Source organism: Saccostrea echinata, unplaced genomic scaffold (genome assembly GCF_033153115.1).
Source record: "Saccostrea echinata isolate AGI-Se365-2 ecotype Australia unplaced genomic scaffold, CSIRO_AGI_Sech_v1 ptg000001l, whole genome shotgun sequence".
In the NCBI taxonomy this organism is placed as follows: domain Eukaryota; kingdom Metazoa; phylum Mollusca; class Bivalvia; order Ostreida; family Ostreidae; genus Saccostrea; species Saccostrea echinata.
In genome coordinates this window covers 46,153,036-46,225,124 of record NW_026889750.1, presented here as the reverse complement: position 1 = coordinate 46,225,124, position 72,089 = coordinate 46,153,036, and the positions used below count along the sequence as shown (strand labels likewise).

At 32.9% G+C, this 72,089-nt stretch overlaps 2 protein-coding genes across 3 annotated transcripts in view; both read left to right on the top strand.

The window, feature by feature from the left end:
• Positions 1 to 34,087: 34,087 nt before the first annotated feature.
• On the top strand, positions 34,088 to 60,558 carry LOC133192909 (uncharacterized). 2 transcript variants are annotated; one of them, XM_061328919.1, is made up of 23 exons: positions 34,088 to 34,420; positions 40,220 to 40,438; positions 40,678 to 40,899; positions 41,116 to 41,316; positions 42,029 to 42,253; positions 42,959 to 43,393; positions 43,495 to 43,725; positions 43,856 to 44,074; positions 44,426 to 45,403; positions 46,216 to 46,428; positions 47,707 to 47,937; positions 48,095 to 48,319; positions 48,615 to 48,845; positions 51,074 to 51,286; positions 56,387 to 56,626; positions 56,765 to 56,977; positions 57,120 to 57,347; positions 57,447 to 57,659; positions 57,850 to 58,107; positions 58,294 to 58,500; positions 58,798 to 59,025; positions 59,226 to 59,450; positions 60,033 to 60,558. In XM_061328919.1, exons 1-23 carry the CDS (start codon positions 34,129 to 34,131, stop codon positions 60,269 to 60,271), a joined length of 6,186 nt encoding a protein of 2,061 aa, XP_061184903.1. In that variant the 5' UTR covers positions 34,088 to 34,128; the 3' UTR covers positions 60,272 to 60,558. The 2 variants fall into 2 exon arrangements, with proteins under 2 accessions (XP_061184903.1, XP_061184907.1); XM_061328923.1 differs by lacking the exon at positions 47,707 to 47,937.
• Positions 60,559 to 66,579: 6,021 nt separating this feature from the next.
• The window catches only part of LOC133197864 (uncharacterized), a 17,027-nt gene continuing 11,517 nt past the window's right edge, over positions 66,580 to 72,089 (top strand). Inside the window, exon 1 of the mRNA XM_061334052.1 lies at positions 66,580 to 66,650. The gene's annotated coding sequence lies outside the window, so the exon portion shown is untranslated. The remainder of the gene's footprint in view (positions 66,651 to 72,089) is intronic.

The window sequence follows — 72,089 nt, the reverse complement described above, 5'->3', positions numbered from 1 at the left end:
AAGCATTCTGAGAGTTTTGCATTAGCAATACTAGTCCTCTACCGGCAAGTGTAATCTGGTTCCCATAAAAATTAAAAATGCTTTAATTCCGTCAAAAAATCATTGAAGTGGAACATAATGCAAACTTAATCTGTAACTCATCAAGATACACTCACATTCCAAAAATCAGTTCAATATCTGCAAGCGTTTAGAACAAAAAGTGCGGAAAACCCTTTAAAATTAAAAAGGAAGGCCGTAATTCCCTCAAAAATCAACGAAGCTGAACAAAATTCAAACTTGATCTGTAACTCATTAATATACACTTACATACCAAAAATCAGCTCAATATCTGCAAGAATTTAGAAAAAAAAGTGCGGAAAACCAAGTGGGACAGACTGACAGACAGACAGACAGACTCAGAGGAAACCTATAGTCCCCTCCGGTTTCACCGGTAGGGGACTAACAAGCATTCTTAGAGTATTGCATTAGCAATACTAGTCCCCTACCGGCAAGTGTAATCTGGTTCCCGCTAAAAATTGAAAATGCCATAATTCCGTCAAAAATCAATAAAACGGGATGAAATGCGAACTTAATCTATACGAGGGTTGTTCGGAAAGTTCGTGGACTAGCGCCATAAAATTAAAACCGCTTAAGATACATCAATGAATTTTTTAACGTTTAATTAGCATCATCTTATTTGTTTATATAATAAACTAAACATCATCAGTTTTATTTTTTAATAAATTGTTGATGTTTTTGAAAGCAATGGTATGTCCAGGCGGCGCAACCTCGAAGATTAGGTTTTTTCTACCTAAGTGTAACTGAGGAAAAAAACCTCATTTTTTGATATGAGCATTTGTCATTCAAAAATCCCGTTAATTCACTCATGTGGTATGACACAATTGTACCGTAAAATTTGCAATTTTTACCCCATTCTGTAAGTTCTATGAAATTTTATCGTAAAATTTATATGAAATGTCCAAACAATTATGGGGTTGTAATGACGTCAGAAAGGGGGGTTGGTTTCTTTTTCCAACATTCTATGAAGTTTCGCCCTCAGGAAAAACTGGCATAAACCTAGGAAATATTTAAATGGGCTACTGAAAAATAAAATGCATTCAGAATACTTGTTCTTAAACGCCGAAAAAGATTAGAGAGACGACAGATGTAAACGTTAATGACGATTTGTAGTAAGGGTGTTCAAAGTTTGTCATGTCGAAAAGTGACGTTGATCATGTGTGATAGATGTTGAACTCCGACAAGCAAATATGCTGTTATAATCAAGTGAGGATCTTTCATATCTATTTACAATATTATATGCATTGAAACCAGCTGTTTATGACATTGTAAAATCATATAAAAAAAGACAGGTTTAAATCTTCACTTAACTCCACGGAAACTCATCAAGATAAGTGTATGAGGTAGAGAATGCGGGCATTGAAAAACAATGACGTCATGAAACTATATGGCGACAGCGCCGGGTGATCATATAATGTCTTTTTTATTTTATGATAATTTGGTAAATATTCAACCTATCAAGCTAAAATTTTCAATATTTCTTTATCTTTTGATGTTTTATGTTCATTGAAAATTTTGTAAGCATAGACTACATAGTATTAATTTCATCGCATCAGTCCACGAACTTTTCGTACAACCCTCGTAACTCATCAAGGTAAAGTCACACGCTAAAAATCAGCTCAATATCTGCAAGCGTTTAGAAAAAATTGCGGAAAACCCTGAAAAATTGAAAAGGTCGTAACTCCGTCAAAAATCATTGAAGCGGAACGAAATGCTAATTTGATATGTAACTCATCAAGATACACTCACATACCAAAAATCAGCTCAATATCTGCAAGCGTTTAGAAAAAATTGCGGAAAACCCTGAAAAATTGAAAAGGTCGTAACTCCGTCAAAAATCATTGAAGCGGAACGAAATGCTAATTTGATATGTAACTCATCAAGATACACTCACATACCAAAAATCAGTTCAATATCTGCAAGCGTTTAGAAAAAAAAGTGCGGAAAACCAAGTGGGACAGACTGACAGACAGACAGAGGGACAGACAGACAGACGGACGGACAGACTCAGAGGAAACCTATAGTTCCCTCCGGTTTGACCGGTAGGGGACTAATAAAAATCAATTATTCAAGATTCAAATATGCAGCAGACAAAAAATGAAAGCTGAACTTAAAGAAATCAAAAAAAAAAAAAGCAAACATCTAACACTGTAAAAAGGACATGAACTTTCACCATTATCTTATAGAAACATAAGTATAACAGGTGGATTAGGTTATTTATGACAGATCAAAATTTTTAAAAAGGAAATTCCAGCTGTCGAGGTGATGCTATTAAGGTATGATAGATGTAAGTCAGTAATCTCCACCTGTTGTATTTATATGGAACCTTTTCAGGTGAGAGAGTCTTGTCGACTTTGGTGGAGCTTAAAAGTAAATATAACGTCTGTCACCATTCTGTCAAAATATTCTGTTTATAGATCTCTTAAACCATTCAACATATTTTTTTCTTAAGCAGGATTTTTTTTCAAACAGCATTATTTAAATATTGTCATAATTTGATATTTAATGAAAAGTACATTTTACTTTTACAATTTAATTGTATGCAAATCAAGATATCATTTATGTTGTTTTTATCAATAATTATGTTTATATTACATTATATTTTGCATTCGCCAGTCTTTATGTCGTGCGTTTCTACACCTCTTAATCTGACGCAGACAAAATAAGGTTAAAATTGCTCACCTTATTTATGTATAGCTAATTTGAATCCCTTTAATGGTACCCGATAACCGCTTCAAAAGACTTTGTGAACCATGCAACTAAATGAAGAGGATCTAGAACTTTGAAATCCATGATAGCTTTTGCATTCTGTTTTTATTAACCAGCTGAGAGTAAAAGAGAATGTCATAATAAGACGATCATTTTGTAAGCAAGGGACTACAGTGTTTTCCCTAAGAACCGGCTACCGGCCAAATTGACCGCTTCAAAGAATAAAAATGCCACTTTGAAATAAAAAAAAAATCAAAATTTAATTGTTGTAAGGTCCACAAAGATTTGTCATAAACTTCAACCGAAAGCCTGTTACAATTGATCTCTAACCCTAAAGGGAAAACACTGAGGGAGATACTGAATTTATAACGTGAACATGTCAGCAATGTTTTAAAATGTTGATTATTAATTTATTTTCTTTTTATCTAACATCTAATTATTAGGGATGTAGCATTAAAAAAAACATGTGACCATACCTGTGATGAGTAAGCAGCACACGATTTTCAATGTTTTGAAAGAATTGAATAACAATTTTACATATGTGTCTAAAATTACAGGTTTTCATGTTTATTATATTCGTAGCTTACACACACAAATTCGTGACTATTTAGAAAATGGAAAAAGCTTTCATAAAAATACATTGGAAGAAATTCAAGACAAAACGTATTAATTGTATCTAGGCGTTACCCCTTGTAATATTCTAAAGTAGAAAATTGAAAAAATGTATAAATGTATGCTGTTTGTTGACGGAATATGTTTGAAAAGATCATTATTACTTCCCATGACGTAAAACAAGTTCTAGAGAACCAAACGTGACCGACACAACACGTCACAATACATGTATATATTTTTAAATCATGACTGACATTACCCTTCCTTCAGTCAAACATGAAAAATTAAAACACTTTTCTCTTCAAGGGCAGCACAGTAGTATAATTAGGGTAATAAGGATAATAGCGAGATTTATTACTGCCTTGGAAAACGGTATACAGAGTTGAAATATCTTACAAATGATTCTCTGCATTGTGATTGGTAAGAAATACAATGTACATAAAGTGAATTTTTTTTTGTTAAAACGCTGTCAAAGCATAGAGATGGTTTCTTGATGATCTATTTTATGTTCGATTTCAGAATTTTAAAGATTTTCAATCTTCAAAATGAGATACCAAAAAAAGGCAAGAAAAAAAGAAGAGAAAAATCGATACCGAAATTGTCACGTAAATTGTTATTATTTTTTTTAACCGTTACTATATATTTTCATTACAGAAATGTGCACTTTTGCAAGCAAACCTTAAAATTACGGGAAGCGTATCCTTTTACAACATATCAAAAGCCAAATGTCTGGGGGAGGAGTGGGGGGATTGCAGAAATACAGAGCTAAGAATACATTAAGAATAAATACAGCACGATACCGAGTATGTTTTTGTCAGGGTACCGTTTAAGATTATTCCTAAGTAAGACAAACCTTTTTTTAAGTTATGCATGTTCTTGTAAAATTCTTATTAATGAACCTCTCCTTTTAAAGTGTGCATGATTTTTTTAAAGTTATACATGTAAATGTAAAATTCTAATTAATGAACCTCGCCAATGTGCATGATTTTTTTTTCTTTTCATTAAAGGGTGTGTATACGACATATTGACCAGATTTATCACAATTCAAAAATGCATGCAGCTTCTTAATTTAGCTTATATACTCTGTACATGTATATCGATATAAAATAGTTAAATCTGAGACAATTTGCACCTTGACACTTCTCATAGACGCCCTCTTGTCATAACGAGACAGATTTTTCTTCCATAATATATGTATCATGATAATTGTGTGTTAGTTTATAGGTGTATTACAACTTAAGAAGAATAAATTTAAGGCTGATCTGCTGAAACTCTGATTAAAAAAATAGTAATTGCCATATGTCCATCACAAACAAAGCAAAAGTCTGAATTCATGAAAAAGAAGATATTTATTTGTAATGCTAATCTTACAATTGTCTCAAAAGTGCAGATTTAAGATTCCGTAAGATTTTTTTAATCTAATCCCTATATTATTTTTTTTAATCAGGATTGTGTATTTACAATTCCAGTATATTGAGGAATATACATGGCGGGAAAAAATCTATAACAAATTATAAAATATAAGATTAACATGTTTCTCTTACATGTACATAATGTTATTAAGGAAATAAAATTAAAATAGAATTATTTAGCCAAAATTGCAAAAAAAAAGCAAAATATCTACCTCTTAAACAACGATCTCAACTGATAATTCAATCAATTTCTTGCTAGAATTATTGATAACCTTGCTTAATCCAAGGAGTGTGTGTGGGTGTGGTTGTGTGAGAGAGATAGTGTGTGTGGGTGTGGTTGTGTGAGAGAGAGTGTGGGTGTGGTTATGTGAGAGAGAGTGTATGTGTGTGTGTGTGTGAAAGGATGATATATTTAAGTCATTTTGAAATGAATCATTATGTTTCAGTATGTGATTAAATCATCATATTTAATTATTTTCGGAAGTTCATTCAATTAATTGAATAAAAGTAATCACGATTAAATGAATAAAATTACATAGAATTATTAAAATGAATCTGTGTTTCTTTTTTTATTTCAAAGATATATCAAGTATTAGATTATTCATAGATTTTTGACATCATGGTGGTCATTTTAACCATCCTGTCTATTTATATCTCGTTGCGTCACGCTCATCTTTTTCCTTTTATTCATTCCCTGGTATGTGTATTTAATTTAGTTGAAATTTTTGTCGGAAGGGCCAACATTTTTTCTTTTCATGATATTTACTTGATAGAAAATATATAAAGTAAGTTTACCTTTTCATATTGAATTATCTCTATATCAATGTTGATTTGCTAAATTCTTAATATTTATATTTTATAAAAAGTTGAAAGTTCATTTGTGTGATTATTTTATAACTATGTCAACATCATTACAGAAGAGTATTATATTTTATGAACTTATTCCAGAGTGTTTTGAACATATTTTATTGACATAAGCAAATGGATCGGAGACAAGTTCTTACAACTTACTGGTTCCTCTCCTTAAATATAACAATATGTCATGCAAAGAAAAAAAAATGCAGAGAAATATTAATGTAACAAGTAACATGATTGAAAGTTCTGTTCAGTAACATAGTAATTTAAAATCTACAGGTTTCATCAATAAATTTATGGACAGCAGCAAATATTGTGTGATTAGTTTGCAGAGTGCTTATGCTGTGTACATGTACATAATAATTGATTAAAAAGAAAATTTTTGAAAGTTTCAATTTTGAACACACTTTAATTAAGGGGAATTTTTGAGATTACCACGATATCCGGCAATTTTTTTAGTATTGTTATGAAATAATCATGACTGTATATTTACATCCACTGAATATTATATGAATATTATTTCCTTTATTTCTTATAAAAACCATTGCCGTTAATCAGTCAGTAAGCAACACTAAGCAAGCCACCTGCATAGATTTCTTAAGCAACGGCTGTTCCATCAATTATGCATACAATGACATACACATCTATGATAATATTTAATATATTTCATTTACTTTGAATGTTTTTTTTTTATAAAGATATAAATATAAACAATAAAATGTCTTTCTTTCTTTGTAGTATGGGAATTAACGTCCCAATTCAGAAAAAAATTCACACAACACGCTCAAGCGGATTGTGTATTTTTTCTGCAACAGCTGTAACATTAATTCCCGTACTAACAAACAAAGAAAACATTTTATTGTTTAAATATATACATGTATATTTTTCAGAACTGTTATACTGAGAATGATCTTGACTTGAAATTAAGGGTAAAGTACATATCTACAACTACAACTTGGCGTTTGTCTTCTTTATAATAACAAAATGAATCCAAGTTCATTTATGCAATACTATAATTTTATTCCTTGGTCATATTTAAAGTAACTTGGATATTGTTGAAAATGAAATATGGAGATAACGAACAGTATTCAAGCTCAAAGTCCATTAAAACAATACAAATCGGCAACAGAGCAAATACGGACCTCCAAAAACAGAGTTGGGATCAGGTGCCATGGAGGAGTGAGCATCCCCTGCCGACCGGTCACACCCCCCGTGTGCTCCTTGTCATGATCGGGAAATAACGGAAAAATCCTTCGACAATTCAATGTATAATAATGGCCTAACAATTAGTATGAGAAACGTCAGTCAGCATAAGACTTAGTGATAGATTGTATTTGCTGACAAGGTCATTTTATCGACCATAGAACTTACAAAATGATGACTGTAAACGTCATCAACTTGTATGTCAATAACTTGCCTCGTTTTAGAAATTGTTCATACATAGAGCATGCTCTTGCGTATTGAATCAACTGAGAGATATACATCCAATATGCAGGTGATAAGGGTATATTGCTGCATAAGTAAGGGAAGTTGAGAATTGACAAGTTAAAGTCATCACATTTATCATAAAGCTTTGTTTTAGATTACCATTAACGTCCTTTTCTAGTAAAATATCCGGTGTGTCAGACTCTTGTGAAATCTTTTATTTCAATCTCACGGGGATATATCGTGTCGACATACGAATGGAAATACATGTAACTATTGTTAATTCATAATACGTCGTCGATATATCTAAATGTCGAGTTGATGGCCACAGCAAGAGATTTCTCTTTCTCATGTACATGATTTTGAATAAAATCTGTTTCATAGGAATGAAAAAATAGGTCTGCTAACAACGGGGCGAAATTGGTACCCAAGGGAATTCCAACAGATTGTTGGAAGACCTGGTCTCCAAAAACCACATAGATATTGTCAATCAGAATCAAGCATCTTATTGATATCAACTTCAGAGTACTTGTGTGTACAATCAGAATGATTTATAACAAAATAAATTTGCAAATGACCAATGAAAAGGTAAGTAAATTTAAAAGTTCCATTTTTATTGGAAAAAACAGCTGTCAATGATATCAAAAAGCCTGGACCTTCAATTTATCGTGGGGAATGGTTGTATACAGAGTTGAAAAGTTGTAAGTTTTTATGTTATTGATTTTGGTGAACTTTTTGTGATTTCAAATTTTCCAAAAGTTCCTTGGAATTTTTAAGTATCCACATTTGATTTACACCATTTCTTGAATATATTGTTGCAAAATATTCCTGAAATTTCTCCTTTCTTTAAATTCATTTTGGTTGTTGGAAATATTAAAAATATTCAAAACTGACACACGATTTTGAAGAATTTCTTCCTTAGAAAGGGAGCTATGGGTGTAAAATAAATATATCATGGACTAATATGATTTGTTATTACCATTTCAACATTAAAATATTTTAATTGTTCCATTGAATAAAAGTGATAATTTTGACTGATATTTTACACAAGACGGTCACGGTAGCTCAGTCGGTAGAGCGCTCGCTACGTGATCGGGAGGTCGTGAGTTCGAATCTCGGCCACGACTGACCTTAGTCGATAAAAAATAGGTAGCAACTGTTCCTTTGCCATGCGCTCGGCACTTTGTAGTGAAAGTTGCGGGTCCTTCGGATGAGACCTTAAAAACCGAGGCCCCCTGTCACGGCAGGCGTTGGCATGATAAAGATCCGTCACTGCTCAATTGCCCTGAGTCCCGAGTAAAGAGTGTGTTCTCGTTTTGCACACATTTGACAATTTGGTATAGAACAATAGGTGTGAAATATGTTTTGATAGCAATTATAGTCTGGTCTCCATCTGGGGATTTACCTGGAATTACTTGTATTTTACCAATGCATTATAATATATATTCAAAAGAATAAATTTGGAAAAGTTCAACCCAAATGAAGATGAAGTTGATAATTCAAACAAATATCCTTACATGTGTATTGCAATTCCACCTTTTTTTTCATAACGATAAAATGAATGAGTAAATGAATTCAATCTTTATTATAAGAGAGAGAGATAATCATATGAATATAATTATAGTTTTGACTAGTAATTTTTGATGCTTTGATTTTTTTAATGTTTTCATATAGATTTTTCTTATTATGGAATTACAGAAATAAATTAAAATATCAAATGCAAAATTTAATCATTTTTCTTCCTATTCTTTCCATAGATTCTCTTACTATGATATAGACTATAGCAATTAAGTAGTTAGCTTAACTGGACAAATTCCTGTTTTGCACACACTTTTTCAACACCTGAATTCAAATGTGTGCAAAACGGAAACAAACCGAGTAAAGGTCCAACTTTGAAGCCCTTCACCGGTATATGGTTACCTCTCTATATGAGTGAAAAAGTCTCGAATGGGACGTAAAACAACATACAACAACAAGATCTTTTCCACATAAAAAAAACAACAAGTGTAATATTTTCTCCGTGAAACTTTCGATTTTTATCCATTCATTTTAATAAAGTGCTCCCTGTTTTAAAAATCTAGTAAATAAAATAAATAGTACATAAAATAAAAGTAAATAAACCACCCTGACACAAACTTAAACTGAAAGAGTTTCTCCAACCTGTTGTGTTTACAATTTTCAATCTCAAATCGTTAAGCTATGATGTCTCACAACCGCTCAACTATAATGTCACAGTCTAAGGACACTGGCAAAAGGAAAATCAAAGAAAATGTAATAAACAGAAAATTCATAATAAACAGAATATTTCATAGTTGGAAATTGAATTTATTCTTCTCGTAAATATATATTCCATTTGTGCTTTGCACTCATGAATATATATATATATATATATATATATATATATATATATATATATATATATATATATATATATATATATATATATATATATATATATATATATATATATATATATATATGTAAACCGTCCCACTCATGAAATTAATTCCATATTCAACAACAAAACATAAAATATCCTCTATTTATCTTATTTTTATTCCTAATCCTATAACCTCCCTTTGAAACTGGGCAAATTTACCCCAAAAGGGAGAACCTGTTTCTTAGTGTTTGGAAACCCTGAACACGTTTGTTAGGTTTGGCTGCAGAAAATGAAAGTATATTTTAAACAGGTAGATTAGAATAAACAAGTTTTAAAGAAAAAAAATAGACGGGGGAATTCAAACCTAACACCTTTTGTAAGAAAACCATTCAACATAATATATAACTTTCATGCAAAAGTTTTGCAAGCAGTAATATCTAAATGTGTCATATACTGTAGTATTGTAATAAAAAGTACATTTAAAAATTTAATTGTATGGAGATCAAGATATCAAACAAAATATTTATGGTATTTTTATCACGATGTATATTCAAATAACTTTATTTTCTGCATTCCCCGACCTAGTCTTTATGTTCTATATTTATAATTAAGTTGAGGACAAATGATAGAAACGTTTTTTTTTTCAAAAATCCTGAAAACAACAGCTTAATGTGTGTTTATGTGAGTAAAATGAGTTTTATCCAGATTAAGTATCTTTTTTCATTCAAAGTTTCTCAATAATGTCCTGTAAACTGATAAAATAAATTGTATAGATTTATAAGGATGATGGCAAAAAAAACGAAGAAACTTGAATATCATAGAAATTCTACAGTTTCTTAATATTTCAGAGATTTGATGTATGCATCATTTGCATCCAATGTTTTTTTATAGCATGTGTCCTTAATTCCCCTAACAGAAATATACAGATAGACTGACTTCAAAATTCACTATATATATTGAATTCCATTCTTATTCAACTGTTGGAAGTTTTTTTAAAAAAAGTTGCAATGAGACGTGCTAACTTTGTAAACAAGAAAGATAATACAGGAATAAAAAAAACAAAATAATATTGAGCATAAATCCATTTGAGGCATTCTGTTTTTAATATTCCGAGTCCATTCAAGATAAATATTAACAGATACACATGATCATAACCACTTTAAAAGAACAGATATTTTCAATTGCATTCTCTTGAAGAGAATTGAATGTCAAGTAAATCAATCAAAGACAATCCTCCAACAATTAGAGCAAGACGGAAAACCTGAATATTAGAGCTAAAATATAATCTCTGTTAAGGAGGAACTAGAGTAGAAAATGTCATTTACAGATAAATCAAAATATTTCTGATAGATATTACCTTATATTTAGAGCATAAAATATGTGTCATAATTTTCCAAATACGTCTAAATCCATAGGTTTTGATCTCTGTTACTCAAATTTATGGCTAACACAACCAAATCCTGACAGTTCGGAAAATGGCAAAGGTATTCGTGCAAACTCGTATGACAAATTAAAAGAGCAATGCTTGATCATGATTTCTATCCAGGTGTTAACCTAGCAATGGTCTAAAATAGAACATCGAAATTGTTTAGTGTAATACTGTATGTTGAGGTAAAATGTTTGAAAAGAACAAATCAAATACTTTCGAAGAAGTGAAAAGTTCTACTAAACCAAAAGTAACCGACAAAATTTTGATTTTGAATATCTTGATTTTAATTCAATAAAAATGTTTGAAAAGTTGCAATGAAAATTTGGTCGTTTTATGTTGATTATCGGAAAAGTTTGGAAATATTTAAATACAATGAAAATCGTTCTTCTCTTGATTATTTCAAAACTTACGAAGAATTGAAATTTTGATTTAAGGAGGGATTCTTGTCTGGTTTCTGACTAGGTGAAATATTCAAATTATATTTGCTTATATGCCTTATATATTTAAATGTAAGGGATTTAAAAGATCATATGTTTCTTTCCTCAACATAATTGTGCAACTTTAAATAAAAATGGTAAACTGAGTTTGAAATCTAGCAGGAACTATATTTTTGGCGGAACGGTGGCGTATGAAAATATCTCCTTTTCTGCTTCTCAAAATAACTGTAGAACAATGAATTAAGTAAAAAATTTTAAACAATCAAAGACTTAAATTTCAAATGTAAATAAAATTATTATTAATGGACTGAAGTTTTATAATATATCAAATAGATATGATTTCCCAAACAAACTCCAATTGTGTTTACTTATAAAAGCTTCCAATCTAAGTACAGATTTGAGCAAAAAATCCGTAAAAAGTGTTTATCTCTTGGTAAATGGTCAAAACTTTTTTGTTTTTGTATCACTTTGTATCTTTATATGACTACTTTACCATACGTGAAAATAAGAAAAATTTAAATATACGAAGCATATAAAAATATCTAATATATCTTAAAATCTAAGAAAAAATAGGAAATTCGGATTAGCCAATACACTGTATCTATTTTAGTTAAATTATTTGTCAATTTGGTAGTATCATCTGATAGGCCCTATATAGTAAAATCTTTTTATGCAAAAAGAAAAACATTTAATCTTTTGAAATAAAAGTAGGCATCGCATGATTGGCAACAATAATTTTTCATTCTTACGGTCAAGGAAAAAGATAATTACCTTGACCTGACCTTGCTTTTAAAATAAAATGGTCAAATTTAATATGATTGATACCATCACTTAATGATAATGTCTTCTTGAATCTATGAAAATTTCAATTAATTTTTAAATACTAGAAATATGAGAAGAATCCCTCCTTAAGTCTATTCTCAGTTTATCATCTAGGGGCATAATTGAATAGATAATAGATAAGCTCATAAGGATAATAGCGAGATTAATGAAATTCTTATTAATGAATCTTAATTGTATGCTGTTGAACGTCCCATTCGAGAATTTTTCACTCATATAAAGACGTCATCATATACCGGTGAAGGGCTTCAAATTTAGACTCAAGGACACTCTTTATCGTGTCAACGCCTACCGTGACACAGGACCTCGGTTTTAAGGAGGCTCATTACACCCACAGTTTATTTTAGATTTCATTACAGCACCACTTTTTATGAAGACTTCAAATATCCACATGGAGATTATGATACGATAAATATTTTTTAAAGATTTTTTAACCTTTCTTCTGATTTTGGTAAAATGTTTTATTTCAAGTTTCTGATTAATAGTATTGCAGAAATCTCAGTGTCAAGTGATGGATATCATCTTCAGATATGTAAGAAATATATGAACACTTCATAATATTCAATATTATTTTTATTAGAAAAAAAAAATTTCCCAAAAAGAATTAATGTGATTTTATTCTTAATCTTTGCATGAATAATTTGGAAAATCAGTTATAAATAGACAAGAAATGTATATTAATGAATAACAAGTGACAATATGTGTCTGACAATCTGATTAAAATCAGATCCTCGATGCTCCTTTTTTAACGATATGTCGCTTACACTGCAATCTGATTAAAATCAGATCCTCGATGCTCCTTTTTTAACGATATGTCGCTTACGTAAGCGACATATCGTTAAAAAAGGAGCATCGAGGATCTGATTTTAATCAGATTGCAGTGTAAGCGACATATCGTTAAAAAAGGAGCATCGAGGATCTGATTTTAATCAGATTGATGTGTCTGAATAAATGCGCAAATCTTGGAGCATTTACCCATAATCAGTGTTGTTATGATTTTGAATAAGGCTGGTAAATATTTTATGTTCGTTTGAGATTGTACGAATAAGAACATAAGAAGATCTATAACATGTTGACAATTTTAGATTAATATGATTTTTTTGTTTGTTTTTTTGTTTTGGTAATGGATGTTTATTTTGTCAAAACAACATTTTTTAGTCCTGATCAATAGTTTACTACGCCATGAATCATGAGCTACACTGAATAACATTGAAAATGAATATGACAATTTAACTTAAAATTCAGTTTCAACAACATGTTTCTTTCTGACAATTAATAGGGTTTACTTCCTACTTACCAATAGTTGTGTGATGCATGTGTAATATTAGTGCTATACCCCACGATATTGCCCTAGATATCCAGAAAAAGGTGAATCAATCTCCTGTGTAAAGTGACATTGGGGATGTACAGGAAATTTTTCCTGTTCATTGAAAAAAGAAAAAAAAAGTCCTGGTTCCAATTGTTCGAAGCAACATTGATAATGGTATATAATACATGTTGTCAGGTAAATGAAATCTGAATCTGAATTCTATGCCTAAATTCTTTAACTATTATTTTTAAATTTTATAATTATGACGTATTAAATATGTTATCATTACAATTCTTTGTGGATAAATGCAATGGTATTGAGCAACATACACTGAATCTTGTATTCAAACTTCCCTAATGTAAAATGCGATTTCATATCGATCCACTTGATTTCTGTCAACTGTTTGCAAATTTAAGAAAAAATATGCCCTTTCCATTGAACTTACAGGAAAAAATGAAATGTGGGCGAAAAATTCAGATCGATCTCATAAACGAGGGGATGTTGTTTGCACTCAGTGTTCGTGTTACAGTTTGACCTTCCGGATTTAAAAGATTAATATTTTAGTATCTTTTTTTTTCCAAATACTGCTCGAAAACTATTTTTTTCTTCTTTATCTAAGTCCCCAAACTCCACCCTTCCCCCAAAGCAAAATATTGGAATCGGCTCACAAGTCTCTAAGAAATATTAATGGATAGTTATCAAAATATGTGTATTACTTTCTTCCAACTTTTTTCCGAAGATTTTGCTATATGTATGTCTCTCTGCCTCCAACTCATAAAGAAAACAACTTCTCAATAAAATTAAATTAGCCATTTCTTTATCAAAAACCAAATGAAATCCCAAACAAGCGCGGAGAATGGTATATTTACAACTCTGACAGAAAAATTCCAATAATACATCTTATAGTTCCTAATGAACGTTTATAATAGCTTTTATACGCAAAATCACGCAGTTAGTTATACTCCCCCATACGAAAGCCCCCCCCCCCCACCTAAAAACCCATCATTTTTTAATAACTTGAAAAATATCAATTTCATGAATTGACGTTTTCTCTTTGCATGTTAACGATGACGGACCTAATTCATTTCTGCAATAGATTTTTTATTCAAATTTTAATATTAGGTAAAGTGACTTTTGGTGAGTTAAAATCAATTAAAAAAAATCATATGGTCATCGATGTAGATTTTTAAGGGGAGCGTTTCAAAAGTTGGCGATGGAAATCGATAATTACTACAGAAAGTAATGGGAAATTGCCAGTGTAGGGTATAAGAGTGATCATTGAAAAAATTCTGCGATAGAATTTTTATTCATATTAAAGGACAATGTTAACAAGACAATTTACCAGCAAATTATGCCAAAAAGTAAATGGGTCTTCAGAGGGGCATGACACACTCAGGTGTAGTGCACATTTTGGGGGAAATTTTCAATGACAATACCTTGGCCAAATAAATCATTTATTTAAAAAATCAACAAATGAATATAAATCGAAATATTTCCAATATTTTTGAATTGAGATGAAACGTTTGAAAATCTTAAAAAGATTTAAGAATGTATATTTTTTTATCTTTTGCAATATATAATTAAGTCAATTTGATTCAAGGCATACGTGGTTTTCTGCGCAGTGGCTCGAAATTTGAATTAGGTCCGCCGTCCTTAACAACTTTATTTTGATACCTGTTGTACTATGTTAAATTATTGTGCTTTGGGTGGTCTGTTTGCATTTCCATCAAGGATAAAAGAATAAGCACATTTTACTAATAAATTTTTCAACACATTTTTGTAAAAATAATACCTTTTAACACCTTATGTATAGGCCTAGTTTTTAATACAAAAGAGTGTTTTCGGAAAAAAATACTGAAATGTATTGTTTAAAGCACAAAATTTTAACAGCTTTAAAAAGTAAAATTTGAAAAATTAGAGTGACTTACTTTTACTTCATATATTTGAACAATACTATATTCATCAATTGACATCTTTCTCTTTACATGTAAACAATTTTATTACTATAAACAAATTGTAATTTGGGTTCGCTGCCGTGATGCTCTCTGTGGCGTATATGAACGTTTTACTGATAGTTTATTAATACAACTTAGTCTTTCGAATATATTCACAACCTATAGTGTTATCAATTGCTTTACCATTATTTCCATGCACAGTCACATTAATTTTTTTTTATTCATGTAGTGATAATCGCCTCGTTTTCTTTTTAACATCAAGATTGATGTCATATGTCATTCCTGAATTTTCTATCAAGACTCAGATAGGGACTGAAGAAAATGATTTGCACATTTTGTTTTTAATCAGTAATAACAACTTATCTCTTCTAAATCACTTTAATTAGTTTTAGTTAAATAATTCATTAATAACGTTTTATCAAATGACTAAATTATTGCTTGTTTTCAGTTGCATTAAAAATTGCCAGTAACTTAGATCCGCCAACCATAACCACCTCTGCTATTTCACGGTTGTTGTTTTTTTTAATCGAAAACAGACCTTTCATTACATTTACGATGATTACTAAGCGAGTAAATATACACTTGACAAAATTGCTAACGCACCACCAATGAAAATTAGTATTTTACTTTTTAAAACTTGACAAACGAGCATTAGCATTTTTTTAAAATCCACCCGTGACATCATTCTATTGTGATACCATTCCAATATTTTTTAGGAATGGAGACTTGTGAGTCAAGCGCTCCATTATTTTGTTTCTGGAATGGAGACTAATTACAAAATCTGCATTTGCGATAAACTGATTTACATGTATGTCTCCATTTCTACAATTATAGAAATAGAATTTTAAGAAAAGATGCATAGGATTTAATCTTGTCATAAATTTACTAAAAATGTACAAACTGAAATCAAACAATTTAAGTTATTTGCAAAACACATTTACGGTAACATGCATCTGTTCATCAGCTTTAAGGCACGTTGGACTGCCCTTGTTTTCTTTTTTTATTTCTTTGACTAGACATACGTCTAGTGTGCTTTTCGGACATCATCTCTTTCCAAGTGTAAAGTGTAATATTGAACATGGAAATATTTGTGCTTAAGTAACAAAAAAAAATAGTTGGACAAGTACATTGAAAGGACTAGAAAAACGATCACTATATACATGTACAAGGGAGGTAACTAGGAAAGATATGTATCAAGAATACTTATTTATGAAACATGCAATGATACATGAGGATACCTTAAAATACGAGGGTTGTCCGTAAAGTTCGTGGACAAGCTAAAATTTAAATAAAAGTTGCGTCATAGATATTTATTATTAGCATATTTATAATCCTTTACTATATGTGAATTACAAAATGAAAAATTTTATTCAATTTTAAGTGTATAATTACAATTATGACTTCATTATTAGACTTGGGATGGTGACCCGGAGCACAACAAAGTTTTAATTAAAAAATTATTTATCACTTTACACATTCCATTTGTATTTTGTAAAATTCCACGGAAATCGGATGGCTTTTACATTATAAGGTTGAAAAATGTTATAACGTCAAACCTGTAAAATTTGAGAGTTCAAAGTTTCGAAATGGCAGAGAAATCGAGGTCAGAGTTTATTAAGACAGGATCGTCATTGTTCGAAAAAGGGACGTTTTCGGAAAAGGTGGAGCAGAGAGTAGTGATAAAATTTTGTGTAGACATCGGAAAAACATCAACAGAGACCCAAAAAATCCTTAAACAGTCGGGAAATCATAGTAAAGTATTCTATTCTTTAGTGTTTAAGTGGCACAGAAGATTTTCGGACGGAAGAGACAGTTTACTGGATGACATGCGTGAAGGAAGACCATCTTTCCGAGATTGTAGTGCTGTAAAAAATGAAGTTCGTAACGTGACTTTACTGCATTTCCGTACATACAGTCGTTTTTCGCGGGAAGAGGTTTGATGATTTGCCATTAAACAATACAAAATAGGAAGTGCTAAATATTTCACGTATGAAACCAGAACAGTTTGTGCACATTTTTGATGACTGGTTGAACCGACATAAGAAATGTGTTGAGTTAAACGGTGACTACGTTGAGAAAACTTAAATGTATTTAGCTTTTGACGTCGAGTAACGTCAAGGATTTTCATTTTAGTGCTCCGGTTATGAGTGTGTATCTTTTTTTGTATCTGATAAAATATAACTATTTGTGCTTTCTTTGCGATTAAAACTTGCATATTAATAAACTGAAACATGAATTTAATGAAAATGATATTTTCATATATTTTATTAATGTTTGTCAGTAATTATCAATGTTGTCCACGAACTTTACGGACAACCCTCGTATATGTGTATACATGTAGTAAGTAAATAGTTAACAATTACTTATTATTTTTGCAATAACTTATGAAATTTTAATTTTCTTTAGATTTCAGTGTTTGTCATCGACTATTTATTTGAATCCGGAACATCCAATAATTTTAAAGCCAAATAATAAAGAAATTTCAATAAAATATAAGATCATACCCATTTTATGCCGTTAACAAAACACCTTAAAGGAATATAATATACACACGGACAATACTACGACTTAAAAATACTGGATGGAAGTCAACATTGGTGTAACGTTTATATTGATGACAGAAAACTAAATTGGCAATACCATCCTTGAACATCCTCCTCTACTCTTCATGCCAGCAGTTAATCTCTTATGACTGTGTTTTATGGTTTTACCTGCATTACATGCCGGTTGTGTGCGTGATTTATTTCCAGTTCAATGCCTGTATCCTGAAGTCACTCCATTGAACGCTTTGTTGTTTTATAAATATAAAATGCTCAGAATTATATCAGGTCTTCCAACAAACTGTCGAAATTCCCACGAGCGCCAATTGTGCCCCGTTATTCGCAGACCAATTTTTGAATTCATATGAAGCAGAATGGTTACTTCCATTCATGTATCGATATACATATTCACTCAGTTCATTGTATTTGTAACCTTGACTCTTGTATAGAGAGGGTATAAGCATTGCCTGTTGCCCAATTTTTCTGATATATTGTTTAAACCGATACATCTCAGTGAACTTGAAATAAAAGATACCATGGAGTCTGACACATCTGCTTCGTATTTGGGTATAGATAATGACTGACGTTTTTCAGACTAATTGTTAGGTCATTATATAAACACTGAATTGTCTACGGATTTTTCCGTTTGCCCGATCATGACAATGAGCACACGTCGGGTGTGACCGGTCGACATGGGATGCTCTCTCCTCCATGACACCTGACCCCACTTCTGATGTTTTTAGAGGTCCCTGTTTGCTCTGCTCCCGATTTGAATTATTTCAATGGACCTTTGAGTTTGATTACTGATCGTTATCTCCGTATTTCATAATTCCAAGTAAAAAAAAAATACCCCAAACAGATCTTTTATAATATTGACAGAATGCATTAAAAAAACAAAACATAGAATATACATTTTGGAAATATAATGGATGATTTAGAGCAAGAAAAAGATGAACAGAACTGACGCAAACGATTGAGAACTGAAATCTCTGTTCGGTGAGAAAATAACATTTGATTGACACTTAATTTATTAATAAAGAATGAAAGATCGAGCAGAAGTATTCCGTTTTTATCGATAAATTTGACATCTAGAATTAATTAAGAAATCAGTGTATTGAATAATAGGTTGTCTTTCATGTTTCCCTGATTTAAATTAAACTCAAAGATATCGATCATCAATCCTCGATAAGCATGCATATTGTGCAATTAAAAACATTGAAATTCTTGTGTTAATGAATATTATAAAAAAAAAAAAAAAGAAAGAAAGAAATGTAACGATGTGTCAGTCTTAAGTTTTCATAGGTTTCCGTAAATCAGTTTTCTTTGAACCATTTAATTGATTGGTGTATCTTTAATTTCTATACAAATCAGCCAGTGTGTAAACGTAAATGGAACAAAATAGATTCGTAAGTTATACATGAAACTCCCAAAATACTTGCTTTAGTGTTTGTAATTTAAATATATTTGTGCTTTGATTTGTAATTTGCATGAAGGAAAAGTGATTTTTTTTTTTAATCACATTTTCATTTTAGCTCCTCTGTCTTTGCAGTTTTAGCCTAAAACGTCATGCACATGTGTGCATACTTTCATATTTTTATAAAACTAACATAAATTTCTGCTTTTATAACTTTGCTAACAGCAAGTGTATAAATTATAAGGCACGCTAAAAGTATTTCTTATGCAAAAAAAAATCATTGGTTTTGTTCCTTGCGGACTATATCTGCCTGGTAGAAAATTGCACTAAAATCGATTTCATTAAAATTATTTATGTAATCTTGTCAAGTTTGTAAAAACAAAACAAAAAAAAATCACGTAGAAACTGCTAACAGGATAAAATTCATAACTTGAGTTCAGACGGAACGAACCTAATGATTCTTGCCTATAGGAAGGAAGTTTATTTCAATATTATTTTCAAGTTTTTTTCTCCGAACTTTCTCTTTTTTTTCGGTGTTTCCCCGTCGTACTGGAATGATTTTTATATACACAATGAGACTTGTACATCTTTTCAAACAATTGACAATCAGTGGTTGCCTTGCTGTTTGTGACAAAATAACTAATAGCTTTCTTGTTGTATATACTGATATCCATGCTATTTCTGTCGAGCTCCATCACATAAAAAGGAAGAAATTTTTTGTTGAATAACAAAACAAAAAAAATTTTGAACGCAAGAAAATTTAGTTTAACTGATTTCAAGGCGTCAGCAGACTCGTTTAGAGTCAACATTTCGTAAATTCTATTGTCGTTATAATAATAGTTGCTTCCGTTCGTATGTCGACTCGATGTATCCCAGTGAACTCCAGATAAAAGACACCACAGAGTCTGCAACATTTGATTCATATTTGAATGTTTTACCGACTGTAGACGATAATGGCCATCTAACAACTAAATTGTATGACAAGCGATATGACTTCGGCATGCTGAGCATACTCGAGTGCGATCAATTTTTAAAGCCAGGCATACTACTGACAGATAAGTTAATGTTACAGGGATTACAACAACCTCGTTAAGAGTCAGCATTACGTAAATTCTATTGTCGTCATAATGTACAACCTATAACTGGGTCTATTTTGACTGACATGTTTCATACAAGTCAATTGTTAGGTCTTTGTTTTTTTTTTTACTGAATTTAACTACGAAATGTTCCATCTACTTGATCAATACATAGAGCTCATGGCGGGTGAGACGGGTCGACAGGGGATGTTTACTGCTCCTAGGCACCTGATCCCACTTCTGGAATTTTCGGGGGTCCGTGTTTAATGCCCTACTCACAGATTTTTATTGTTTGTAGATTTTTTTTTAGATCGATCGCTGTTCGTTATCTCTTCACTTTATTCATTTTAAATGTGTCTGTGTTTTCTTTATCATTATAAAAATACTTGGCTAGTCATAATTTTCTTTTACTAAAGATAAGAGTCATTGGGTGTTAGTGTAAATTTTAATCCAATTGATAGTTATTTTATTTCAGCCCCGTCTAATGACCTACTTTACAGGTTTATCACTTCTTGATTTATGGTTGCCGTTTTTTCCCTCTGTCCTATTAAGTATTAGTATTGTGGTTATCTTTGGTCTTGGCTTGGTTTTCTTCCTCTTAAAAATAGTATGATGATTTCTTTCCAATTAAGGTTTATGTAGTTCCATTCCTCCTGAATAAGTTTCGAGAAGGGTTGTAGAGATTCGTGGGTTTCCGTCCACAATCTCTGTTTCTAGATTGTTTTTCTGTTGAATTCCTTCCAAGAAGTTGATGGAATTTGTTTCTGTTATACCTCATAGTCGAAGGATTATTTCCATTGTGTTGCATCTTTCATGGTTTAATTTCTCTAGTAATTTGTATCGGGGATTTGAAATTAACTCCTGTTAGTTTTATTGAGTAGTTTCCTTGATATTAGATACATTTTTGGTCTACTAGCCCCCACCGTTGTACCGGGTTTTGTTTTCTCCTCTTTTTCATGATCCACTGTTTATGAAGTCAGACTTTAATAAAACATATTATTTTCTATCGTAGTCAAGTAGCCAAATTTCTTTCTATCTCCATTTATCAAGTGATTTCTTTTTCTCCTTTTCACACTCTGATTTTTAATTACAATACTTAGAAGAATTTCTAACATTCTAACTTTCGCTTTTAATTCTGAGTTCATTTGATCATCAATGTTTATGACCTTTTGTTGCGAATCTAGCAGTTCTTTTTTTAAAAAAAAACATTATGAACGATCTAGATTCAGACATCAATTTTTAATGGACGAAAGTTTACATAGCATTCCATTTTTGGACGTCCTTTTAACGAGATATGGAGAATATCTTTCCACTGATATACACTACAAACTGAGAGAATACCCTTCAATATCTACATTTTAGTCTCTGCCATCTAAGCCATACGAAACATGTGCGATCCCTTACAACTTAATTAGAAGAATCTGCAGTATAGTTAGCGACAAGTAAGAAAGAGATGAACATCTGACTGAATTAAAAACTTACCTATCCTCAGGGAATCATTGAAGACGGAATCAAAAAGCCTGTAGATATTGAGGGAGAAAACGTATTAATTCTTCAAAAAGAGACACATCTGATTCAGCAATATTACCGATTGTAACCACATACAATCAAAAAAATGTTTTCCAATCGTGCGTCAGCTGTAAAAAGTTGTACAAACTGAAGAAACAAAGTTCTGGAAAAATATAAATTCATTAACAGTAAAAGAAAACCTAGATACCTCCGAAAGATAATGTGTAAATCTACATTTCACGAACAGGATTCATATAGATGCTCCGATCCACGGTGTGGAACCTGTCAGAACACGAAAGTTGGGAGTACCTTTAAATTCGGAAGTAAGATTTTACCATCAATGCAGATATAATTTGTGCGTTTAAAAACGTAATCTACTGCATTAAATGTCCTAGATGCGGACATTTGTATTTAGGAGAAACATGGACTACACTACGCACGCGTATGCGAATACATACACAACAATCAACCTGAATACAGATTCAGGATTATATAGGAAATCTAAATAGATTCTATAATAAGTAGTGCTATTTACTGTTTGCGCTTGTATAGATCATAAAGGGGCTATAAAACATTATATAATAAAATGCTTGATGCGTTTTGGATTCCAAATTCAAATATGAAGTCCTTATGTAACTTTGTTTCCGGTACACTTTGAATTACTATTACATATATGTGTCTTTTATTATTTTTCAATCTAAAGTTGAGAATGACAACATGACAAATCTGTCATGCAATCATTTTCAACTTTAGATTGAAAATTAATAAAAGACATATGCATATATGAATGATTATAGTATACAACATATAATTTTCCGAGTAACTACTTTAACAAGTGTATCTTTTCTTTTAATGTTTAAAAAGTTCACCCCCACCCCCCTCAGACTTTGATTCCATTCGCCAACTGATTCACGTCTTCCTTAACCTTTGCGTGTACGGGTTAATATCGAGTCAATAAATACTGCAATTTCAAAGCTTTAGATTAGTACGGATTCTGAAGTATATCTTGTATGCGCTCAAAAACCGACAATTTCTGAAAATAACAGCCACGTCCGTGACGGTTTCAAACATAAACACAACCTACAGGCAGCAAAAACAATGAAGTGTACTAGACATATAAAGTAAGTTAATCAGATATATAATCATCGAGACACCACCAAAAAAATGACAAACACAGATAGTCAGTCGTGCCTCTTTTGACAGAGTCGATAAATGATATGGTAGACTAATTATTTCTATGTCGAATGGCAAATAAGAGAAAAAATATGACACGAACAAAGCAATAATATGACAACACATCATAACGATTCATTGAGGCGTGAAATTCTCCAGGCCGGCTTCTCACTCACAAAAACTTTCAGGGAACAAGCGAAAGGAAGATTTGGGGGATCTTTATGGTTTTGTTCCACTTCGGGGAAAATAATCAATGTTTGATTTCAATTAGGATTGTTAATTCATTGGCCAATAACATAGATGATCAGGTATGTACTTCATTTAGTTTAATAATGCGAAAGTTTCAAACTGTTGGGTTTCTCAACTTATCAATAATTCATATTTTTTAGTAACATAAAATCAGTCAAATACCAATCACAAGAAAAAACTAAAAACAAAGCAAGAAAAAACAAAAAATAAAATTACACAAATCCCCCTCCTTAATGCACTGACTCTAGTAGGTGTTTCGTTTTTTGCAACCTTCATCGATCCAAAATATCTTTAAATGTGCAAATATAATAATGATTATTAAATCATATAGTCATAAAACACATAAAAAAAGCACCTCTTAAAATCTATAACATAAGAAGTTCTTTGCATTTCACCTTCAAAATTGAAATGACATGAAATTAGTAATTGATCATTCGAAGCACATTTTTTCGCCGTAACACTGAATTCGAAATACAAGGATATTTTCTTTTTTTTTCTTTCTTTCTTTTTTTTTTAAATCATTAGTGCAATAACCACCGGACTATGTCTGTCTGATTAAGTTTTTTTTTATATAATAAACATGTCACTGATGTAAGAGACGAGTAAAAATTAGAAGCAATTTAATGAATGAGCATCAATCACACAGAAAGCGTAACTTATTGTGGGCAAAGATAAGGAAATAACTTTCCGTATTTAGAATTTGTTCAGTTTATTGTAAAAATCTATACACGTGTGTGTGATATAAACAACTAAAATACAACAATGAATTGTGAAGATAACGAACAGAAATCATACTCAAAAGTGCAATTCAATATTACAAATTGACAGCAGGGCAAACACGGGCCACTGAAAACATCAGAGGTGGGATCAGGTACCGTGGAGGAGTAAAGATCCCTTGCCGACCAGTCGATGAAATCCATAGATAAATTTTTTTTTTTTAAATTATGGCTTAATAATTTGATACTAAAATCGTCAGTCAACATTCCACCTAACGACAGGTTGTAATTGCAATCGAGACAATATCGACCATGGAATTACTGAAATTTTACTTTAAATGAGATTGTTTACGCATTTGTAACATGAGCTGATTTGTGAATAGCCTGCCTCGCTTTAGAAATTAATCGTACACAAAACATGCTCTTGAATATCGAATCTACTTGGAGACAAACGCAAGTGAAAATGGTATATTATCGTTAAAATAAGGTAAATTAAAGACATCGCGGTTTTTACAGTTTATGTTTGCTAGTTTGCTCTCAATGTCTTTTACTAGTAAAACATTTAAATAACAATGGGATTATTTGACAGACTTCGATCGAGGCATTTTTAAAGTGATTTATTTTAAAAATTGCATGAAAAGAACGGTAAATTTGTGGTCCAACGAATTCTTTAGCTAAAAGTGCCTCTTTGACATCAATTAGCATTTTATATTACCTACAGTGCCGAGTAATTGAAAAGTAATGGTATTTTTTGGACAGCTAAGTCAAGTAAACATGACATCCGACACTTCTAATAATCACCACAGCAGCAAGTGTCACGTGACATTTTCATCACCTTAGTGACACCGAACATGTCTCTCGTGAACTTTTGTTCGGTCACTTTGCACTCGGGAGAGTGCATTATAATATTTACATAACGACAAGTGTGCTATATTTATTGATAAGAGCGCATGGTAACACGAATTTTATGGATGTTTTGTCAATGCTTACATTTCTTCGAGTGATGTATTACGCACAACCCAACCACCTTTTACCCATGATATCGAAACCGCGACCTCACACGCTTCACAGTCAATGGAGAATTTCCACTCCGATGTGTGGGTGATAATTACAGAATTCACATGCATATACTGCACATTGTTTTAAAATATTTCTTTACCTTTTTCCCCTGCGGCCTGAATTTTATCAGAATCAAACCTTAAATAAAACTAGCGTCGGACCCTAAAGATGTAATTTCTCGCCAACTAAACATTTACTTTTATCATTCATATAAGTAAAAAACGTAATATCAAACTGACTAACTAGAAATATTACACCAGTTTCTGCTTTATGAAATAATAAAATTTCTACCAAAACGAGTAAAAGTAGAAAGGAAGGGCAATCTTACAGGATTATAGATTTTCAAGCTTTAATTGAAGGAGTTTATTACAGACGCCTCTGGTTAATAATTAGTAAAGAAATTAGCAAACCTCAACTTAATTACTCCAGTCAATGTCACAGGTGCATGTACTTAACAATAAATAATACAAGCAAAAACATTGTAGTAATGATAACCAACCATTGTTTGTAGCCAATAGCAGTTGGCTGCTTAAATTTATCTGTATGAATTTAAATAATGAACAGAATTCATTTTTGGTATTTTTTATTCAACAAATGGAATAGTGCAGCTCTTTCGTACAATAAAATAATGTCGGTATAGTGTACTACTGAAAACAGGAGTGCACAAAGGTTGTTCACTTTATCCTTTGTTGTTTGTTTGTTTTGTTTTTTCTCTTATAATTCAAAATTAGCAATTCTTTTTCAATTAACAAAAAAAATCTACATTTATACGTCATGATGTAATGAAAACTTGATATAGTTATAACCTATTCACATCAAATTATATCACTCATCATTACTGTATGAAGAATTTGGAGTTTTCTTTTATAAAGAAAAACAAATAAGATGTACACATTTGTCATTCTATGAAACATATGAATCGGTAACAATCTTCCAAGTCGTGCTTAAATGCTCGCACGTAGGCGCCTCATTAAGTCAAAAAATAACGTCTTCGACTGCCGTGTCTTGTGGAGAAGTATGCCATTTTATTGAGGTCAAAGTTCATTTTCCCCACCTAATTAGCAACAAGTGGCGGACTTATAATGAAGGTGAACTCCGGCAATCGATAACATTATTTCTAAGAGACAATAATAAATAATAGTTAATTTATATAATGTTCAGGACTTGATCGCTTATTGTTTATCCATCTCGTTCACCTTTTAAATTCCGCAATTACAAATTAAACAAATACAAATTAAAATAGCAATTCAATTCAATTCAATTTATTCACTCAAAAACCATGTAAATGGTACATGAGGTACATAAACATATAAAACATATATACATATAATACAGTGGGTCAAGCAAAAGGTGAGATTAATTCAGCTAGCTAGGGAGAACAGACCATACTATTAATCTTAGTAATAAATGTACATAATTTTTTCAAAGAATCAACATCATTTTGGCACATAACTTCACAAAACTTCATAGTGTTTGGCTTAGAACAAAATTTTTGGTTCAAAAAAATTTTCCTCGGTTGGTTTAAAGCATTACATTCTAAAATATAATGATATTCATCTCCTATCTGATTACTATCACATAAGCTACAAAATCTTTCATTTCTTTGAGTACCATTCCATCTACCTATTTCAATTGGAAGATGGTGGTTTGTAGTTCTAAATTTAACTTAAGTTTTTCCAAATTTACATGATAACAGTGTTAAATATTTTTCGCACTGAAAATTGGTTTTAAAAATTCTATATTTTAAACTTTTTGAAGATTCTTGAACTTCACTGTTCCACTTTTGAATATACTGATCTTTTAATCTTTGTTTGACTGTAGCAGTTATCCATTCTACATTAAAGAAATATTGCTCATATCATATATTTGATAAACCACATCTGTCAAAAATATTTGTACAAATGAAATCCAGGAGTTTGTCATTTCTCCTTTATCATATTGTTTACGTACTAAATACATATATACAATTCTACACAATTTGTTTTCTTTTCCATACACAAGTTTTGCCCAATATTTTACCATTCTTGAGTAAATATTTATATATAATGGAAACCGTCCAGTTTCTCCATAAATCATATAACTTGGAGTAGTACTTTTTATGAGATCCTCATAATAAAAAAAAAAAGATTATTGGATGAAAATTTCCATTTAATTTATTCTCAAAAATTATCACAAAAAAATCTTTATACATCTTCAGTTCAGTTCTTTATTCCTTGGGACAGCTATCCAGCAAGATTTACAATACATTATTTTATATAATACAACTACTACCTCGCATATTTACATATTTTATATACAGTTACAAAATAATATATCAACAGACTGACGTTTTACTTGTTTTTTCAAACATTCTAGCCATAGTTTGTTAGCATAATACAAAATTTTCCTAAAGAATTATATACGGTAAGAGCGTATTCCTGCCCCCATAATAGTCAAATTTTGAAAATCTCTTGAAATGAGAAAAAGTGCATATATTGTATAAAATAATCCAAATTAAGACAATATATTATGAAATTGGAAAAATTAGTTGGCCTTTCTTGTCTCTGTGACGTCACAAACTATTTGGATTTCCGTTATTTTAAAAATAGAGGCCAAAATGCACAGAGTTTGTTCAATTTTGACTATAGTATTTATAGAGCGCAAGCCTGCTCAGGTACCATATTCACATATTTCATTGATATTATCATTCTACACATTATATCAAAAGATCTAGTCTGAGCAGACCTGCGCTCGGTAATTTCCAATCAAAATACCGACGTAAAATACGCTATTTTCTCTCAAAATCATTGCAATTTGGAATTTACGTCATTTTATTGACGTCATATCTAACTAATGATGTCATAGTTGATAAAAATACTTAATGCTTTGAAGTCTACAAATATCCACCTGGTTTAGAACATAATTAAAGACTTCTCCATCAAAGTTTTATTTTGGGGGCAGATACTGACCACTACAGAATATAGTCCTTACTTGGTATTTTTACTACAAAATAAAAGTATTAATTTATAGGCAATTAGTCTTAGGGAGTAGTAATGTTTAATAAACTTGCTTCTTAAATTACGAAAACTGGACACATAAGTAAAAATTGAAATTCATCTTCAATATCATTCAAATCAGATAAATCACATTTTCTACAACTTTTTAATTTTTCATACCTTATAATCCAAGGAGAACTCCTGTTTGCAGGGAGATACATTTGCAACAGTTTTCATTTCATAAAATTAATCATTTTTCATGCAGTCTTTTTAATTATTGCTTATTTCAAGTTGCCTTTTCTATATGAGGTTCATAGACAGAGAGTGTCTCTCTTCCTAGCCGTCAGCCACGTGCAAAATCGTGTCCGGGTGATAACTCTTAATCGTATTTTTATGATAATGATTTAAATTTTAAAGTATTTTGTATCTTGCTTCCTAGACCTTTTAAAAAGAAGTGTGTATACGGCAAAGATTTCCTAATATTCCCTGACTATCTATTTATCTGATCATCTAATTATCGGATTATATCATGGGAAACTGAAGAAGGAAGAGACACCGGTTTTTTTCTTTCTAAAAGGAAAAAAACAATATCTTTTTCTAATTTGGTTTCATTTCCAAAAGTGCCACTTCTGTACGTTTGACATATGGTCCCTGCATTTTTGCTGTTATGTGTATGACCTGAAACTTTATTACATACGGAGTGTTCTTTCCCTGTTTTATTAGAAGGTTTACCATTCCACATAATTTTTTAACTATATACTTTCTGATTGAAGCCTAACAACTAAACTGATGATTTTTTAAAACCTAAAATAACACTGCTTGAGCGGTATCAGATTTGTCGTTTTGGATCATTTCAGCAACATCGATCGACATTTAAGCTGGGAAAAAATTCCATTCTTCTTGCATTTCGATATATTAGATACAGAAAGTATTCAAGAATAAATTTAAATCTTAATTAAAGAAACAAGAAGATGGTCATGTGTTAATACTGCATTGATTAAAGAAGATGGGAGAACATAGGAAGTGAAATGCCTCTAGTGCAACAAATATTAAGGTGAAAAATTAAATCTCAATTATACCAAAATTATTTTTGATATTTCATCTAACATTAAAGTACACATTATGTAAAATCTCCACAATATGCAAAAATTAAAATTTTAAAGATTAAATTATTTGTTTATTTAATAGCACACACACACTCACGAGGGCCAAAAATATTTTCTCATTCTGTAATACAATTTTTAGTTATGAGTGGGTCTTCGCTCCACTTTTTAAAGTTTATTTTCAAAGTTTGCGTAAAAATAATACATTATTTGGTTAACAAAAACATTGAGCAAGGACCCACTTTACCTTAAAAATACTTTTTTATGACACAGCATTCGTATCTTTCCGAGTAATACATAAGTCCACTTAGTTTTGTTTGTTTGATTTTGTTTATTGTTTAACGTCCCCCTCGAGAATTTTCACTCATATGGAGACGCCATCACTTTGCCGGTGGAGAGCTACAAATTTTAACCTATACTCGGCACTTAGGCATTGTTTACTTAATAGCACACACACACACTCAAGAGGGCCAAAAATATTTTCTCATTATGTAATACAATTTTTAGTTATGAGTGGGTCTTCGCTCCATTTTTTAAAGTTTATTTTCAAAGTTTGCGTGAAAATAATTTATTATTTGGTTAACAAAAACATTGAGCAAGGACCCACTTTACCTTCAAAATACTTTTTTATGACACAGCATTCGTATCTTTCCGAGAAATACTTAAGTCCACTTAGTTTTGTTTGTTTGATTTTGTTTATTATTTAACGTCCCCCTCGAGAATTTTTCACTCATATGGAGACGCCATCACTTTGCCGGTGGAGAGCTACAAATTTTAACCTATACTCGACACTTAGGGCCATTGAGCAGTGAGGGATCTTTTTGTGCCAGCATCTACTGCGACACGGGACCTCGGTTTATACGGTCTCATCCGAAGGACCGGTCTCCACGTCCCACAGTGGGATTCGAACCCGCGACGTAAGGATCGACTCCTTACTCTGCGACTCTAGAGCGAACGCCACGCGGGCGACAAGTCCACTTAGTCAAGGGTCATATTACAAACATGATTTAAATGCCACTATTCATCAGGAGTTGTGCAGCGTAATGGTTACGTGTTAGACTCAAAGGAAAATGATAATCAGGATTTTTATTGCTAGGGTTCGAACCCCATGAATTCTACATTATTTTTCAATAATAGAATAATTTTTGCCGAGAAAATTTTTCTCATAAGAGTTTTGTTTGTCATAATATTACATAAATTTCAATAATAAGAACTTTGCTATAAATATATATTAATACTGAATTCACAAATTGAATATGATTTTTATATATCTGAAGCTATAGGCATTCTGCACGCCTTGTTCACCCATCTTATACGAGTTTGTTGTCCTCTTCTCACCTGCGCACTCTCTTTCTTTTATTCATTTAGTAACAATTTTGTTTTGATTTTTTATCATCTTTGTCGTAAATTGTCTAATTATATAATAAATGAAATGGATAGACGCCTTATGTAGTACTTAACTGTTCATACAAAGCACAGTTTTTTTTAGAACTACAAATATATTTGTCGCCTACATGTCAGTCAAACTGGTGTTGGGCGTCTTTTGCAGGGCGACCCCTGACAAAAGCTTTAATACACTACTGTTAGTTCTTTACATTGGAATCATACGTATGAAGCATCCTCTAAACTCCTAAATTTTAAACATATCCCAATATTTGACTTAATAAAATTTTATTGCTACTTTTCAATTCCAAATAGATTTTTTTTTTATTTATTTAGCTGAATATTGTGACCCATTTGGTTTTGTGAGATCAATGATAATTTGAATAGAGAAAAAAACAAACAGATCCATAATGAAAGATTTATGTTTAAGTGTATGCATGATTAATACTTAGCAGGGTGAACTTAGATTTAACCCAAAGATCAAAAACAAAAAAAAAATCACTAAGAGAATATCTTTTTTATTTCAATGTAGAAAATTTTAATAAAAACTTTAAGTGTAAATGACTTGCGTGACAACACGTCTTCTGTCTTCAGGTATCAAAAATTTGCTTGTTACAATCACGAAATCTATTAATTATTTTGATTATTTACATAATGTTTTAGTATTTTAAACTTGGGCGCTGCCTTTTAGAAAACTTAACATCTGACACTTTGGTAACTTCAAACAAGAGGCCCATGGGCCACAACGCTCACCTGAATAACTTTGGCCCTGCTGTTCTTCACCAGACGATCTTTTTGTAATACCTATTGTGGCCCCGCCCTACCCATGGGGGTCATGATTTTAACAATTTAAAATCTACACTACCCCAGGATGCTTCCATATAAGTTTCAGCTTTACTAGCCAAGAGGTTCTTGAGGAGAAGATTTTTAAAGATTTTTTTCCTATATATTTCAATGTAAAACTTGGATTCCCTATTGTGGCCCCGCCTTACCCCCCAGGGGTCAAGATTTGAATAGTTTAGAATTTACGCTGCCCCAGGATGCTTCTACAAAAGTCTTAGCTTTTCTGGCCCAATGGTTCTTGAGGAGAAGATTTTTAAAGATTTTTTTCTATATATTTCAATGTAAAACTTGGATTCCCTATTGTGGTCTCACCCTTCCCCCGGGGGTCATGATTTTAACAATTTAGAATCTACACTACCCCAGCATGCTTCCACATAAGTTTCAGCTTTTCTGGCCAAGGGGTTCTTGAGAAGAAGATTTTTTAAAGATTTTTTCTTAGTATTTCAATGTAAAACTTGGTTTTACTATTGTGGCCCCGCCCTTCCCCCGGGGGTCATGATTTTAACAATTTAGAATCTACACTACCCAAGGATGCTTCCACATAAGTTTCAGTTTTTCTGGCCCAGTGGTTCTTGAGAAGAAGATTTTTAAAGATTTTTTTCTATATATTTCAATGTAAAACTTGGATTCCCTATTGTGGCCCCGCCCTTCCCCCGGGGGTCATGATTTTAACAATTTAGAATCTACACTACCCCAGGATGCTTCAACGTAAGTTTCAGCTTTTCTGGCCAAGTGGTTCTTGAGAAGAAGATTTTTTAATTATCCCACCCTATTTTATCTTTTCTTGATTATCTCCTCTTCTAAGGGGGTTTGGCCCTTTATTTTAACAATTTAAACTCCCCTTCACTCAAGGATGCTTTGTACCAAATTTGGTTAAAATTGGCCCGGTGGTTCTTGAGAAGAAGTTGAAAATGTGAAAAGTTTACAGACGGACGGACGACAAACAACGGGTGATCAGAAAAGCTCACTTGAGCTTTCAGCTCAGGTGAGCTAAAAAAGCAATTATAATACTTGCACATTTATGCAACAAATACAAAGTATTCAAATTTTTTTCTATAACTGAATTTCTGGCACTACTTTTTGCAAATAATTTTCATCCCAAAGACAGGCGTTTACAAAGCTTTTTTTAATCTTATTTATCTAGAAGAAAAGTGTCACCGTCTGATGAACTCAGGGACATATTCTCATTCATCAGAACTAACACGTATAAAGTATTAACAATTTAAGAATCCTAGAACCCGAAATAAATCTTTTTTGTATATGTAATGTGACATCGTGATGGATTCATTACAAGTAACCGTATGCAAAACTGAAAAGTGCAGCACTATTTCTAATTTTGTTTTGCTTTGTTTTTAGTTGTTACATGTAAAATCACTGTTCACCTGTTTGTATACATGTATATCTGATCTCTGGACCTGAATGCTGAAAAAGAAACGTTACCACATATATCCATTATATTTTAAACATTTTGTTTATCAATCATGTTTTTACCATATTATAATTGAGAATAGACGTGCTGATGACTTCTTTTGAAATTATTAATAAAACAGAAGAACCAGAGACTAGAATTTTGTTTTTTCTTATAAACATTTCTAAAGGTCTTGGAAAAGTTCATGGACACTAAATATCAAGTTTTGCGATTCATCCATCAAAGGTGTGAATCAACCAAGATCAAGGATAATAGAAGTGTCAAAATAATGTTATGCTTCATTATTCCACTCCACTTATCCAATGTCCATTTAGGAAACGCCCATCACTCCTTATTGCAACATGCTCTAAACTTTGGGTTTCTTCATCCATCAATATGCATGACAAAAACTGGAAATCTTCAGACCTGCAGAGTACCATATTCCATGCAAAATAAAATGGCACTCAAAGCAAAACAAATGTGCATTGCAATTATATACATGCATTCTCTACTAATGAAACAATGATGACTTGTCTTGCACCTCTGGGCCCTTCATTTAAATAGAATGTTTACATGAATAAATAAGTACTGCGCAAGATACTTTTACAAAAAAATACATGTAAATGAAAGCTTAAAATACTTTCCCTGCTCTCAAAAACGGGGCTTGACGTAAAATAGCGTACACGTCATGGGCAGCTTGGAGAAGGAAGAGAGAAATGTTCTTTGATTCTTAAAGACATGTGAGCAAGTGGTCGAGGTTTGGGCGTTTTCCTGGAAGTTCTTTTGGTTTCCAAGGCATCATTAATACGCCTCATTAATAAATTGTTATCTCAGTCATCTCCTCGGTCATGAATGATTACGATTTGACAAAACAATATCAACAACTATTGAATTCTGAATGAGATATGTAAATATACATATAAAAGCTCCATGACTGACTTTTTGTTCCCAACATAGCCTTTCTGTTCGATATTGGGCGAGCCAACTGCGAACCAAGTTCCGTCATGCGTGAACTAAGTAGCCTATACAAATGTAGGACCGTTACGAAATTGTTTTTGCATAATTTATAATTCTATATAAATATCAGACCAATATGTTAGATGTTTTCTTAACTTAAAATTCGTGAAATCCACAAGTTAAATTGAAATCCAGGTGACTTTGCTTCAAAAGTGAAAAACACGGGCAACGACCGTAATGCGAAGTCTTGAGTGTTAATTATATTATTTTTTTATTTTGTGTTTATTTTGATTACATTTCAGGATGCCTATTAATCGGTTCCTACAGACTCTGTGTTATATGAGTGTATTAACAATTGGATTATCGTCAGCTAAATTAAAAAGAGGCTATTATCCGGGTTTGATTGACTTTTGTTCCAATGAAGAGGTTTACGTGGGAATTCCTTGGAACTGCAATGGCTATCTTCATTGTCAGAATGCGAACGGATTAAAAATGCCTTTCTGGATAGACTGTCCTGCTACACTGTATTATAATTACGACAGCAAAACGTGTACCTGGCCCCAGAACAGTAACCAACCATGTCAGAGCACTCAGGGTGAGTCAAATTGTGGTATCCCGAGTACTTACATTCTCAACTTCAGTACTTGTATTCCCAACTTCAGTTTTTATATTCCATCTTCAGTATTTCTCACTTCAGTATTTATATTCCTTAAATCAGTACTTATATTCTCACTTATACTTATATTCATTACTTATAATCAGCTTCAATACTTATATTCCAGTCTTTAGTATTTATATTCCAATCATCAGGACTTATATCCCTATTTTAAGGACTTTTATTCTATCTTTAGTATTTATATTCCCATCTTTAATACATATTTTCCTATCTTCAAGGCTTACATTCCCATCTTCATAAGTTAAATTCCCATATTAAGGTATTCTATTACCATCTTCATATCTTCAGTACTTAAATTCCCATCTTCAGTACTTAAATTCCAATATTAAGTATTTATATTCCCATCGTCAGTACTTAGATTCCTATCTTTTGTACTTAAATCTTCTCTTCAGTACTCATATTACTATATTCAGTTATTATACTCCGATCCTCAGTAATTATATTCCCATCTTCAGTATTGTGTTTGCTGTAGTTTCTCACAGCAGACTCTGGAGTCATAAAACTTAACCAGCTTACATTTTGATCTCTGTCCCACTTTTTAGTGGAAAAGTGAGACTGAGATCAAAAGTAAACTCATTTTAAGTTTGTATGACCCCGTGGACTGGATTATCAAAATAACAGATGACATTTGCGGTTCCTCACGCCAATGTAAGACAAATTTTATTACATTCTGATTATTTTCAAATTAGTCTCTTTAATCCCTGGCCTCATGTACGCCAAATACTCATAGAATGTACGTCACAAAATGTTTGATAGCACATTTTCGTTTATTTCTTCTGCATTTAAAAACATGGGGAAATTCCATGAATAAAATCTAATAAATGTCCAGATTGTTGATAGTTTTAATGTCATTTATATTAAGAGAATGCACGTAGTTTGTCGCCTGTCAAACCCAACATCTTGTGAAGTCTAGATTTACGTGAATTAGTTGATCTCCTAACTACCAATGGCATTCTGCACAATAACACATATTCATGTTGCTTAAAATTTCTTTAAATAAACCTGTGATATTGTATGCTCCAAAAACGTAAAGGACATTAGAAGCAGACTGGTGCTGAAGGCAATTTATACAATTGTGACCCCAATGCATAAAACGTCAGGTGACACAAGCAGTTTAAAAAAAAAATGCAGCCTCAGATTTCAAGGATACGTGTAGGGATAATAAAGGCATACTGTGTAAAATTTGTAGAATTTCTGAAAAAAGAACAACTGGGATATAAAAAGGGATCGAAACTTTGATTTTGTGGGGTGGGTGGGGGGAGGGGGTGAGGAGGGAAGTTTAGAAATAATTAACAATTAAACATAACACGAAGGATCCTCTACATTTGAAACCAGAAAACAAAGACGTCATTCTTTAATTATGCTGTGTTTTTGTTACTTAATTGCTAAACATAAAATATGAGATAAAGAAAAGGAATACGCCAAAGATCTTTAATTTAGGAAGAAATAGCTTTTTAAAGAGTAAAAATGGCGCTACACAATGACACAACATATAATATGAGTCCATTTCACAGGGTGTGTCTCTTTTCTTTGACAAATGAAATTATTAATGCTAAGATGTATATCTTTTTTTTTTTTTTTTTGATTAAAAGTATTTTTATTTGACTGTTGCCCTAACTCAGTAAGTAATTGAAATCACATGACATGCCTTTATTTATAATTACAAATTCATCAATACCGTCTGTCATTTACTAGGTATTTTCTTTGGTTTCTGTGTGATCATGTAGCACCAACCTTCCTGTGAATTTTTAGTCGCTAATATTGCTTCACATATTAAAACTCCATTAAATGTAAAACTTTGACCTTTACATGTTCTTTTTAATTCATTCTGACGGGTTATCACTCTCCCGTGTAAACAAGCAGAAACAATGAGACAGCAGTCATTTTTCACTCCCAAGAAGACATATTCCTTTACATTAGATTTCAAATGGTACACAGTAGTTAGAGTTAGTTCCTCCTACGCCTTTCATTAAATATCTTAATGCCGCGGCGTCCTCTAGAATTAATTCATTATCATCTAAATATCATGTACAGTCGTTGAAATGCAGGTCTTCATTAAAGAATGGTTTTTTTTTTTATCGACTTCTTAAAAATGAATACATTTGTGCATACCCTTGCCTTTTCCTGCCAATTTTGAGGGAGATTTTAGGCAGAGATTGAATGTATACACTATTGTCAGATACACAAATTATCAATAAGTAGATAATTCCTACATCCATCCCAACCTGAATGCTATGCTGTACAACCTATAGTTAGTGATCTAACTTAGCACAGGCCACCACCACAGTTAGAATACGTCCCATTTAATTGCAAAGTAGCAAAACTGAGCGGATCCACTCCAGCATGATTGTGGAGAGAGTTGGGAACTGCATTAAAAATAACCTGCAAATGCTTCTTTTTTGAGCTGGTCAATGTATTTGTCAATTCCAATATCAAAAAATTAACACAAATAAAGGAAAAAATTCAACATTTTATCGACGAGTTTTATTCGCTTTAAATTTATCCGCCATGTTGACATTCGTAACTATCTGAATTGTTCATAGTATACACTGTATGGTAGCCTGGTTCCCTGGCTCATTCACGTCAAGGCAGTAGTGGCTAGTGTCGCAGAGTACATGAAAGTAACAATCTCCCTTGCAGAGTTGTGGTTCGTTTGCGTCAAGATTTTACATTAAGTAAAATTAAAAAAAAAAATATTTCAAGGATTATTTCAAATTAAACTAATAGTTCTAGCTTAATGGACAAATATTTAGCGCACACATTTAATTATAAATTTATAATGCATTAAAATAAATGCGCTATTTCTCGTACTTATCACTGTGATATACGCGAGCCAACGAGAGGTAGCTGATGGGAGAGAGGAAGCTTCACAAGGACAGGGAACCAGACTAACTGTACAGTACATTAATGTTATCTACCCCGATTATATTGCTACATAAACAGTGTCCGTGGTCAATTTAATTTCAAATGATATTTATTTTATATGAAAATGTGTATATTTCATCTACTGTTGCTAAACTTCAAAACCTTAAGAAAGGACATTTTTTTAAAGAATTAACGAAGGATTTCCTTCTTTTTTATTTTTTGATTATTTCATTCAGCGACTTTTTTGCCAGGAAGGAGAACTACATCTCCATTTCCTATGCGGTGATAGGTGTATCAGTAATTTAACACATGTTATACACAAGAAAGGACTAAAATGAAAGGTATCGTGACAAAAATCATTCAATAAACGTCATTTTTTTGGTGATCTATGCATTTCATTCCAAATATTAAATACTTAAAGACAGTGGGTGCTTTATCTGACATTAATATCCAGCAGGAGAAATAAATTATCTACAGAATAATTAGATGATCTGAGTGTAATGTTGGTTTGTTAGATCAAAAACAATAAAATTAGAGCTGAATACAATTCATTATCAAATATACAACGCTGTCACAGATTAAGAAACATTGGGATTGACGAACTTGATTGATTTGCGAAATATATTCGTTTTGGGGTTTTTTATGATTGATTAAAGTTTCAGTTTTTGTCAATTTAAAATCATTATTTTCAGCCTGTATTTTTGAAGATGTCTGTCACATATTTTTTTTAACTAATGGAAAAAATGACAGAGTCCGTAGTTCAACTGGTACAACCTGTGCTTTCTTGTTATCGAACAATGAGTTTAAGAATAAAACAGAGGACGGTGAATGAAATAGTTTACAAGTATGGAATAAAAATGTATCTCGTGCAAAGATACAAGAGAGAGAGAGAGAGACTGTGTGTATGTGTGTGTTTCACATGTAGGTTACAGTCAAGAGTATAGAAATTTATAACTTCAATGTGCCATATCTTTAAATATTTGCTTAATTCTTATCCGAACACATTTTTCTTGCACGTCATTTTGCAAGTTGACTTTTTTTTTTGCACGACAAAATAACTATCTTGCATGTCGATATCATTTAACGAAGAATTATTTGTATACAGTGGCCAAAATTATACCTGAAAAAGAAGAATTCAAGTTAGAGTTCAACAAATATATGAAACGAAGAGAACTGAAACCTTGGGTACTGTCAAATGATTACTGATGTCTACCACTTTATACAGCATAGTCGTAACTCTATTAGTTTAAAGTAATCATTTGATGTACGTATATCGCTCATTTTTATTAATCTTTCTTTGCCCGACTCAACACTGATAAAATCATAAATAATCACATCTTTCCTTTAGAAATTACAGCTAAGTTTTTTTTCCAAACGACTCTATTGGTTGTATTGAAAGTTACGTAATTGGTCAACTAATCCTTATTTTAATAATCAACATTTAAAAAAAAAATCTTTGGTTAGTTTTATAAAATTTGCCAACTTCAGCAACATTTGTTGCCCATTGCTTCAAAATAGAGATTTTCTATTTAAACTATTTGAATTGTTCATGTAGGACGAAAAATTCCCCACCCACCCACCGTCCATGTCGATCACGGCAGCTAGATAGATAAACAGATCAGCAGTGTAATTAACTTGTATATTATGAAAAGTATAGTTTTTATCAATGATGATTTAATTTATGCTAAAACTCTTCTTTTTTTTTTTGAAAGTTAAACAATCAATTAACATGAGCATTTCCTGTTATTGACACCAGTAACATTTTTCCCACATAAGATATGAATTTTAATTAGACATTTAAATCACTCTAAATTTGAAGAAACAGTAAGCAATTCATTATCACTATTCAATTATCATTATCATATTCAATTAGTTTTGTTTCAGCCTTTCTGCCTAAAATTTACATATCGATATGTGTAAATTATCAATGGAGGATCCGATTTTTAAAGCAAGTAGGCATATTTACAGGCATCTTTCAATTAAAGATACATATCCCGAGATGTTTTAATAAGTTGGGACCACTCGCCTATAGGACATATGATAATAGCCCGTTCGGGTACATATCCTAAATGGGATATAACTTTACAATAAAAAAAGGGAAGAAAAATATTTTTGGCTGAAAATTTTGTAAATCTATAAACATTATTTAATGCAACAACTTTTGACAAAGTTTTTCTACGACCCTACAGTCTAAGATTGATTCCGGAGAATTCTTGGATCTCTAAACAGTAAAGATACAAAAAACACTTGTTTAGCAAAAATTGTTGCATATCATGCATTTTAAAGCAGATTTCAATATTTCAAGCTTTGTTTTTCATTGAAAATTTATATCTCAATTCGGATTTTATACCCCAAACGGGTTTTTATATCCCATTTTGTGGCGAGTGGTCCCAACCTGTTTTATGCTATGGTAATACAAGCATGATCAGGTAGTACTTACATCAGAAGCAAAGATATGGAGCTAAAATAAATTTAACATAAATGAAGATTTGACTCACCATTTCACTGCATCTCGTCTTAAGCCAATATTTTTAAATGTTCACAATGTCTGCAACAAATCAATTACTACTTACAATACCTGCATTTTCATTTTTGAATTAAAAACACCCCACAATTCAAACAACGTACATTTCTTTGTGGATCATAAGCCTTTTATTCTCTTTTTTTTTTCATTTACAAATCATGCGAGTATTCTTCAGACGAATCAAGTCCTAATTGACTTGCAGGACTTTGTTTTCAGTTTTAACAATATGTCATTTTGAATTTCCTCATTAACTTCAGAAGGTGTACTTGCTGGACTTTGTTTTCAGTACTCAACAATATTCCATTCGCTTCTTATATAAATATTTTCAGATGTCGTGAGGAGCTTCTGTCCAAATCACCCGACTGTGCAGGTGCTACATCCAGACAACTGCGCACAGTACTACGACTGCAGCAACATGAATAACCTTCCAAACCAACCTGCCTATCTAAACGAGTGTCCTTACCCAAAACTCTTCAACGCAGAGACCCTCAGGTGTGACGACTACGCCTCGGTAGACTGCGGGGATAGGAAAGAACCCCTCTCCCCTTGTAAGTTTACACTGAATTAAAACTTTGCAAGTTGTTGGGCATTGTTTACGGTATGCTGAAAATGGTTTTATTTTGTGGAGAAGAGACATCACAGACTTACGCTGCTACCAAGATTCTTCATATTTGCAAAAGCTTTTAAAATTAACGTCTTCATTTTTCCCTGTAATTTTTTTTAAACATTTCCCTTTTAACTACCTAAGGAAAAGCACTAAGTTAAGAGCCTGATTTTTTTTCCGAAGGCGATTACGTCAGACATCAGTGTTCTGGTCCGGACTGCACGCCGTGTACTGATCTGGTTCCCGGATGTGAAGGTGTTCCGAATGGTCCCACGTCATACCAGGGGAGGCTTCTCACCAAGTTTTACCTGATGTGCCGTAACAACAAGACCGAGTCAATCGAGATTTGTCGAGATGGCGTCTTTGATCCAGTATTGGGGCGGTGTACTCGAGACGTCGATCCACGTAAGTTCACATACAAAAAGTATGACTTATTCTATACATGTATATGTGTATTCAGGAACAAGTTAAAAAAAGGCATTGACGAAGATTTCAAATTGATATACAACCAAAACCCAGTTTTCTGTTTTTAACTGCTGTCATATCTGCTGGTAATGAACTAAGATAGATATTTTGAAACATTTTTTCTGTGGTAGTTAACATTTCTTCCAAATTTTCCAGGCGCCGTAGACATCTTGTGCACTACCAATCCAAATGCAAGAATGGAACATCCGGGCATCTGCTCGAAGTTCTTTGATTGTCGAGACAAGAAGCGAATGATCAAAGAATGTCCTTATCCAAGGCTGTATTCCCCGACTAAACAGGCGTGTCTAGACTTCAAAGAAGTTCAGTGCGATGGCAGAATCGAATATAAGGCGCCATGTAAGGATCTAAAACTTTGGAACATTATTTGAATGACCAAAGAAACATTTTTAAACTAAGAATTTGTTATAAGTATCTGTATTTGAAAATGCAGTTACCTTTTATTTTAACGAGAAAATAATACAAATAAAAATAATAAAAAAAAATAAATTTAATAAATAAAAATTATACAAAGAAAAAAAGGAAAAAAACCAAAAGACAGCCAACACCCTACACAATAACAAACTGCAGAAGTCAACTTTACCTTGTACAATAACAAAAAGACAGTCAACACCTTGTACAATAACAAACATAGACAGTCAACACCTTTTACAATAACAAACATAGACAGTCAACACCTTGTACAATAACAAACTGCAGAAGTCAACTTTATCTTGTAGAATAACAAACATAGACAGTCAACACATTGTACAATAACATGCAGACAGTCATCTCATTGTACAATAACAAAAAGACATTCAACACCTTGTACAATAACAAACATAGCCAGTCAACACCTTGTACAATAACAAACTGCAGACAGTCAGTTCCTTGTAAAATACACAATTACTGTCTACACAATTATTGCACACCCAAGTACGGACAAAAATATTATATAGTAGATTTTCTCATAAAACAAGTGTCCAACATTATTGCAATTTATACCTTATCAAATTATGAATAATTTTTACAAGTTGTTCATATAATAAAACTGGCATGTATAATGTTACAGGTGACTATGAGCAATACCAGTGTTCCGGATCTGATTGTCCGGTTTGTGAACTAGAAAACCCAAGCTGTGAAGGACTTCCGGACGGCAAGAACGCCTTCCTGGGTAGAGAGCAGACTCCATGGCATATTGAATGCGAGGGGGAAAGAACTATCAATAGATTAACATGTCCCGGAAACAATAACTTTGACCCCGTCAACCGACGATGTTTGGGACAAGAAAACATCAGTAAGACCTTGTTGCAATTCTAAACAAGCATCCTTGTTATCTGTCTAATTTTTATGGATGGTTATTTGTAAAGAAACAAATATGAAAAAAAACTTATTTAATATATCAATTAATTGATTCCAATTGTCAACCGCCAAGGGATTCTGTTTTCAATCTATTTCCAAAAAACGTGGCTGATTCTCTCGTTTTCATAGATAATAATGACGAACATTCAACCAATTCATAAAGATCTGACGCTTTTCTTCCGAAATCTTCTTCCAATGAAAATGACCGGTCTTTCTTGGATCTAAAGCTTATTTTCAAAAAATCAACTTTGAATTTCCTCATCCAAACTTACGAATCTATATAAAACCTTGTCTTTTTGATGTTAAGTTCCGTAAGTATATCGGAATTCATTTTACTTTTACTCTGTTCCTTGAGATTAATAGTATTTTTTATCAGTAATTTCCGTCGAGCATAGAGAACATTTCACCATAAGTACACACATGAGAACGATCCCAAAACTGTTACTATTAAATCTAGTGTCACTTTATAAATTTTAGGTATTGTATTCGCGGGAACGAATGAATATTGCAGGAAGCAGCCACAGGTTTGTGGAAATAGAATCGAGCCAAAAACCCATTGCTATGATAACCGACTTCATACACATTTTAATCACGTTACATATGAAAAACTATATATCATAATGCAATGATCTTTCCTCAGGACCAACCTTGTTCCCTGAAAAGGCTCCTTACGACCCAGAAGAGCTAGCTATGCAAGCTATTAACGGCATTCCACCTATGATTGACGTTAACCGTTCTAGGCCACCACCACCTAATGTACCAAACCCCGTCAACACCCGGTCCTCCATAAATGTTAACAATCTGATGGGCAGCGGCAGCAACAACCAGCGATCCGACTTTCCACGAGCTCTGTCGACGATGAACGAAGTATGTCGCGGGAACGAGGGTCTGCTACTTATGGATCCTAACAATTGTGCTAGATACTTCAATTGTTCTCGATATGCTGTTCAGTACGAAGGATTTGAACTTAACCAGGACGAGTGTCCATATCCTCAACTGTTCTCAGTGGAGAGTGGATTCTGTGAGGATTTCCTGGAAGTTAACTGTAAAGGCCGATTTATTCCGAAAGCTCCGTGTAAGTACAAAAAAAAGTCAAGAATAAAAGTACCGGATATTCTTTCATATCTTCAATTTCTTAATGCATGATTATTTTTCAATTAACATCATCCATTTCAGGCCAGTATTTAAATTCCCAACGATTTTGTGAAGGACCGATGTGTGCGTTGCCTTGTGATGAGAGGTCGCCATCTTGTGAGGGCATGCGAGATGGAAACAATACATTTATTGGAAGAGAGTTATCGCCCTTCTATATCACTTGTTTTAAAGAAAGAACCATATCGGTAGGAATTTGTCGATACGGTGTATACGACCCAAACCTTCGAATTTGCACCACAGAACTTGATCCATGTAAGAATCATGACTGCATTTTCATCTCTTTTTAACGGTTTGGTTAAGTACTCACCGAATTTTTTTTTTTAATTTCCACATTCTTTGAAAAAGTTATAAGGAAAGGTTTTAATTTCTATCAAAAATGCAGATTCTGTGGACACTTTCTGTAAAAAGCGACCAACAAGAGTGTTTCCCCACATCGCCAACTGTGCCAGGTATTACAACTGCAGCTCAATGACGAAGGACCCCGTCCTCGGTCGGTACTTACGCGAATGCCCATATCCAGAGCTATTTAACATTGAAAGTCTGAGCTGTGTTCAGCGTGAGGCAGCTAACTGCAGGTGGCGCTACGAACCGAGAGACCCATGTAAGTAACATTTAACATTTTGTGCTATTCTGGTAGAATAGTCAGTATCTTGTTTAATCGTTAAAAAGTATTTCCATTGATTAGTTTCATTACTAAGTAAAATTAATATTAATATGTATAGCATAATAAACATGTCAATTCATACAAAAATCTGCATGTTCCATTTAGCTCATATTGGTAAAATTTCATACTATAACCTCCATACACAGATATTTGTCAATTCTGATTAATACATATGTAGAAATCTTTGGGTTTGAATGCGGCACATGTAGCATTTTTATACTCAATTGTATTTTCTAGTCAATAGATTTCTTACATTAACAAAACATGTAAAAATATTGACCATTATAGGCGAATGGAAGAAAAACCAGTATTGTGAAGATCCAAACTGCGTGCCATGCGCAGTACGCTATAACGGCTGTCGTCAGAAGCCGGACGGAAACCACGCTGTCCCGAACAATAACTTTGAGTACTTAGAATGCCAGAACGGGAATGTGCTGAGTCTCCGATCTTGTGCACCAAACACGTACGACCCAATCAATGCTGAATGCAGCATGCCAGAATACAATTGTGAGAACCTACCTGACGGGAGAAACCCAATGCCGGGAAATGAAATGGGTTATATACTCTGCCAAAAAGGAATATACGCCGGGAAAGACTCTTGTTCTCCAAATTTTTATGATTCCGTCAACAGAATTTGCAGACCGAGGGCAGATACTATCCCGTGTGACGGACTGGCAGATGGAATTCACCCGATGCCGAAGTCTAATACTGACTTCATTCGTTGTGAAGGAAACGTTTTGGTGGACTCAGGTTCCTGTAGTCCAGACTATTTCGATCCGGTGATGAGAAAATGTACTACTACCTTGGCTAACAGAAACCAACCAAGAGAAGCTGTCTCAAGAACTGGTCTTTTACCGGATGGGGGATTACCCAATATACCGATACCTCCGCCTAGTTTTAGGCCAACAACAAGGGTTCCGCCCGTTTTGCGGGATAATCCGCCTCCTAGCGAGTTAGATTGTACCGGCAAACAGGACGGCTTTAATCCAATTCCAGGATCCGCCACTGAGTTCTATATCTGTAATAACAATAGATTCATAGGTTATGACACATGTAAACCATACATCTTTGATTTCGAACAGCGGAGCTGTGCTGTTGCCCCCTGTATGGGAATGCCGGACGGGCCCACGGCTATACCAGGAAATAATGTATTTTTTATTGTATGTGAAAATAACAAGATGTCTCAGCTGCGGTCATGTTCCCCATTGGTGTTTGATCCCATCAGTCAAAGGTGTGTCGATGAAAGGACTCCTCAATTCAACCCATGTAAGAAACTTTTCTGGAGCGATAGCTAGCTTTTGGAACACTGCATAAAATGGTGTGTGGATACATGAAGGGCTGACCAAATGCAAAATGTATATCTGCACTCGCACTTGTGACTTAAACATACGCACCTTTATAGCATTAGCTGGTACATGGATAATTCTTAACAGTAATCCTCAAAGCAAGCATTTAAGGAAAAATAGTCCAAATCTGGTGTTTATTATGATGATACATGTACCTATCCTGATCACGTGATAATCTGGATAAGCAGCAAAGTCACTAGAACTATCACGTGATTACAGGGTAGTTATCACCATCATAAACAACACATTAAATAGACAATTTTTCCATGTATTTACATTTACCAAGAATCTATTTTATTGTGTACACATTCTGTCCTCTTTTTCCGAATCGAGAAATCTAATTTATATATATTAGCCGCTTAATGACGTCATACCTTCATTATGTTAATATCGCCCCGAACTTGATTGGTATGGTTAATATAAACAAGCCATTGGTAAATGTAAATAAAAGGGTATTTACGATTAACTTCATTATCATTCAATTTGTGAACTGCATGCATGTACTGAAGCACTGATTATATATATGTGCACATCTGAAAACAGAATAATACGTAATTCTTAAATTTCATTTTAATTATTTCGATTTGTCAGTAGTGTGATTGACCTAAGAATTTCCACTTTCTACGCTATGCTTTTAGCTTGTTTGCTTGATTTATCTTCAAAACTCTGTATATTTTTAATAAAAAAAGTGTGATGTTTTCACTTAATTTGCTTTGATACTCCTATTTTCAGCCGACCCTGTTGCATTCTGTACCGAAAATCCACTAGCAATAATGGCCCATCCAGACAACTGTGCGCGCTACATTGATTGCACAAACAGGAACTCTCTGATTGGCCAATACCAACACGAATGCAAGTACCCGGATCTATTCGACAGCTACAACAACTCGTGTAAATCTTATCGGGAGGTTAACTGTGGGACCCGTCCCGAACCAAAAGCACCGTGTAGGTATCATCTCAAAGAGCTGCTTCAGGCTCTAAGAAGCCTTCATTACATCGGTATATTACAGGAGTATACTAATTTGTATAGTCAAGACCATTTCATATAAATGGAGACTAATGCTTTTTAATAAAAACATAAATAATATATAATTATATTTTCATATATATGCTTGTAAATAAAAATATATAAAGATATATACACAAATATTTTATAGCATTTACTAGTATTCAGTATGAAGACCCTCTATACACTGGACACTGAAGAGTTCTAACATGTCTTCTCTTGAAAAGTGGGGGGGGGGGGGTTGCACTGCGATGCAGGTGTTTGGCAGTACGTGATCAGCCCGTCTGATACACTTAGGGGAGCCATCCCTTATCTGCAACTCCTCTTACACGATTTGAATACAGTTCAATGAAACTTCCAAAATATGTTTCGTATATAGTGGCTTTGTGCATCTCCTAGTTTACATTTCGATCGGACACATACCGGGGGTTTCCCATAGCAAAAGCACGTTCTATGAAATTGGGGGTACCCATCTCTTTTCCGCAATTCGTCCTATACCACTGAACAACATTTGACGACGCTTTTACAGAATCTTTATTACATAGTGCCATTGTGCATCTCCTATTTTAAGTTTTGATCGGATAGATATTTTGGGGTTTCCATTGGACTTTGCCATTATACTCGATTTTGTTCACGCAATTCTTCCTAAACCCCTGAATGAAAATCAATGGAACTTCCACGGAAACTCATTTTACATACTGCCAAGAAATGCACTTTGTCATTATACTCATATGAGAGCTGGGGAACTAGTATTGTTTTGTGAGCTCAGTGCTCACAGTACCTCTCGTTTTGCAATTGAAGTGATCTGCTCTCAAATCTAAAATTACAAAGGAAACATGCAGTATATTACTAAATTTGTAATCAATTCAAACATTCTGAATTCGTGAGTGTTTAACTATAAGACTAAAATTAATTTATTGAACACTTAATTTTAAGTAATATCCTCCATTTCTGTTCGTCTTTGAAAATTTTGCCTAAGGTTTAATTGCTGGTACCCCACGTTAAAATAAAATGCATGTACTTTGTACATGTACATAGATAAACTCGATGTTTACACTTTTTTAACGAGATAACTTAATCAATGTCCAGGAAACAATTGATTCATTAGTGTATAGAGGGTTTTAAAAATATAAAGAAAAGAGACGCACGCTAAATTGTGGTAGTTTAACCTGCTTAACCACCTGTGGACCCCTATATTCAGTAACATCTTGTAACAGGTGACTATAAGATGAACCTAATCTGTAAAGACCCTTCTGGATCATGTCCCTCGTGCGAGGCCAAGCATCCAAGCTGTATCGGAAAGAGGGACGGACCCCAGGCAGTTCCGGGTAAACCTAACTTCTTCATGGAATGCATGGACGAGCGAACGAAGAGGGTTACACAGTGTCCCGTTTTGGCGCCGAACTTTGACCCCGCCCTTGGTACCTGTAGTATGGGATTAGATTCGTGTATGTAGCGCATTGTCTGCAGTTTGGATGCCGATTCATCAAATTATTGACCTACACATATCTATCAAGAAAATCTAAACTTTACTTCTAGTGAAATGATTTGGAGAACGATAATGAGATGTCATAAGATATTTAAGGTTATTTTGTTTTTCTGTAGTGAACCCCACCCCATACTGCAAATCAAACCCTTCTGCTGTGGTTCCACACCCCGACAATTGTCACCAATACATCGACTGCAGACAGAAGAACACACCCCTCGGAAATTACCTTCAGGAATGCCCCTATCCCCTGCTCGTGTCGGAGAACGACACTAACACCGGCACGCCCTGTCAACCTTTTGACCTTGTCAGCTGTGGACTAAGAATGGAGCCAGTGAGCCCATGTATGTTAATCCTACTTTATATTTTCTTTATACGAAGATATGCCACAGAAACTGGTTTATATTAAACATAATTAAACGCATTCAAAGATGCAATTAATATCTACCAAATTTATTTCCCAATTATATAATTTAACACAAACATAGGTAATCACAATGTATTATAAAGTGGCAATTTAATCTAATTGATTCTTTGCATGTCGTTATTAGAAAGTATTTGATAATTTTTTTAGCATTATTCGATTCTAGCCTTTTCATGTCATGAATTGCACTAAAATTAAATATACTTCACATCTAGGCGACTACGAGTTTTCCCACAAGCCCTGTAATGAGGCAGACCCCAGCAAATGTGTTCCTTGTAATATAAGACTACCAAGTTGTAGGAACCTTCTGGACGGAACTCATGCGCACCCAACCATGCCCAATAAATACTTGATCTGTAAGTCGGAGAGAACGCTGCGGGTCATGACCTGTCCCAAAGGAGTGTTCGATGAGGCCGCTGGACAATGTAGAGCAGCTGTCGATTCTCGTGAGTGTTTAAATATACGTAAGGTAACTTAAGCATCCAATCGTCAAACTTTTTTATCTTACTTTTAAACCCTGTATTTTTAACTTAATGATTTAAATTAAAACACAATAAAAAGAATTATTAGGTATGTAAAAACTAAAGGAAAAAAAATTACTGCGTTTCCCAATATTACCTAGACATCGCTAGAATTTCGTAAAAACAGAGGTGGAAATGGTAAAATGTTCAGGGATTTTCAGAATCAGAAAATTTTATTTAAAGTCGGATTTTCAAACAAATAACATAAGTTCTGTAGAGCTTTTTTGCATATGATAGAGTTTAGGACTGGTCTTTCACAGCTATGGATTGATGTTCTTAATGAATGAAGTTCATTATATACAAATTCTAGTCAGAAACTCTGGTCACGACAAAATGATTTTAAATTAAGGAGTATGGTCAAAACTTTATTCTAGAGTTTAAAAAGTGCCATATTAACCAAGAATACAATAAAAAAATTAAATTTAAAAAAATAAAAGAAATATTATTTGATTTTATAAATTTCAAGAACTTTGTACAACAGTTTTAAATGTACATGTATTTAAAAAAAACAATCAGGTTTTTTTTAATGTGGTACAACTTAAAGGTGCTTGGACACAGATTTGAAGTTAATATTTTCTCAAATTTTCTGTAAAATTTCATGACTTATATGTTGCCATAGCATTTCATACTAAAATATAATAAAAATCTTATTTCATCTCGTAGTTATTGAAACTTCAAATTTCTGAACGCGTTTAATTGACACATCCTTGCACTTTCACAAATTTTAATTTTATTCTTAATACTTAAGAAAAGTGGCAATTTTGTTGTGTATTAATGAAAAATATTAAAACTATAATCCAGAAAATTCAGAGTAGAAATGTTCGAAAGCAAAACCCACTCACAGTATTGTCAGTCTGTGCTCAGTGGTGTGTGCAGATTTTAACAATTGAACACACCCGGTGAATCATAAACATTAACAATAACAGAGCTCGTGCCCTGTTTACAAAAACAGTTTACGTTTCACGGGTGTATTCAATTTGTTAAACTCTGTACACAACACTGAGCACGGGCTGACGATATTGGTGAGGGGGTTTGCTTTCGCACATTTCTACTCTGAATTTTCTGGACTATAGATGTAATGTTTTTCATTAATACACGACAAAATCGCTTCTTTTCTTAAATGTTAGGGATAAAGATAAAATTTGTGAAAGTGCAAGGATGTGTAAATCAAACGCGTCCAGGAATTCGTAGTTCCAATAATTTCCAGATAAAATAAGTTTTTAATTATATTTTCGTGTGAAATGCTATTGCAATATATAAGTCGTGATATTATACAGAAAATTTGAGAAAATATTAACTTCAAATCTGTGTCTAAGCACCTTTAAGGTTGAACTCTAATGTCCAAACTTGAAATTGCAGTAATAACCATATCGAGTTACGATGCAGTTTTGGAATACTGCGTGTGTAAAGAAGATACACGCTATTCAATACTGATTTGTATGTTGGTTTTAGATTTGTTTTGCTTCATATATTTTATTCACACCTGCACCAAAATTAAGGGTCGTATCTCGCTCTTTCTTAATTTCATAAAAGTTATTTGTATCCAAATTACGCTAATATTTTGTATTCAGTCTAAAAAATAACTCTTTAATGTCAATTCATAACCACTGTGATGTAAGTTAGCATCATAATTTATTATCTAGATTCGTAGACTGTAATGTATAAGCAGAGGTCTTTCCTTGATATTTTTGTCCAACATTAATTTCAAATTCAGCCTTTAAACCTATAGTTACGTAATGCTTAACATTTCGAATATTACTGTCCGCCTTTTTTCTAGTCGCAATTTTTTGAAATTCTTGATAAAAAAAATATCTTATTTTATAAATGAATCGCATGAATTTCAGTTTAAATTCCCAGAAACGTACCTTGACTCACCCTTAATGACATACATGTACACCTGTATGCTGTTAAATTTAAAACAATAAATCATGCATTTTGTTTTGCTTTACGACAAATTTATTAATTAAATTGCACTGTATAAAATGAAATCCTTCGTTAAATATGTCTTTTTTAAATTGATACTTTAGGATTCTTGAAAGAGAAAATTCTCCTCTATTCCTTATAATCATACGTATATTCATATTTTTTGGCTATCTTATTATTTTTTGACAATAAATTTGCATGCAGTCATAATTAATTTCATGATCCTGTAGGAAATCCAATTGCCTACTGTAAACGTAACCCCAACGAACGGCTGCCTGATCCGGACAACTGTGCCCGATTCTTCGAGTGTTCACTTCCCAACAGTAAATACGGCTCCTACGTGGACGAGTGTGAGTACCCAAAGCTGTACGACTCCGCCGCCAAGAGGTGTAGGCCGTTCATGCAGGTTAACTGTGGCAGAAGAAGAATCCCTATTGATCCCTGTAAGTTTGGACTTACGTATTTTATAGATATCATCAAAATAATTTAGCGGTAATCTTATTCTAGCGCCTTCTGTTATATTTTTGTCCTCATTTTTCAAGTACATCCTAACATGATTAAAACAAATACATGTGAAACCTTGATTCCAAATGCGCTAATTTATGATATTATACTTTCAAGTTAATTAGTTGAATCTGATTCGTCGAGAAACATTTGTTAAAAAACACTATTACCCGCTGAATAATGAAGCCACGCCCTCCAGCATAGCAACAGTAGACATTGCTTGACGACGGGTGATATTCCAAAAAATATTGACTGCGCAGAATTTATGCGCACAAGGTTCACTGTAATACGTATTTGTTTAAAACATTCAGTATAATATAATAAATACTGCATGTAGTTGAGTGTAACATTGAAAATTTTCACCCCAAGAAAACCATTGTCAACCGAGGCGCAGCCGAGGTTGACAATGGTTTTTGAGGGGTGAAAATTTCCAATGTTACACTCAACTACATGCAGTATTTATATAATTACGCTAATCGGATGACATGGAGGAATTCGCATAATTTTGAGTGCGCTGTTCAATGTATGCATGCACCATTTTTGAGTAGAAATCTTCGATGACTTTTATTGCTAGTGCTCTTGAGCTCTAGCAACTACGTTCGTCTTTTTAACTGGAATATGCATGCTCGAATTCACGGTATGGCATTCTGGGAAAAGACACCATGTCAATTTCGTATTATCATCAGAAAATACATATTATCTGAAGTTTCGTGTTTTGTCGTCTAACCTGTACAAAATAGTACCAGCTACTAAGGCCAAGGCTGTAGCGATAATATATTTCTAAAATTGATTAAAATCTACAAAGTTTTTCTTAACTACCATCTCGGGCCTTTCCGGCAAGCTCGGAAAATAACCTCAAATGTGTTATGCAAGTGTCCGTTTTTTCACAGACATTGAAATGTAGGGGAACCCCTTATCTATATAGTCTGGAGCTAAACTTCAATGAATGTAGCGTGTGATTTAACCTAAATACACAATCAACCCCGTGTAGCCAATACTTTAATTGATGGGAAGGGACTCCATTTTGTACAAAAGATGAAAAAAATTTCCGAGCTTGCCGGAAAGGCCCGAGAAGAGGGACTGCTACAAAAAAGTGCCACGTTGGAATATTTTAAATAAGGTGCTCATTGGTTTTATCGATCACTTAAAATTATAACATTTTCCATCTCAGTATTGAAATAACAGCAAAAGATACATTGCCTAAAGCACAGTGATGTCATTGCCGGCGAATTTTACCATTCTGGATCGAGACCCCTTTTCCCCCAACCCCCACCCACCCCCACCCCACCCTCTGTGCAGCACTGCCTTCCTATTTATAAGTAAGAATTAGAAAGTGGTTCAGAAATCTACTTCTGTGTTTTATAATGGCTACAACTCTAGATCACCAATGTTTTAAAAAGTTTGTAAGACATACAAATGTCATGAATAAGGCCAGTCCACAGAGGAAGACTTGAATTATAATACAAATATTATTAATACCTCTGTATTATATTACACCCCTGTACACACTAAAATACGAATTTTATAAGATGTAAATCTGGATAAATTCACGTGCTGTTTTCCCGCAATAATTTTAGCAGTTCTTGAACCACTCTTTTTAGTAATTCCTTTATTCTATTTATTTTTTTTAGTTTTCTACCATAAAAACAAAAATATTTTTATTTGTGTTTTGATCTGATTCGCTTAATAAAAGGAATAAGCTAATAAAAAAAAGGGGAAGATAATTATAACGAACCGTGATCGATCTAAAAAAAAAAAAACCTACAAAACAATACAAATCTGTGAACAAGGCAGAAAACACAGACCCATAGAAATTCCAGAGGTGGGATCAGGTGCCTAGGCGGAGTAAGCATTCCCTGTCGACAGGCCACACCCGCCGTGAGCTCTATATATTGACCAGGTAGACGGAATATTCCGTTGTCAGAATTAGTATGAAAACAAAGGCCTAACAATTTGTATGAAATATGGCAGTCAAAATACGACCCAATGATAGATTATATTTGCTAACAAAGTCATTATAACAACCATAGAATTTTACGAAATGCTGACTTTAAACGAGGTTTTGAAATCCCTGTAACATCAACTTATCTGTCAGTATCCTGCCTCGGTTTAGAAATTGATTTTACTCGGAGCATGCTCTTGAGTTTTGAATGCTGAGAGACATGAACACATATGCAGGTGAAAGCGAAATATGTCTACATAAATAAGGAAAGTTTAGTTGTTGATGGAAAGCTAAAGTCATCTCTTTTGTCATACAATTTAGTTGTTAGTTGGCATGTATATATACAGAACCATATGATTTGTCTTAAGAAATAGAATATTCTTGATACAGTTTGAAAAGATTCGAATAGTCTTATGATACACTATATGAAAAGATTTTGTATTCTAATACAAGTATAATTCATCATACAAATCTTGCTGTGTGTGTAACAGCTTTTAAAGGCCAAAAAATAATCAAAGTACTGAAAGTACTACTACGAGTTGATGGTATTGATTATATAATGTTTAAGGAGGCTGGGGGTCAACAAATTAACCATCAGATATAACTTACTTTTTTAGATATGATATCTTAAGCTGTCAACTATCATTTGGCAAAGAAAAAATTCATACATTTTAGTTTTAAAATTTGATCATTTTTGTATATCTTTATATGGAGCTCTTCTTCTAAAGGAGATCAATATAGTCTAAAAATGGCCACGACCACCCAGCCCTCTTAAATGAGTTGAGGTCTCTAGTCCATATATGGATATGTGATATTATGTTCAATGATGAAAGCTATCACTTTAAAATCTTTTCTTTTTGTTTTCTTTGAAAAATAAAATTATATCATTTTATTTACACCTTTTGCAACATGTATTTTTAACATGTATATTTATTTTTGTTCTTTAATATTTACTGGAATGTATGATGATTTATCACAAATCGAACCCTTAAACATAGAAAACAAATAATACTAGCTAGTTTTGGGATTTTTCATAAAATGGCAATGTAGCTTGCATTTAAAGTAATTTGTATTTTTACAAAATATTAAAGGATACCATCATTGAAATGGTCACAGAGCACGGACTATCATCATTAAAACTACCGAGAACAATTTTTGGTCACTCGATGTCATTTGACAGAAATATTATATATCAAATGACTAGAAATTTCAAATAGGGACAAATGGCACAACTGTTGTAAAATCATATAACAGTATTAAAACAACTCCTAAATAGACAAAAAAAAAAAGAAAGAAAGAAAGAAAAAGAAAAAGCCTTAAACACACATATCTAAAACTAATAGGTCAAACCTACTATAGTATTACAAATAGGGAATTATTATTTACAAATAGCGCAAATTGAATTATTTCATTAACATGCTTATTGAATATTTTCACTGCTTTCTTAAACTGACAAACAATTTGACATTTTCAATGCACATCAATATGTTCCAATTCTCGTGATTAAGCCAGTCTTAAAATTTACATCTTTTACTTTCATTTATATGTAGATTTCATAATTCAATTTTCTTGATTTAGTTACTATTGAAATTCAACTCCTTTTTTCAAAATTTACATGCACATATGATATTTCAAATCTTTTGATTTAGCCACTCTTGATATTCAGCCCCCTGTCTTTTATGATCATTCACAATAATATTCTTGATTACTCTACTCTTGGAATTCAACTTCTTGACATTTAATTGAAATGAGCATTTTATATGTTATTTCGGTTAGTTTAGTCACTCTTGAAATATAACTACTTGACTTTAATTGACATGCACATTTTATATATCATTTCTCTCGGTTTAGCCTTTCTTGAAATTCAACTACTTGAATTTCATTGATACATGTATGCATTTAAAAATTCGTTCGGCTTTTCGACTTAAGACTTTAAATTCATCACAATGACATGATATTGACTATTTACATGATCTATCTACTATTGAATTAATTTGATTTCTTGATCATTTCACATTTATAAATATGCATTTCACATTTAATTTATCAATAACATCCCACTTAATTTTTTGGTTTTTATTTATCGCCTTCAGTACTATTAATTCACTTTATAACATGGCCAGCATCTGGTAGCAAAACATAGCTGGACATATTAAAGAAAACCACTTTCCAGTGTAGTGCCGACAATTGAGATAAGAATCATAGGCGTGTTAAGTGACCATTGCTGTATTTAAAGCTTGTTGTGAAACAGATCTAGATTGTGGAAGACAGGAATTCTCAATAGTGTTTTTAACAGGGAAAAAGAAATTGGAGCACAAAGTTGTCCGCTGCTGAAAAAATCTGACCCTTTAAGCAATCGAAATATTTTATTGCTTGCACAAGAAATAAGAACTTTAATTTTAAAATTGTTTTTTCAACTAGTACAGCTCATTTCTTCCGTTTGAGATTAGAAGCTGATTTACTTCGACCTTCCTTACTGCATACTTCTCGCCTTGTTTACAAACATAGGAAGTGTTCTCTGTGTTGAACGATTCATCACTAACGCGGAAAAACTGCTCTGTTCATTAGCATAACAGCGCAAGAATTACTTTATTTATATACCACCAGCACGTCAATCTTTTAAAAATAACCTGGTTTGTAAATGTTCAATTTTGTGAATTTTCTTTAAAAATCTGTTTTCAAAATACTTCTTATTATATAAAACATTTATTGATTTATAAATCAAAACTTTGTTTGCACGACATGTCACTTTTGTTGACCGCATGCCCCTAACACTATTTTCTTTCGCGGATGGACACAAATTCCAATAAAATTAATAATAAATATTTATGTTTATAAACACTTTAAAGCATATCAGGAAACATATTCTTGTTCTGTAGATTATGAAAACGGTAAATAAACCAATATTATACAAGAACCTGTACGCAAAATACTCAAATGAAAATGTGATTAGTTTCGATACATTGGGGAATCCCTTACAAGTCACATAACATGAGTTGATACCATCAACTCGTAAAAATTATCCATAAACGTCTGACTGTGCTCGTAGGCAGTATGTACTATTGTCAAGTTACTTATTATTTGTATATTTCTTCAGGTGAATATATCCAGAATGAGTTTTGTCCACCTGGACAGCCGAACTGTAAGCCATGCAGAGAACGTATTCCATCATGTAGAGGTCTTCCTAACGGAAACAACACGGCCCCTGGTCACGAGGGAGGGTCTATTTACATTACTTGCTTTAACAATCGGACTATCTTTGTCAGAACTTGTGAAGGGGGGGTGTTTGATCCAATTACTAGGTCATGTGTTTCTGCTGCACCCGAAATTAGTCCAGGTAAATATGAAAATTAACACAAGAAAACTATTGTTAAAAAATTTAATGTATTAAAGTTCATTTTCCGCAAAATTCACTTAAAAGGCTTCTGCAACTGTGAAAATTAAAATTCTAACGGACTGCTCTATGAATATACAGCCAATCCAGAAGCCTTCTGTCAAGTTAACCCTGGTATGAAGTTAGAACACCCTACAGATTGCTCTAAATATTACGATTGCTCGAGGCCGAATGGTGCATATGGACGGTACTTGTTTGAGTGCAAGTACCCTGACCTTTATGATCAGGTGTCAAAACGATGTGAAACTTTTAGGACTGTCAACTGTGGAGCCAGAACTGCGCCACTTAATCCTTGTGAGTACTTTCAAAAAGTTTCGTTTCAAAACTTCAAGAAAATTTTAAAATTTATAACCATTCTTAGTGGTCCAGTTACATTTACTGTGTTAATATAGCAGTTTATATTCTCTTTATTCAATGATTTTCTCCGCATGTTTAGGTGACTACCTCCAGAACCGCTGTAAGCCCGGGGACCGCAATTGCATACCCTGTAGGGAGCGGCTACCTTCATGCGTGGGACTAAAGAACGGAAACAACACAATTCCGGGAAGAGACTTGACGGACACTTTCGTCGTCTGCTGGGAGGGGCGGACTGTCAGTGTGGAACAATGTCCTGCGGGATATTTCGATCCCGTGCAAAGGAAATGTAGAACGGAAATCGGAGCAGGTACTCTAGTCCTAAAAGAAAATTGAATTTTATGCAGTTATATTTGTTTACACAAACCTGAAGACAATTTTTATTGATATCGTATTTTATTTTATACAGCGGTGATACGGGCTTATTGTACGGCCCATCCCGGAGAAATAAGGGCGAATCCCGTAAACTGTGGCCAGTACTTTGATTGTGGTGAAGAGAGTATCAAACAGCGAACTTTCCTCCGGGAATGTCCCTATCCACATCTGTTCCATGCCGAGTCATCTACTTGTATGAACTTCACAATGGTGGATTGTGGAAAACGGCGAGAGTACACGGCTCCATGTATGAATCTATTACATATTCAAATGTATCTTTGGATGTACAATCTCTTTGAAAGTTTCTTTTTGTTTTGTTTTGCTTTTGTTTTTTGTTTTCTTTTTTTTTTTTTTGTTTTCTGTTTGTTTAGTTGTTTGGTTGTTTTTTTTTGGTTTTGTTTTTTGATTACTAGTATCTCTGAATCCACATTTGACAGGTGACTATTTACAAAATCGCTGTCCACCATCCAATCCTAGCTGTAAACCTTGTCGCGAGCGTCATTTTGATTGTTCAAACCTGCCAGACGGCCTTAACCCTATAAGCTTGGACACGCCCTCCAGCAACTACGCCCTCTGCTTCCAGGGAAGAACCATTGTCACTGAGGCATGTAAGGAGGGAATCTTTGACCCCAGACAAAGACGATGTATCGGGCGCGTCACAGAAGCTACACCACAGCGACGTGAATTTACCGAAGGTTAAATAGCTTTTTTTTCCTGTTTACACTATCTAAAATGAAACTGGTATATACAGAGTAATTCATTCTACAAAATATTGATTAGTATGTATTTTTCTATTTACCTCCTCCCAGGGAATTCAAAATATTGCCGTAAAAGTAATAGATATGCATTATAGTACATATAGTGATTCTTTGTATTCACAGATATGGTGAAGCAGCACTGCCGTGATAATCGTATGGCCATTCTGCCCCATCCTTTCCAATGTGCTCAGTATTATGATTGTAGACGGGTGATCGGAAACAGTCACTTGAGAGAATGTAAATATCCACAGCTCTTTGATGAATCCACCATGACGTGTCGGAATTTTACTGACGTTAACTGCGGGGAACGTACCGAACCTCGAGCCCCTTGTAAGTACAGAGACAAGAATACCGAGTCTGTGTTTTGAGAATCTTTAAGGTTTTATATACTATAAGTTTTATCATATGAATCAGGATATTCGCAAAGTATCAGCAGTCCGAGTTTATATCATTTTGCTTTGTGAGTGGCAGGCTAAATGCATCAAAACTAGTCATGTTCTCAAGACTAGACCCCTCCCCCCTTTTGTAAGAGAAGAGAGAGAGAATATCTGTGTGCTATATGCATTTTATATTCCATTGTTCTAAAACCTGACTTCCACAACAATTGTACAACTTATCTTCCATCAGGTGACTACCTTCAGAACCATTGTGAGATGAATGCCACGGACTGTACGCCATGCGAGGAGCGATTGCCAAGTTGTATTAACCTACCGGACAATAATAACCCCTACCCTAACAAACCAAACTCCGAGTACTACATCAAGTGCTACAGGAACCGGACCGTGTCCGTAGAGGCGTGTCAAGTGTCTAAATATAACCCGGCCACCAGAGACTGCTCGGATCGAGTCGACCGACGTATGTTATTGTATTTGAACAAGTTTTTGTAAAACATATAACTGTAAGATTATACAGGGAATTTTTCTGCATTCATTAAGGTACATGTACAAATTTAATTATGTATAGCTAGGACTTCTCATTTCATTGTTCTAGGCTTTACTGTTCGTAGGTACACGTGTTATAGGGTAAAGAATCAATTATTTCTCATTGTATTTTAGAGATTCTTGGGAAATTTTGCCGTGAGAATCCAAATGCAATAATCCAAGATCCGGAGAACTGTGCGCGATATTATAACTGTAGTGAACCTTCAATGGTGACGGGCTTGGATCGACCTTATCTCAGAGAATGCTCTTATCCAAAGCTGTTTGCCTCTCCGGCGGTCGGCTGTCAATTATTTATGATGGTCGACTGCGCCAAACGTAGAAGAGTACCAATGTCACCTTGTAAGTAGTTAACTAAATATCTTACCTAAAAATCTTGAAAATATTTGGTATAGTCCACAAAAGTTGATTAGTTCATTTCCAAAGCAAGCGGTAATTTAAACAATAAAATGCTTTCTTTGGTTGTTAGTACGGGAATTAATGTCGCAGCTGTTGCAGAAAAAAATACATAACCCGCGTAAGCGGATTATGTAATTTTTTTCTGCAATAGCTGCGACGTTAATTCCCGCACTAACAACCAAAGAAAGACATTTTATTGTTTATATTTATATCTGTATAAATAATCATTTAAAGTAGGATTAAAATGATTAATTATTATGATATGTGCGTCATAGTACGTTTCATTGATGGAACAGCCACTTATCAAGAAATCTGTACAGGTGATATGCCTAGTGTTGTTCATGAACTGATAAACGGCAATAGTTTTCTTTAGAAATAAAGAAGAAAATATTCAGTGGATGTAAATATTTCTCGAAATGAAGACTAGCATAGAAATAAAAAACCATAGAAAATAGCTAAAAACATCGTCGTAGTATTTACAACTTTGTACAGTTCATTTCAACTGAAAAGTTATTTCTATTTAAGGTGAATACGTAGAGAACCAGTGCTTCGGAGCGAATTGTGAACGGTGTGAAAGTAAATTCCCCTCCTGTGTCGGTAAAGAGGACGGAAGTAACATATTCCCGGGCCGAGAAAACACAGGATATTACATCGTTTGTTATCGCCAAAGAACAGTTGCCATAGTGTCATGTAACCAAGGAATCTACAGCCATAGCGAGCGCGCATGCGTAGGCGATCCAAATCCAAAACCAAGACTACAATAGCTTCTTCTCTAGAAAGAGATTCGGATGTGTTATTTGAAGGCATGCATGTTTAAAACAAACTGTAAATATTGTGTAAGAATACGTGTCTCACATCTCTTCATGTACGTACAAGCGTCAATATGACCTGAATGGACAAGGTGTTCATAACGCTGAATCGGAAAAAAACAGAAATCTACAAAGTGCATTTCGGACAACAACGAGAAGCAAAAGACAAGGATAAATTTAGGAGTAAAAAAGCAGTTTTCACAGCAAAAGTAACAAGATGTCCTTTCTGATGATGGGGAAATTACGTGATATATATATATATATATATATATATATATATATATATATATATATATATATATATATATATATATATATATATATATATATATATATATATATGTCACATACGCTGACATTGATTCAAACCTGACATAATTTCAGTTACTAATCTGACGCTCAATCTACCTCTATGAAGTCAAAAAAGTATGTTGGACTATGAAATCTACATATGAATCCAAACTTTCACTGTAGAGCTGGGTCTTCATGAAAATTGGTTTGAATTTAGGTAAATGAAGGCAAAACGAAATTAAGGAATATATGTAGTTATTTTTTTTAGAACAATAGCGAGGGAACCAATACTTACAATTTACGAAATAAATATTAGTATATCTATCGCTCTACAGTCGTACTATAGTACATCTAGTTTATATATATATATATATATATATATATATATATATATATATATATATATATATATATATATATATATATATATGGGTGTTTTTTTTTCAATTAAACTGTTCCGTGCTTTACGCAAAAATATGATGTCTGAGCGAGTTGTCTCTCTTGGACAGTATAAGTGTTTGAGGGAGTTGTCTCTCTTGGATTGTACATTGTATAATTGTGTATTTTGTAATTTTTCAATCTTTTTTTAAAGTCAGCAAAACAATCATTTCATCTGTATTTATTGAGCATCTCGTTAAATTATGATATCTAATAAAACAAATTAAATTTCAAACCTCTCATCGATTTGTATTTTGTCTGAATTCTCGTCCATTCCTGAATCACACATGTGTATTCCAGACTTACACTAAGGTGTATTTTTGGATTAAGGGGGCCCTCTTCAATGTCACAACATGGCGTACTTCCGTTTGAAACGCCATTTTGGTCCGAAATGAACTGATTATCACAGAACACCGATAAACCACCGGGTATAACACAACCTGCGAGAAGTATACTAGCTATATTTTGAATGGAATCTAAGACTATCCAACCGAGGCGATGAGAGTGGCCAATGTAGCCTTTCATTAAACATGAATTGTTTGTCAATATATTCAGTTTCAACTTTTTATTCATAAACAATATAATTTAGTAAAATAAAATATGATTATAAGTAATAAAAATTTAATTATGATAAACCAAAGCCCTGTCACCATGATATTTGATCATTGCGTGTCAAACCCAATCATATGTTTCCATAAAGTCCTAAATTGATGCTTCTCACCAAAAGCATATGCTTTCCAGTGAAATAAATCAAAAGATGAAAAGTTAAACAGATAAAGCATATGTATCACCTTCCCATCGCCTAGAGGAGACACCCTGTTCCCAACAAGTATACACCCCGCATGTGTGGTTGTACCCAGTGAAATTGAAACTTTTCGTGAAATCACCAAAACGCTTCGATAATAAGTGGAATTATTTTAACTCAAACGTTTAATCAACATCGATTATCAGCTGTTTTGTATCGAAAACGTGCAGATTTGAAACAAAGTAAGAATTTCGTTATACGAATATCTTTAACCCGCTTTTGACCATTTACGTGTCATGTCATCCGTAGCACAGGATAATACATGTACATACAAGTTGGATGAAAACGGTAAGTAAATCTACCTTTCTCAATACTATGAATTCCCTTTACATGACTAGAAACGTGTGGATCTTCGCTTAAATTCATTCAAAAACAATACAATACGAACTTCTTTCGATGTCCTAGTTTGGCATGTACCTATTAATTCCTTTTTTCAATGCCTGTGCAAGTTTTGGAAGAATTAGATTAAATATATTTGAGCCCAAGATATTTGAGACCACTCTCTAAACGGATCTTTGACACCTAAATTTTTGTGATGGTTAAAATTTTCGTCAATTTTTCAATTTCATTCAATTTTTTTTTTTCATCCTTTTAACCCTTTGATACCGGTATTATATTTATTTTCAGATTTTGCAGGAAATCCGACCAGTTCTTATGAAAATGCTGTTTTAGTTTTTCTTTTGTCTATTATTGTAAATTCAAATAAAAATTATGTAGATTTCATTTATAACTTTGTTGGTTTTCATTTCAAGATTTTATAAAATTAAACTTTGAATAGAAAATTAAAGCATAAGGCTTTTAAAAATAAAGAATCAAGGGGTTTCTACAAAATAAATTGAAATATTTCCAAAAAATAAAGTTAAATACTTTGGAGCTTTATTTTATTGGATATTGAGTCTATTATTAGAAACAAATGCATGAAACAAAAATCATTTATATATTTACACTCTTTCTTTGAAGGGGTTGATGTCCTCCATTAAAGTACTATATGACACTAATAAAGTAATAGCAAAGAAAAATAATGAACAAGAAAAATTTGATGAGGCCTGGGAGTCATGGAAGAATTTATTTAATTGAATCAGTTTCTCTCTCTCTCTCTCTCTCTCTCTCTCTCTCTCTCATGTTTTTTGTAAAATAATGAAAAATACAGTAAATCATTAAAAAAAAATCATTTATACTTCATAGGTGTAGAGATCCTCCTTAAATTAGACATCATCCATTTGACTGTCATATACATTGTATATGTATTTGTAATGGAGAGAGGTAGCAAAAGGATAAAGAGTAGACAACTAGTCAAAACACTTAAAAGCATGGGCAAAAAAGAGGGGTTTTTTTCGAATTACAGAAAATGTCCTTGGTAAACTCCCTTATAATTTTGATACAGTATTCTATCACATGATCGTAAAATGATACCCCAGTGTCACTAGGGTTTCTTATAATATGTGGAAATGATATTTAAAGAGTTGTGTTCTTCTAAAAGGACTGCAATACGTGGACCATAGGCCTGTTTTTCTAACAGAAATCTAAAAGAAGTTCTCTTTTTTTTGTTGTAATGAAAATGTGTTATAAAAAAGATTTCTTTTATCTCGAAACGTGTAAACTTTTTCATACTAAATCAATGTTATAGTCTAATAACTAAAACTGTAATAATAGATTATAGAAGCACGTCCTGGATATCAATACTTGATCAAGGCATCCACTGTTTACTTTATGTAGCCTTGTCCTTTAAATGGGGTCATCCATCTATCACAAATACCCCTCATGTGAACTGCTTTGCTCGAGTTTAGATTTTAAAATATTGTCCAGTTTCAATCAGTGTTGTTCTCCTTGAAAGAGAAAACAGCTCTTTTGAAGTTTACAGTTTACATATGATGCCAGGCCTATAGGATCGGGGGGGGGGGGGGCATGCACCTTCCCAATAATTTTGCCAGTATATACCTTACTACAGAAAAGGATCCCGGAGAGTAATTTACAGGTGCCAGTATAAACTATACATTAGAGATCTAATGCTCATTTACGGTCGTATTCCCTCAAGAAACGTCAAATGAACTTTTTTCAATGCAACAATATGTCAGGTCCTCAACCCCCTTATTCCGCTCAAACTGTAATTGCGTCTAACGAGCCTAAATGCTCAAAATTGATGCTGGTGAAGATTGTCCTATCTTTTAAAGCCTTATCGTTGAATTAAGTTTTTAATTCAAGCTGCAAAGCAATCTAAATTCTTCCTCCTTTTTAAAATGCTTGTATCATAGAAACCCCGATCTTATAAATTTTACAATCCATATACATAATTATAGAACAATATGTTTTATTTACATACAGGATATATGTATAAAACAATAGATTCGAATGTTTGATACGCTAATGAATTCATAAATACGATGTACAGATTTTAAGCGAGGTTTGCCAAAAATTGGCTATTTCTAATTGGTATAGGGCTAAATGTCCTAAGAAAAGGTTGTCCTACGGGGCGAAATGTCTAGTGTTCTGGCGCATGCCTGGCGTAAGCCCATCGCATCCGTTTAACCTCGCTTATATATTTTCTGCGTGGACCTCAGGGTCAACGCAGTGAAAGCAATCTGAATAAAATCAGATCCTCTGATACGTTCACATAGATCGCTATAAAAGGATTTCCTTGTGTTGCAATGTATATATATATCAAAGGATCAGATTTAAATAATCAGATAAAATGATACACTTGTCTACTATTTGTGGACAGATATTTCATAGAAGCTCACAAGACCGTAGACAATTCAGTGAACATTCACCAATTCTCGCGTATAATTATTTATTGCAGTGGATCTGCTTTCTTATATAAATTTTTGGATCCCAGTTGTAGCCTCCATCTAGGCTCGAAGGTCATTGCATAAGAAATGAATCTTTACTACATACATTTAGGAATGGTTTCTGTACATAAATTTTGATTTCTGGTCCAACTTTTCTGGAGATTTAGAGCCTTATTTCCTATATTCTCAATTATCTCCCTTTGGAAACTCTTGGAGTATTGGATTGAATTCTGTTACTAAAAATAAAGTGGTTGTTTCTGAGGTGTTCATTGACTGAAACCTCCACTAGTGTTCTTTTTTTTTGGGGGGGGGGGGGGTTACATTGAAAAATGGCACCGCTTCTGTTGCTATAAGAGGCGTTGTTAACGTATTTTTGAGCCTTTTTTTTTAACAAAAACAGTTTTGATATCAAAAAATCGATTTCTTGCATGATTTCTTGACATAAAAAAATATTTGATATTAAAAGATAAGTTTAATCAAGAATTCATGTTATTAATATCATAAAACACTAACAAATCGCCCACTGGATGTCCTAGATTGTTCAGGTACCTCGTGGCGCATCCTCAAATATGTTTTCACCCATTAAGTATAAAAACTCAATATTTTTAACATTCACAAAACTTCTGATATCAATAGGTAAGTAATCTAAAATATTCAAAGAATTAAAAAAAAAACTTCAATAAAGCTTTTATGACACTTCTTTTTCTTCCAAAAAATCACTGCCAATGTTTTTAACAATTGAATAAAATACAAAGTTGATTTCTTTTTTGATTACATTAATAATTGCTGCCATGATACATAATTTATAATATAAAGGAGGGGTAAATGCATCATATTTATTAGTCCACCATTTTTACCGATTAATGTATTTCTATTCACTTTTTTCACTTGATAATCATAGAATAAATTGAAATAAATTTTTATGATCTTATATTCAGTAATTCTTTTGGTGGATCTGGAAATGCTGAGAATAATGTATAAATTCTGGAATAACGAGCGTTTTAATGATGGTAATCTTCCTGTTGGAGTTGAATCTCTTTTTGACCCAGGACACAAGTACTTTTATTGCAGGATTTTTCGAGGTCTATAATTAGAAATCATTATATTTTCTAATTTTTGTAAAAATTCCCAAAAGCTTAAAGGAATTACAATTCAATTAGATTTTTAAGTCATCAATCAGATTTTGCTTGATCCTATACCTTGCTTCTTAAGCATACTGCTTGAGATTGTGAAAAATCAGCTAGTATTGAACTACATTTATAGGGGAACTAGTTTTAATCAAACTGAGTGCAATACTTGTAGAAAATGGTACAAAGTTCCGCATGCATTAAAATGTTTTTGCAACATGCAGAAATTGCGTGTGGTTTCACCAATTTAAAGTTGTTTAACCACTGTAGAATTCCGGCCAAAAAAGAGGATGTCATATTATAGACATTTACACAAGTGCTCAGACTGTAAAAGCTTAGATCCTTTTACGTGATACCTCTCAGAGGGTTGACTTTAAAATGAAATCTGTTATATGTTTAGTGGTCAATTTGATAGAAATAGCAGCAAAACATTACTTCTAATTAAAATACTGTGGACTTAAATGTGTCAAGTGTTTTGAAAATTGAAGAAAATCAAGCAGGACTCACATAATATTTCACAAGATTAATCATACGTCACTCCTATTTTCTGTTTTCTTACATCGATAGGAGATCATGCGGTTTACAGTATACGAGTACCCATATAGAAATTGATCCAAACACTAACCCCTCTTACTTTGAAATGACCATATTTCTAAAAATCCGTTAACTGCGTAGTAAAACAACATTTCAATAACAGATGGAAACATGAATAACATTTTTTAGTTGCCCAGTGTGTTGGTCATATTTACGTTTATAGAGAGCATGCGCGACCGAGATATGGCTACCCAATTCGGTCTACTGATAAGAGACTATCGTCTTTGGGCGTTATCAGTTCAATTCATGTGGCTCTGTTTTTGTAAATAGGAACTTACTCATCATGAAACAAGGTAAGGCGAAATTTTCCTTAAATTAACGAAGTAGTTCAGACTTTATATTTTTTCTAACATTTTGACTGTTCCATGATGGTGTGATTTTTTTCTGGTGGGGTGGGGGATGAAAATTTGTTTAGAATTTAATATGTAACCCCTCACCCCTACCCATTGTAAGGCTTCTTTGCCAAACTCTTATCTAGGACCGGTAAATAAGATAAGAAAAATGACTTTATTATGAAATTTTTCATGTGTACCTGATAACGCAGTGAAAATCCAATCTAGTCTATCTTTAAACCAGCAGTATTAAATGATCATAAAATTTCCTCCAATCATCTGTACCTTGGGTTGAATCGCATGTTTCGACATCGAATAAATTATATTTGAGCTGTATGTATAGTTTCACTTTTTCAGTTCATCCACTCGATTAGCAGCATATACTTCTAGCGCTATCTTAGTTAATACTCTTAACTATCACTTTTGCATCTACGTCAGTTTTCATTGACTTTTCTTTATTCCTTTACAAGAAATACGATAAGCCACAGCATATCCATGTAACAAGGTTACTTTCTATATACTTACAATAAGGCTTAATATTGATAAAATTTCTTCACACTGTCTAAAACGAAGAAGAAGGTATAAAAGTAGTCATTTGGAGGGGAGCTGAGTTGTTTATTTATTTCGGTATGTATTGCAATTTTTCAGTTAATCTATCAAAATTTTAAAGTTCCTTACATTCACGCACACTTTCTTTGATATATTGCATAGATAGCATGAGGCATCTTAAAATGGCAAGTAAATATAAGTCCCTAACCGTATACATTATATCTGACTTTTCTTTTAGGGGCCAGCTGACATATTTACATGGGTAAATAAGGTCAGATATGTAATGATCCCATCTTTGATCGTTAATCTTTTATTTCATCGCGCTGGTCACCTTGATAATTGGTCAAGAGGTAATCAGATAAACTTGAAACCAATAAAATACCCATTTATTAAACAATATCGCACAGTCTAACGAACTTACATGTTTAGCCCGATATCAGTTAACTTTGATAATCAATGCCACATGTTCGTATTTGATAAGTTATAGTTTGTTTAAAAATAGTGGGTTTTTTTTCACGTAATACATGTTTTTTTTTAAGGACATACGCAACGTAGTTTGAACTTTATTGTCTTTTTCCCTGGAGTTGAAGAGTTCCAATACTTAAAGGAACTGTGTGCTACATTTTAATGTCTATATATGCTGTTGTATACTTCTTCTAGAACAAATTTGGATAAACAAAATATCTAGAATACATGTTTAGTAATTTTTGTATATTTTTCTTTGAATTATACAAGAATTTTCATCAATTGATATTTTTTCAAAACCCCTGGTAATGCATGCTGATTTTTTGTCTACGAACATCTGATGGCACTATAATCTTAAATTAAGAATATCTTGAAAAATTATCAGTAGGTAAGGTACGTTGCGTATGTCCTTAAAGTATAATTTATCGGGTAATTGTTTCATTGTGTCCGAAGGATATTTAAAATTTGGATGAATTTGACCTAATAAGTATCTTATTCATGAAAAAATATATTACCAAAAATAAAGAAACTTGATTGGATTGGGCAGCAGCCTGCATATCGATACCCGCAACAAGGCATCTGGTCAACCATTCTGGGCTTTAAGGGCTTTCTATAAGTTCCTTTCATGCAGTAAGAGTAATCTGCCCTTTGATTTGAAATTGCTACGGTGTAATAATCAATGCAAGTACTACTAATATTGTCTTAGACCAAGGAAAAGTAACTGAGTATATTATTTTTAAGTGATTTCCTTTTTTAAGTATGCAACAGTGATTTTTATTGTTCATCAATACTCTGTACATACGCTTTTATTTATTATATACAAAAGCGGAAAAGAGCATCTAGTTATATGCTTCATTCATCTCTTTGTATTTCAGCTACCATTCAAGAATTAAAAATATTGTCACAAAGTTTATATAAACACGTTAACTATTCTAATTTGGAAGTTTTTTTTTGTATAAGACTGAAAATACATACATGTATAATATTTGTAACAGAGTTTATAACGTTTGAACAAATAAACCCAGAGTAAATTAATAAAAATTGTCAATAAAACTTAATGGAAATACTACTGTCTCAGCTGTTCCCTTCATCTTATATCAAGCAAAGCCTCATCACACCTACACAGAGCGGATTATGTATAGAAGGGCGATTATTACCTTTATAAGAAGACAATGTAGCAAAGACGAACCTCAATGGAGTCTTCAAACTGAGATATAAAGCATGCTATACTCAGCTTGAGTGCTTGTGACAGATGACTGCATAATGTTGGGTAAAGCTTTATAGCAGGCATCTCGCTCTCACGCATTCTATTTTTCTCCACTCGTGCATAAAAAAAATAGCATATGTGCCCATCTTTATTGTGTAAACAATGACCTCGCAATGTTTTAATAATATATTTTGATATACATTTTACACAAGGACCCTCCTCCTCTTCTTTCAAAGTTTGACGGAAATAATGACAATTTCAGAAACTGACTCCTTTTTTTGTTTCATGTTAACGGCATTTTTTTTTTTTTTTTGAATAATTTAAACCCCAAAAAGTTGGGGAGACCTTTATTCATCAATATAATGCAGTTTGAAATACCTTTCCAGGAAAGACATTAAAAAGAAAATTCTCAACTTTCTGCTTCCATGACAACAGTGAAAAAGTTCGTCCAAACGAATCCATTGTTTTTTAAATCAGTTGACTTGATGCTACCCTCAGCAGAAAACATGACGTGGGAAATACTCTTACTAAGAGTCTATAACAAAGCAAGTCTATAACAAAGCATTGTTTTTTGTTACCTATGAAAGATATCTGTACTTAGACGTTTCTCAGTTACATAAAATGATTTTTTTTCTAACATGGTGCTTTGTTCTAACTGATTTAAGTAATGTTGTCTTAGTGAACTTTTCTTCGGACAGTTTTGCGTCCTGATCAGAGGCGCGAGAGTCCTGTAAGCACAGAATACAAGATTAGATGCACCGAATTAATAGGGGTTTAAATTCAAATTAAGCGTATCTTATTTAGGAAAAAAACACTAAAATGCAATAATTATTCTCAAATAATTTTTTCCTTATTTTACAATGCACACCTAATTTATTTACTAAGTCACAAAAGAATTTTCCGGCATACATAGGGCATGATTTTTTTCCTCACTAGAAATATAAGTATTTTTACTTGTTTTAAATCCACATTCGTACAATATGCTAACCCAAATTTGGTAAAAACCCGCTTCAAAGCTTTGTGTAATTTTTTCTGCAGCGCTTGCAACTTTTTATTCCCTTATAAGCATTCTCTCTCTCTCTCTCTATATATATATATAGAGAGAGAGAGAGAGAGAGAGGGACTTCCTTACATTTTTCTAGATTTAAATGAATGGGTATGTGGATCCATAACTTAAGATTTTTTTTTCAAAATTAATTGTATGTGAACTATTTCAAGGAGGAATTTTTTTTTAATTTTTTGAGCAAATTAAAATTCTTTTATTTTTCACTGACTGTTCATGAATTTCTTCCTGGCATTAAAATTGAAATCTAATACTTGAGGATTTTATTTTCTAAGTATTAAAGACAATTTTTTAAAGATTCTAATTAATGTACGTGGGTTAGGTTTACGATTTGGTTTGAAAAGTAACCCGAGACTACCTTGAATTTATTTACACATATAAACGAACATATTCTTAGAATGATATTATATTATGTTGAATAATGTAGGAGTTTCAAGTTATATCATAAGAAGATTACAAGGAAACATTAAAATTAGCAATAAAGAAAGGATACTGTGTATCACTATCTACAAAATAAATCATCAAATCCTGTATATATTTATACCCCACGCAACAAGTTGCGTGAGGTATAATGTTTTTGACCCGTCCGTCAGTCAGTCTTTCAGTCAATGTGTCAGTCAGTCAGTCAGTCCGTCAGTCCTGTTTTTTTTTTTCTTTTTTTTTGTCAGCGCAACTCCTCATAAACCGCTGCACAGAATTTCGTCAAACTTTGCAGATATTTAGGACACAATGTGTAGATGTGCATATTACCAGGAAATTCAGATTCCTTTATTTTTTCTGGGAATTTCGGCACTTTTCAACTTAGATTTTTGGCCATATCTTGAATATAGAGATGAACAGTTTTTCAGCGCAACTCCTCATAAATCGCTGCATAGAATTTCGTCAAACTTTGCAGATATTTCAATTCAATTCAATTCAGTTCATTGACATCACCATGTTGGCATACAGTCAAAATAAGAAATCAAATGACAGATAACAGAAAAAAAAAGAGAAGGATGTTATAACATAATTGCATGCAGTTCAATTTTACACAGTTCCTTATAGACCTTGGCATTGTTTCTTCTGCATAAAGCATTTATCTAAGTAGATAAATAAACGTTTTGTAGTATTATATTCACATGGGTTAACAATTTCTTTAATGGGATCAGTACCACAGTATAATTTACCATCAAAAATATCACAATATTGAAATCGAAGATTGTCATTCACAGGACAGTAAAGTACAAAATGGTTTTCATTCTCAACCAATAATTTACAAGCATAGCATAAACGTTTTTCCTTAGGGATTATTGGTTTACAGTATCTACCTGTTTCAATGAATAGTGAATGTGCACTGATTCTTAATTTTGTTAGCTGTGATCTTTCATGTTTTTTTAAGGGAAACTTTAAGTAATCCAGCTATTTATAATCAGTGCAGTTTAAGATTTTACTATAAAAATAAAGTTTTCCTGAGTTAGAAGATGGGATTTTGCTCAATTGTTCAAAGGTCATATCAACAAAAGTTTTATTTAACTTAAACCTCAAATCCTAATGGGAAATATTTAAAGAAGTCAAGTTTAGTTTTTGTTGAAGATTGAAAATCTTGCTTTGCCATGAAGTATAACCCTTTTTCAGAGCTAATTCTTTGTCCTTTTTGAAAGCTGATACTAAAAGTGCATTATTATATGTGGTATTTGATTCCATATTTAGTACACAGTGTGTAGATGTGCATATTACCAGGAAATTCCGGTTCCATTATTTTCTGGGAATTTCGGCTCTTTTCAACTTAGATTTTTGGCTATATCTTGAATATAGAGATGAACAGTTTGTTAGTGCAACTCTTCTTCAACTGCTGCACAGAATTTGGTTAAACTTTGCAGATATTTAGTACACAGTGTGGAAATGTGCATTTCACCAGGAAATTCCGATTCCATTATTTTTGCCTTAAGAGTTTTGCCTATTATTGAAGAAACTTTCCAGCTAGGTCATAAGGAAATCCACTGGAATCAGCTTTTGTAATGAAATTTTATGTGAATATTTTATGACCTTAAAAGACCCCTATTGATTTTGAGATCAAAATATTAATGATTTAACACACACACACAAAATCTTGGATAGTTCTCACCCCCCCCCTCAA

Excerpts from the sequence above, each read along its gene's own strand:
- LOC133192909 (XM_061328919.1), top strand. The coding sequence starts at position 34,129 with ATGCCTATTAATCGGTTCCTACAGACTCTGTGTTATATGAGTGTATTA. Across the intron at positions 40,900-41,115 it reads TACTCGAGACGTCGATCCAC|GCGCCGTAGACATCTTGTGC; the intron begins GTAAGTTCACAT and ends CAAATTTTCCAG. Across the intron at positions 48,320-48,614 it reads AATGGAGCCAGTGAGCCCAT|GCGACTACGAGTTTTCCCAC; the intron begins GTATGTTAATCC and ends CTTCACATCTAG.